Source organism: Canis lupus, chromosome 8 (assembly GCF_011100685.1).
Source record: "Canis lupus familiaris isolate Mischka breed German Shepherd chromosome 8, alternate assembly UU_Cfam_GSD_1.0, whole genome shotgun sequence".
NCBI classification, from domain to species: domain Eukaryota; kingdom Metazoa; phylum Chordata; class Mammalia; order Carnivora; family Canidae; genus Canis; species Canis lupus.
In genome coordinates, this window is record NC_049229.1 from 56,778,041 (window position 1) to 56,850,129 (window position 72,089).

The following is a 72,089-nucleotide window of genomic DNA, read 5'->3' on the forward strand; positions in this document are numbered from 1 at the left end:
CAACAATTAGCAAATTTTTCTAAAAACTGTTAAATTACTTAAGCAAGGAAGCCAATGGACTCAGATTGTTCTAATACTCTAGCACTATGTAAGTAAACCAAAACCTAAGCCTGTAAATGCTTCAAGATTAGGAAATCAAAACCTACAGTTAACCAATCAAAATATGCATGCTCAGGGGCACCTGGGTGACTCAGTCAGTTAAGTGACTGCCTTGGGCTCAGGTCCTGATCACAGAGCCCCACCTAGGGCTCCCTGCTCAGTGGGGAGTCTGCTTCTTTCTCTCCCACTGCCCCTCCCCATGCCTGTGCTTGTTCTCTCTCTTTATCTCTCTCTCAAATAAAATCTTTACCAAAAAAATATGCCAGCTCAGCTTTAGGTTTTCATGACCTAGCTCTAAAACTTCTCTCTGCCCATATAAGGAAATTAACTCCATTATAACCAGTGCTTGCCCAGTATAGCTTCCTTGTTCCTACTCATTTTGGTCTATAAAACCCTCTCTCTTCATACAACATTTTGAAGCTTCCAGTTCTTTAGTCATTAAATAAAGCCAACTAGATCTGAAATGCATGTGTCTGTGAAATTTTCTTTCAACAATATTTAGTAAGTCTGTTCAGATCTTCTAATACACCTTAATCTATGCTAAGAATATGCTACTTGTTGACAAACAGCATGTGATTTTGAAATGATTGCCTTCAGCATTGCCTTCTTCCAATCCATCCTTCATACTGTTGAAGATAAACTTTCTGAAAATGCAAATCTGATCATGTCCAATGTTCCAATGTCTTCCCATTGTCCTTGAGATACATTCTAAAAATGTCAGCTTAATTTATGTGGCCCCACTTAATCTATGTCTTTCAATCTCAATATAATGCAATTCTGTTTTTAATTTTCTATGTTCTAGTCATACTGGAACCTCTTTTTGATCATCGCAAAGGATTTAAATAGAATTATAACTGTATTTGAGAAATAAAATTAATTTCCTCTTGTTAAACATTAATCCAAGGCTAATATAATTTCATTTGCCATTATTTCTTTTTTATTCTATTTAATGTCACTTGTAAGTTGCCCTTGTTCTTGACTTTATAACTTTCGTTATATAAAAAGATATTCTAGGGGATCCCTGGGTGGCGCATCGGTTTGGCGCCTGCCTTTGGCCCAGGGCGCGATCCTGGAGACCCGGGATCGAATCCCACGTCGGGCTCCCGGTGCATGGAGCCTGCTTCTCCCTCTCCCTCTGCCTGTGTCTCTGCCTCTCTCTCTCTCTCTGTGTGACTGTCATAAATAAATAAAAAATTAAAAAAAAAGAAAGAATATAAAAAGATATTCTAAATTTTGGTCAAATTTTCAAATACTATTGGGACACTCAAATGAATAGAAAACAATTTTTAAAAAGTTTTAAAATGGAATTTATTGATTTGACAAAAAGTCACGAGGAAATGACAAGAAAGTTTAGAATATCACTTTCAGTTATTGTACAAATCTGCCACAATATTTAGGAATACCATTAGCTTAGTTCTTTTTTTTTTTAAGATTTTATTTGTTTATTCATGGGAGACAGAGAGAGAGAGAGAGAGAGAGAGAGAAAGAGAGGAAGAGGGAGAAGCAGGCTCCTCCATGCAGGGAGCCCGACGTGGGACTTGATCCTAGGACTCCAGGAACACACCCTGGGCCGAAGGCTGGCACCAAACAGCTGAGGCATCCAGGGATCCCAGCTTAGTTCTTTACAATAGTATTCAATAAAATAATATTATTCAAGAAATATGCCAATGTTCTATTTAAATGATTCAAATTGAACATTTATTGAGGGTGTATTAGCTACTAGGAAATGATGGATTTCTTTTTTTTTTAAGATTTTATTTATTTATTCATGAGAGACAGAGAGAGAGAGAGAGAGAGGCAGAGACACAGGCAGAGGGAGAAGCAGGCTCCATGCAGGGAGCCCAACGTGGGACTCCATCCCGGGTCTCCAGGGTCACGCCCTGGGCTGAAGGTGGTGCTAAACCGCTGAGCCACTCGGGCTACGCTGGATTTATTTTCTTATTGAATTTTTAATATTGTCAGCTGGTTTGGCCCTCTTAAATACTTACTGTATAGTACACTAACATGTTTAGATGACTATGTTCAAATGCCCTTCAGGGATTGTGCATCACTCTTGTTTATAACCTATCTCCCTTTTCCTCTCTCTTGGTGAGAAACCTGGCTTACACTTTCTGCCATAGGTCCTCTGGAAATCTGCTTCTGGCTTTGGTACAATTAATAAAGAATTTTATGAAATACTCTCCTTCTAAGAAAAACCTAGATATAGATTGCAGCCATCTACCAAGTGAGAAATTTTATTTTTTTAGCAACCGAGGGAAACAATCTATTCTTTTTATTTGTTAATAGTGTTGTTGCTAACGAGGTAGTAGTGGGAAATTTTCTCTAAACATTTGGAACTATTCTAACTGGACAAAAGATGTTTCCTGCCACAAAACCCTGATTTTCTGATTCGTCATGTGGGCACTATATAACTCCATACCTGGCTACAAACTCCAAGTCTTTGAATCACTTTTTATCCTGGTACTGGTCCTTCTGGTTTGCAATGATCCTGCTGCCCAGCTTGTTTTCCAGACAGGTGGTTAGGCATTAGATCCCATTTGGCAATCTGAATAACAATCAGGAAGAGTATATGACAAAATCTCTATTCCACACATTAACTTCTTGGGTCCTGAGGGTAGTGAAGATAGTGAAAGTGTTACAAAGAAATAAAAGCAAGGAGTTAAAACCTGTTCAGCAAAAGATCAAATAAAAAGGAAAAACTAAGGAGAGATGAGGTATAGAAGAGGACAAGTGGGATGTAATTTTGCCTAGACCAAATATGCTCTAGTTTGAAATGGCAAAAGTTTACAACAAATTAGGAATGAGCATGGATTTGTATTGTCGCTTTGGAAAACTAAAAGTAAGGATCCCTGGGTGGCTCAGCAGTTTGGTGCCTGCCATTGGCCCGGGGCGTGATTCTGGAGTCCCAGGATCGAGTCCCCGTCGGACTCCATGCATGGAGCCTGCTTCTCCCTCTGCTGTGTCTCTGCCTCTCTCTCTCTCCTTATGTCTCTCATGAGTAAATAAATAAAAAAAATCTTAAAAAAAAAGGAAAACTAAAAATATCTAAATGTTCTAGCTACATGACATCCTAATACCTAAACAATGAGCATTTGCATTTCAGAGGGCCACACCATACTAGATAAAAAGGTTGCTATTGATGGGAGTGACATTTGACATTAAGGCCATATATCTCTGTATGATGCCCAAATATGTTAACTCCATTGAAAATAAAAAATAAAGCAAACCATTTTTTAGTAGACAAAAATTTTCCTTAACTAAATGATTTACATGCCACAACTCTACCTACATACAGTCTCATTTGAAGCTGAACTCCTCTTAGGATGATATCCATGGGACTTTTAAAATGTAAGTAGGTAGTCTGTTGGATTTGGGGAACACAACATAATCTGGAGGTCTCATATGGACTTACGGAATTAATTCCATCTAAGACTTTTGTGACCTTTCCTCCAGATATTTGATAACATCAACATTAATAAATATCAAAAGAAACACCAGAAATGATAAAATGAGCCAGAATTAAACAATAGCAAATAATGGTTTTCCTATTTTCAAGAACACTGATTGTGTTTTGCCCAGTTCTATGCCTTCCCCGAACAAGTCTTATGCCAAATCCATCCTGCAGGTTCAACATGGCTGATCCATTCTCAAATCCAATGGAGAGTCATAATTTCATTTCCTTCTTTCTTGTTCACATCCAGATCCCAGGTTCTTTGTTTTTGATCTTCCACAGATTGACACTCTCCAAGGAGTCTTTTTTTCCTTTATTTTTCCCCTAAGAAACCAGTTTTTATCTCCTAGGCAGTTGATAATCTATTGACACAGATTAATATCTGTCTTTCAAGAGTAAATATTGCTATAAGGAACCTTTTCTCCCTTCTCAACTGAATTGCTATCTTTCTGTCCTCTTCACTCTTTTAGGTAAATGTGTTTAATGTGTTGTTTATTTTCTAATTTCTGGACCAAATATGTCAATAATATATGAAAACTCAGTTCACATAGATGTCACAATAACGAGAGCCTGATGGAAGAGTCACTGACTCCATATTCAAATGGAGCCAGAACTCCATACAGGAGCAGAATGTGGCATTTTGGCACATGGATCTGCTGCTTTCCAATATGCGGAAGTCTCGCACCTTTCCATCTAAACATACGGCACCAGCTAAAGTCTGATAAATGTACTATGGACTTTGCAAACCTGAGAGGAGAAGAGGAATAATTCTGAAAACAGGAGCAAGGAGTATGATCTATGAAGGACCAAGTAGTACCTCCGGGGGCCAATAATACTGCAAAAATACCACGGTGCAATATGTGAATTTGCTAAATGAGCACCAAGATTTGCTCAGCCTCATTAAAGGCACAAACTGGGCTGCAATAAGGGAATCCCTCTGGTGTAGTTTTTATCAGGCCCCATTTAGTAAGTCCTCAGTGAAGAAGGTTTGATACTAGGCAAGTGGATGAATTGTTCTCAAATTGAATTTCACGGAGTGGGAGGTAACTTAATGAAAGCAACTCTCTGAACGTCAGCAGCTCTGTCTTTAGCTGTTGGGAAAAACGCTAACATTATCTTGTTTTCTACTTGGTGGTTTGGCCGCAAGAGTGCAAGCCATTTAAGCATTCCAAATAGTCAAAACAACCCTAGAATCCTGTAAAATCCAGGTAAAATACGAGGAGCCCACAGAAGTTCTTAGTTTGCTGTGGACATGAAAATCAGTTCTTTTTCTGTAACAGCACACAACAGTGGGTAATTGTGTGACAATGGAGGTCTGGAGCCTTTTCCTGAGCATGATGGCAGTGACCTCAGTGCTCTATGTGCCACTAAAGCTCATCTCTAATAGGGATGGCTACTAAAATGTTATATTTTATAGCAGGAATTTTATATTTTAATATAAAGAAAAGCACAGTCTTTTTCTTGTTGTTTATGTTGTTTATGTTTTTATTTGGATGTGTTTTTTTTTTGTTTTTGTTTTTTTTTTGCTTGCTTTGATTTTGGGGAAAAAGTAATAGTAAATTATAAAATTTCACAGACCAACTACATTTCTCTATTGTAATGGATGTTGTCCTTATCTATCTTCCAGCTTTCATCTTCTATACCTTTTATAATTATATTGTATCCATGGCCCAACGGACTTGGGACCACTTAATCTATTGCTTATAATGTAAAAAGAAACAACCTGGTGGGGACTTATTATATGTGTATAATAAGTATATAAGTATAAGTATTATATAAGTATAATAAGTATATAATATATATACATATATATGTAGAAATGTGTTTTTTATATGCATATGTACATGTGTGGGGACTTATATGTATATATACATATATATTTATATGTATATATATGTAGAAATGTGTTTTTATATGTATATGTATATGTGTGTCTGTATTAAGATCCTTTAAATCAAATTAGTTTTCACCAACTGTAGGGAAGGGCATTTCAACAGAAGTTTAAATGCGGTGAAAAGGATTTATTTTTTTTTAAGATTTTATTTATTTATTCATGAGAGACACAGAGAGAGAGAGAGAGAGGCAGAGACACAGGCAGAAGGAGAAGCAGGTTCCATGCAGGGAGCCCGATGTGGGACTCAATCCCAGGATTCTAGGATCATGTCCTGGGCCAAAGGCAGGCACTAAACCACTGAGCCACCCAGGGATCCCCAGGATTTAAATAAAGATTTAAATATAGTAACATTAAGAAAAAATGTAAACCACCTTTAACAACCACCACTCAATAAATAAAACAGCATTATGCTTAATCACATACAAATAATTGTTAAGAAACTCCCATGTATAAGATTCTGTGCTGGATATAATGGGGTACAAAAAATGGTGAGGACCACCGACCATAGCTTTAGTCACTCTAAAGTACTCTACTATTTTAATTAATATCTAATATTATCATATTTTTAGCATAACTTTCTATTGTTGAAAGGAAGCTTAAAGACCAGTTCATTTTTTTAAAAACTGAACTTAGAGATTAAAAACATAGAATTAAACACTGTTAGTTTACTTGCTTAGGATCACTCAAACATCTTATGGAAGAAATCCACCATGCATACATTTAATTTAACTTAGTTATCAATCACTAATAAGAATACTTCAAGAAGACTTGCATCTTTTTTTTTTTTTTTGTAAAGTGGTACTTAAACCCTATTCAATTATTTCATCTATATTTGCCAAAGAAATGGTGATCTGTTCCAATGATGGAAAAAGGTGACAAAATTGGATTTTTCATGTATACTAAACATTTTAGATAATGGAGAAAGATTTTTAAGATTAATATTGATATTACTTAATTCAGCTTCATTCACTGAATTTAGGGCCTCACCCTTGGAAAAGCTACATCTCCGCTGCTTGGTTAAGTCGTAAACAAAGTTTATACCTGCTGACTCTCAGGTCTTCTCTTCTCCAGGATGCTTTCCAATATTAAAGTATAGTTTTTGACAAAGCGCTCCAGCTGGACTTTGGCAACACTTCTAGGAACTTGATTTCTAGCTACAAGTCAATCATTAACCCATTTTAGATGTCAGTTTCTTCAAAAAAGGAAAGGAACAGGTTAGGCTAGATTGCACATAAAGTTTATCATACTTGGAATTCTACAATGTGAAATTTGGATATCGAATTATAGATGTCATTCCTGAATTAAAGTGTATCTTTTCAGTTTCAGAGACATTCTGGACTGGTTATCAAAGTCAGTTTCATCATTCTTAGATTCTCTGAGGTGGCCATATGCAAAAGATATTCCATCAGCCCTAACCTTCTAAATCTCAAACATCATAAAGGAAGCAGAGAACTGTGAAAATTAGTCTTGTTTCCTGTTTCATAGACCACATCACTAAATGGGATGAATCAACTTCTGAAATCCATTAATGCAACAGGGTACTCTTCAATATCTGTTATTCAATCCTTTAATGAAACCCTAAAAAGGAAAGTTTCAGTCAAGATTGTACCCTCTCCCTTTTATATGATAATAGGTATTTTAAAAATTAAGTGCTTGACACTATTGGTGAAATGCAGATAATACAGATCTTTTTCCATATGATATGTACTTTGTGTGTGTGTTTCACCTTCGTACGTGACTATGGCAAAGTCAACACTAGTTTAAGACTTTCAAGCTTAACCATATTCAAACACGTATTTCAAAAAGTCATTTGGAAATTTGTCCTTAAAAAATTTTAGTGCATAATAATATCTTGCCATTAATCCCTACACTTTTTGGTGTGAAAATAGTCTATTAAAAAGAAAATGGTTGGGTAAATTGAATTACTCAGTTCAGTGAAAGATGCATTCTAAATATTAGATAGTTATGAGGTTCCTGTTTGCCCACATATGCATGCAAGACATTTAAAACCATCAAATAGGGCAGCCTGGGTGGCTCAGCGGTTTAGCACCACCTTCAGCCCAGGGTGTGATCCTGGAGACCCAGAATCAAATCCCACATCACGCTCCCTGCATGGAGCCTGCTTCTCCTTCTGCCTCTGTCTGTGCCTCTCTCTTTTTCTCTCTCTCTCATGAATAAATAAATAAAAATCTTTAAAAAATAAAATAAAACCATCAAATATTATATGATGCTCTTCCAATTCTCAATAAATCATATTTGAACCCCTCTCCCAACTAAAAAACATAGATGCTAGATAAACATCAACAAATAATGCCTTAATATATTGCTAAGTTTATGAGTAAGTAAAAAAAAAAATCCCCAAAGGGGAGTAAAAAGCTGTCCATGTGTGTTGTTGTTTATTTGAGAAGAAATCATGAATAGCTAAGTAGCTCATTCATGGATTCAAGAAGCATTCATACACATATAAGTATGTCTATTATTACCTAGGCTCACAATTCTAAACAACCTTGGAATTTTCAATTTGACCTCATCACTGAGTCTAAAGTATAACTAGTACTGCACAAATGTGCCCAGTTTGAGGTGGAAGGCCAGTTGCAGCTGATTCTATTATATCTCCTAGTTCTAAACAACTAGTTTATGAAAGAGAAAATTCTGTTCTCTGTATCAGTAAGAAACTTTGACAAAACCCTTTACCTGCTAATTGGTTACTTCTATTGGACAATGCTACAATTAGCTCAGAACACTCACTAAAGTCATATTGTTTTGAAGAGAAAGATAAAATTTCATGCAAAATAAATAAATACATAAAATAGGTGTTGCTGGGCTTGCTGCCCCTTCTGGGATTCAGCTCTATACTAAATCTTTACTCCACTATCTGTACATTTAAAAGGAACTTCAGGCATGGATACAGAGAGGTCACAAGTACATTAATGGATATCAAAATACTGTGGTCACTCAACCAGTACCTTTTGCATAAAATAATATTTTTAGAGGTGATGGGCTTGTTTTAATACATCTAAATAATGAAATTTTATGTTTACAGGAAAACTAAATTATGGTTTCATGTTAATGCTTTCTATAGCCCTCTGACATCTGATGCTACACTCTCCACTATTTAAGACCATTCATCAAATCTGTTTATCAGGAATACCGACTCTATGAACCTGTCATTCTATTCAGAGAAATTCTTCCCAATAGTGACACATCTCCATTCCCAGTTTCTATAAGAGAATGATATATTGTCTTTCCAGCCAGAATAAAGCCAAAGGTCCACAGTCTTACTTCCGCATAGCTTCTTCTCTAAAGCCATTCATACCTTCATTTTGATTATCAGTGTCAAGAGGCAATGAATTTCAAAACATTTATAATAAAACCATACAACATTTTATAGTTAAAGGAAAAATATTTCAATAGCCTACTAAAATATAGTTTATGATGTTTGTTGTGTAGCATTTCAAAAATCACTTGCTCTACTTTCACATATGGTAAGATACACATTTTTAGAGAATCTATATGAAAATGGCTTTTACGTATGCTTGTAAATACTGTTATATAGATGAATCAGGGAAAGTGTTTTATTATTCATTTCACTTGACTATTTGACCATTTGTATTTCATGTCGTTCATTTATTGACTGTATTCATTATATATTTGTATATATATGTATACCTATATGCATATATATATATATATATATTCATCTATTCATTTCAAAAACATGAATCAATAAGTCCTCTATTCTAGGTACTTTTTTGAGTCAAGTACTAATATATTCATTATTATTTGGCTTTGCTTTTTAAAATTGTTTGCCGTTTCTTGTTGTTATTCAAGTGCCCTGTTGAAGTAAAGAAAAATTTGTTTACAGAACCATGAATTACCATTTTATTCTCAGATTTTTTAAAGGAACATTGGTTAGCATAATTGAAAATCATCCTCAATGTTTTTGTTTTTGTTTTCTAATAAAAAGCACAAACACCTGCGCATTTCTTAGCATTGACCATCAATCAAGATCCAGTGAAAAATTCTCTGCTTTAAAATCTCTAGAGAGTTTCTTTGCTATGTTGGATTGATCTGCTTCTTTTTATCTTTCTTTCTATAATAGAATTTGCTCTGACTTGGGCTTCCCTTTGACAGAACCTAGAAGCAAAGTGAGAGAAGGCTATTAAGAGAAAATCTGGATCTGGAATACCTCTGATGGTGAGAGTTTCACAGTGGGGATCAGGAAGCAGCAAGGAAGATGCTTAGCTTAAGTAAGACATTCAAAATAGACAGGTCTTTTCAGAATACATACTTCCAGTTTTTAAAAAAAAGATTGTAAAGGAACTAATTCTTTCCTGTATTACAAATCTTCATAGCATTCTGTCTGGCAAAACTAATGATCTTTATTTAGCTCTTTCAATTTTAATTGCTAACTATGGTATGTTTAACTTTCCATTTTACCTGGCATTATTGTAAAAAAGAATTGGTGCAGAGTTGACAATGAGACTTCTACACATTTGTTCTTTACTCATTCATACATTTATCCTTTAAAAGTTCTCTACAGAGAGACATTTGAGAATCAGGATTTATTTTAAATGCTGGGAATACGACGCAAAACACAAAGGAAGTAGAAAGAAGAAAAAAATAAATATTAGAAATAAATTAAATCTGTAATAGAAAAGCTCTAGAGAAAATCAACAAAATCAAAACATTTTTCTTTGAAAGGATCGATAAAATTGATGAAACTTTAGATTGATTAACCAAGAACAAAAGAGGGACAGGGCACAAATTAATAAAATCCAGAATAAACGAGTGTACATTACTACGACTTCAGGGAAATAAAAATGATTATAAAGAAATAATATGAATAATCATATGTCAAAAATGAGATAACCTAGGTGAAGTGGACTAGAAAGACACAAACTACCACAACTCACTCAAAAATAATTTAAAACTCTGGATATATATATAACAACTAAAAAGACTGGATTAGTAATTAATAGATTCCTCACAAATAAGAGTCAAGGCCCAAATAAATTATATGGCAAATTATTATACCAGTCATTACAGGAAAAATAATGAACCTCAATCCTTCACTAGCTATTTCAAATAGTAGAAGAGGAAGGCGTACATGCTACCACATTCCATGGGGCCAATATTATCTTGATATCAAAGTGAAAGACAACACACAAAGAAATTATAAACTAGTATCTCATGAATACAGACATAAATTCTTCAACAGAATAGTATCAAACTAAACCTAGCAATGTGTGTGTGTAAATTATACCATGACTAATTTGAATTGTGCTAGGAATGCAAGTTTGTTTCAGCATACAAAAACCAATGTAAAACACCATGTTAATGTAACAAATTGCAAAACCGCATGGTCATCTCAATAGATGCAGAAAAATCATTTTGCAAATTCCAATACCCTTTTATGATTAAAAACACTAAAAAACCCCCTAGAATGGAAAGGAATATTCTCAATCTGATAAAAGAAATTTATGAAAAACTTATAGCTTACATCATAATGGTGAAAGATTGATAGATTTGCTTTAACTCACAGAAATAAGACAAAAATGCCTATTCTTGCTACTTCTCTTCAAATTATACTGGAGTTTTTAGCCAGGAGAATTAGGCAAGAAACAGAAATAAAAGCCATCCATAATGGAAAAGAAATAACAAGTAAAGTTTGTAGGAAACTTAAAAAAAACCCACAAATAAAACTATTAGAGTTATGAAGAATTCAGCAAGTTTGCATGATATAAGGTTAATACGGGAAATATATTTATCTACACTAACAATGATAATGTGAAAATAAAATTAAGAAAACAAATCATTTACAATAACATCAAAAATAATAAAATTCCTTGGAATAAATTTAACAAAAGAAGTACAAGAGTCAGACACTGAAAACTATAAAACATCATTAAAAAAAATAACCTAGTTAAATGAAAGGCATTCTGTGTTCATGAATTAGAATATTTAATATTGTTAAGATAGAAATACTCTAAAAGAAGACCTATAAATGCAACAATAATCCCTCCAAATTCTATACTGTCTTATTTGCAGAAATTGAGAATTTGATGCTAAAACTCATTTAGAAGTCCAAGGGACCCAGAATAGCCAACACAATCTTGAAAAAAGAAAAACAAAAAATCAAGTTGAAGGACTCATAGCTCGCAATTTCGAAACTTACTACAAAGCTACAACAGTTGACAGGGTGATACTGGTATAAAAAATAGAGATATAGATAAATACAATAGAATTGGGAGTACAGAAATAAACCTTCACATTTTTGGTCAATTGATTTTAGACAAGAATATCTAAAGCACAGTCTTATCAACAAATGGTGCTGTTCAACTGGATACCTACATGAAAGAATGAAGTTGCACATTTATCTAACATTGTAGAGAAAAATTGACTCAAAATGGTTCAGAGATATAAATATAAGAAAGAATATATATATGTTTTGAAAAAAAATATATATCTTATAAGTAAACATAAGGTAAATCTTCATGACCTTGAATTAGGTAATTGTTCTTTGATACGACCAAAATCATAGCAACAAAAGAAAGAAAAAAAAAAAAAAAGGCGATTTGGACTATATCGAAATTAAGAGTTTTTGTACTCCAAAGGACCCTACAAAAAAAGTGAAAAGAAATCACAGGATGGAAGAAAATGTTTGCAAATTATCTGTTTTATAAGAGACTATTATCCAGAAAATACAGAGAAATAAATGAACAAGGCTTTGAATACTCTTCTTCAAAGAGCATGTACAAATGTCAATAAGCACATGAAGAGATGCTCAACACCATTAGTCATCAGGAAAATGCAAATCAAAACCACAATAAGGTACCACTTTATATCCACTTGTGGCTACAATTAAAAAGTGGTACACTAACAACTGCTGCATGGATGTTAGAAATACTGAAATTGCCTTATTGCTGATGGAAATATAAAGGGATACAATCTGTTTGGAAAATAGTTTGCTAGCTCCTCTAAATGAGAAACGTAGTGCTACCATGTTACCTAGAAATTCTACTCCTCAATATTTAGTCGAGAGAATATAAGACAAATGTCCATACAAAACTTTTATACAAATGCCATAGTAGCATTATTTACGACAGACAAAATGTGGTAGCAACCCAAATGTCCATCAACTAATGAATAGACAAGCAGATGTGGTATTTTCATACAAGAGAATCCTGTTCAGTAATGAAAAGGGATGATAGACTAGTACAAGCTACAGCATAGATGAATCTTGAAAGTATTATGCTGAGAAAAGGAAGCCAATCACAAAAGGCTACATTTTGTATGATTCCATTTATGTAAAAAGTTCAAAAGTAGGAAATGCATAGAGACATTACGGGATGAAAATGCTCTTAAATTGCATAGTGGTTATTGTTGCACAACTCTAATACACCAGAACTGACTAAAATGTAACTTTTAGGGGGCAAATTTTATGGTATGTGAATTACATATCAATAAAGCTGATGTGATTAGAAAAAAAAAAAAAGATCCCCTTGATTACATTGCAAAGTGTGGTTTTATGAGAGAGCTGGGGCTCTCTTTTTCATTTTAAGTGGCCAGCAAAATAGGTCAGGCAAGTGAAGATGGTGTTTTGGACAAAACTAATCCCAGGTCTTATGGTTCTGCAAATATCACTATAGCTTTCGGGGACAAAAATATGAGCAAGAAATCCATTGCATTTGCCTTAGGTGGTTTCAACACTGCATATTTCTAAAACATTCTAGTCTACCTGGGCCAGTTATCTTTAATGGGACAGAAATTCCTACTGAGTCGAGGGTAATTTGAGATTAAAAAGCAAATTCTAAAAGTAGAGATGATCCTTAAACCACTGTCTATGAAAGTCAGAGGTAGCATAATAATAGCACTGGTCTATTTGTCATTGGTATCTTTATCATGATACTGTGACTTAAAAAAAAAGAATTTATTCTCCTATTCCTAATTTGAATCTCATTCAAAGTAATTAGTTTCTTCAGTTTTTTAAAAAGTTTGTTTATTTTTGTAATCTCTACACCCAATCAATGTGGGGCTCAAGCCCACGACTCTTGAGTTCAAGAGTCGAATGCTCCCCTGACTAAGCCAGCCAGGTACCCCAGATTTTTCAGTTTTATTGAGATTAGGTGCTCTTGCATTAGGAAACAATAGGGATATACTGAGATCATCCATTCCCTGAAGTATGAGAACCACTGTCCAAGAACCCCAATCTGAACACATCCTGAAAAGAAAAAAGAAAAAAAAAAAGGGAAAAGTTTGCAAAGCCTCTCCTTTCACCCTCTCAGAGCATCTCCTTCATCACGCAGCTAATCTAAACCTCTCTGCTGTTTCCCACTATCATGTGTATTTCTTGTCAGCAAGATCTGCAAATTATCCTCTAACCATTCAATTCACATCTTGTAGTGTTTAATGTCTGTCTTTTTTGTCTTTTCTGTACATTAGTTCCTGCCAAATGCTTTCTTTGAAGGGAGAACAAAATAAATTCTGGCCACTAAGAAAGGCCAGACCTAATTCCATCTTTAAAATGTTAAAGTGATGAAATAGCATTTTACTCCTTTTGGGCCATCATTACAGAAGGGAGTGGAAAGTTTTCTAGTTCATATAAACAATCCCATCAACCACACAGGGATAGAAGCCTAAGTAAATGCATCAGGTCTGGCATTTTTAGAGGAAGAGTTACATCGTCTAAAGTTCTAGCTGGGAGCAAACTTAGAATTTGTGTAGTATAGGTTGTTTCCATCTTGGCAACCCTGAAGTTTCTAGTAAAAAAAAAAAAAAATTAAAACACCTTTGAAGTTGTCTTCAATCCACTATCACCCTCAGCAAACACCATTGATGAGCACAGTCAATGAATCAAAAACAGATAGATTACCTTTCTAAAAAAATATGTACGAGTCTTGAAACTTAGAAAGTCATATGATACTTCTGTTATTCTGAATCTTATAATGGAAAAAAAAAGTGGTTGTAAGGAAATATGATATTTCTCCCAGCTCTTACTCCCTTAGTAAGTATCTTACAGAAAAGACCAGAAGTCACTCTTCTGATCCTTGGATGGTGAGGTTTCACATTGCACTATTTTGCTGTTGTTGTTGTTATTGTTGCTGGTTTTATTTTGTTTTTTACTCTTAAAAAAGCTGCCAGCAGTCTCTACGAGACTGGTACAGTCGTGATATTAAAGTTGAGTGTAGAAATTCAAAGTGAACACATCTTAGAAGACATCATCAGTCATACCAACTACAGTGACAGTTACACCAGCTAGCTTTGTGTTGAGGAAGGAAAAGAAAGAGGGAAAATCCTATAATGAAAATGCCAGGATTATAACTCAATAGTCAACAGGTTCCATGCTGTGCTCCGGCTATTAATTCTTTGGACTGACATTTCAAACTCAAGAAACATGACCACAACCTCGTATCCTCTTCTTCTGTCACACATGTGGCAGTCTTTTCTGAGGTACTGATAATGAAATGCAAGGGCCTTGCTTTATCTCTGGACGAGAGAGAGAGGGAAAGAGAAAGAGAGGCAGAGGGAGAAGGCAAGGGAGATGGAATCACAGGAATGAAAATGAAAGACAAAAGAAGGGGAAGCAAGGGACCAAGTGACAGTCATAGTGAGAGGGACACACCAGTCACTAGAGGAGTCCGTGGGAGAAACGATAGCTGTGTAACACAGAAGTGCACAAGGCACTGCTTTCTCATTAGGCTTTATTAACTGTAGGGAAATGGGGCATGAGAGAAAGGCATGGCTCTGTGAAAGGGAGGAAGTCTTTCATTTATTATTTTGAGGGCTACAGTTTCACTATTCTCAACATTCTCTTCCTCTCCCCCCCTCCTCCTTCCACCCAAGCAACATGACTTATACCTGATTTGCATACTTCTCAAGACTCAGTGAGGATTTCTAATGTTTTCTGTGGATAAAGCCAACAATGCCATATGGAAGAAGGAAGGAAGAAAACATTCTTTTCTGAGGCCTCATCACTATTCTCAAGATTGAAATACCCTTGACTCAGAAAGAGCTGATCAAGCATTAACTGGTATTCCCAGTATGGAAGACTGCCATGGAAGATTAGCATTTTGAATGAGACTACCTTTATGAGCACAAGAGGAAAGCAGCTATCACTCTAGTGATTTAAGGAGCAATAAAATTCTCCTTTGCTCCAACATAGCTCCTCACACTCGTATGCCACCTACTAGAAGGTTCTACATTACTTTCTCCTCAAATTCTTTCTTCCTTTTAAATAACAGATTTTTAACTCGAATTCCCTTGCTGGTTTCAGAACACTTAGTGCATTTTTACTTTGGAGAAACCTAAAGTGCATTGCATAAAAGAAAGGTTATGAGGTGAGGGGAATGGGGTTGGCTAGCTGAGGGCAAATATGTCTATTCACTCCTTTAAAGAGGTTTTGTGGTAGAGGAAGGAATCAGCTAATTATTTGTCACTCCATTTTATAGAAGGAGGATTACAGGTTCTGAAGTTTAAGGAGATCCAAAAGGGCTTAGCAGGAAGTTGTCCAATAATGAAGCAGGCAGTTTCTGATTGTGGTGAATGAAAAGAGGCTGGATGCCACCCAATATCAGCAATATTGTTTAAGGGACTCTTGTATTGGGTAGAAATCCTCTCTGTGTCCAGAGATCCCTTCCAATATCCCATTTACACTCACAGATTACAACTTTATCTGAAGAAGCAACTTTCCAATAAGGCTTTGCCTTAATACAAACTTTCCAAAGTTCTCCAGGTCTGGAAGAAAAATTCCAATTAGATTTCAAACCTTACCCTTTAAACCATCTGATCAGGTGCTAAGTGGTTCCATTGAAATATATACAATGGCTTCGATCACTGAGTAAACCATCAACATCACCGGAAGTCATTCTGGGTGGAAAAGAGTCAATAGTTTCCTCCACAGTTTCAAATATGATGATTCCATTCAAGCAACTGGACCATACATCCTCTTTCTAAACAGGGAAATCTCAAAATCTGAGTCCAGTCAAACAAAATTCTCTCTCCTATTGTCATCCTATATTCAATAAAGCTTAGAATTCCAAAAGATAAAGTATAAAAAGATATTATTTGCAAAGCAATGCAAAAATAAATTTTCATTCATTTGTTTTCTCAAGGTCTGGAATGTTTTGATAGTTTTATTGATTTTAATGTTTTGATAGTGTTATTCAGTAAATATAAAAATATTTACTGAAAATATTTTTAGTGGGAAGAGTTGCTTTGTAAGAGCTGATACTTAACAAAAAAAAAAAGCCAATAGCCAATACTTTTCCATATGAAGTTGCTGGTAGTGTAACACATTAACAAATCCATTCACACCATAAATCAGAAAACCATGGTAAATATAAATTGAGATGGATATGGAAATGGGATGGATATGGAAAGTGCAGCTGTAGAGGTGCTGTTTAAAGAAACTCTGTACCACGCTGAGAATAAATGGGCAGAAGGATGAGTACAAGAGGATTTGAGGAAGTGAAACACAGGATAGTTAAGTCTGTTTGAGTGTGATCTGAGTCAGGAAGTGTCAGCTGACGGAACCCAGGATGAATTCAATGGATGGCGGTTTTTGGTACACTGGTGCAATGGTAGCAATCATTCTGGAACCCTGGAGAACAAAGGTAGGCTTGTGATAAGCATTATAAGGGAAGTGGTTATAACGGAAAGGAAGATAAACAAAATCAAAGGCAAACTGCTAATCCCAAACGCTGTCTAAGACCCAAAGAAAAAGATCTGGCCAATTTTTTTAAAGCAAAATTTCGTCTGTGGCAAAAATGCACGGTCAGTTGCATTTAACCAGCAAGTTTTTGTCACTAACAGGATTAGAATGCATGTTGTTGGAACAATATAAGCCACCTATATAGTATTTGGTTGTTTTTCTGTCAGGCAAATGGAGGAAAATTGAAGATAAAAAGCCACCATGGGTACTATAAAATTTTCATTGATCTTGAAACAGCACGTGAAACCCTCTTGAGGCTCGGTGAGATGCAGGCAGCTTTTGAACATAATGTTGACCAAACTACAATTTAAAGTATTTTATGTGGCTATGTAAAACTTGTAAATTGTAGCAATAGGTAAGCTTTAGATAAACAAGGCTATGTGAACACTTTGGGCAAAGAGACAAATTTCTACATTGTGACAATAGCAGAAAATCTGCTCTACTTGGTGAAGTCTGCTCGTAGAGTCAAAGAACAGAGGCTTGGAGACAAAGGCCTGAACCAAAACAACCCCCAGGTCTACCACTGACTCACTGTGGGACTGTGCTCAAGAAAAATTAATAATCTGACTTTCATGAGCTACCATTAGCATGTAAAGAAAGGACCACATTTGAAGAAAATAACAGCATGATAATGTGTCTCGCAGAGTTGTTATAAGGATCCAGCGGTACAGCACATGTGAAAACATTTTCTGAAGTATGAGATGCTATGGACCGTAAGCCATCATTCATCACTAATCAAATACATCCATAAGTGGTTCCAACGGTCACCTCAAGGATAAAGGGCAAATTCAAACCTGTGGCTGCAGACCAATCTCTGCTATTCAAAACTTAGTTGTGTAGGCCATTCTGGAAAGATTTTCATTTCTATCAAGAAAGGGTCTGGTCAGCCTAGTTAGATGATAATTAGGTGTTCTTTTCAAGATTGATCATTGAGTTTAACATTACATCACTACTAGAATAAAGATCCTTAAAAAGGACAGCATTTCAAAGAAATCAACAAACTAATGGGGAAACATAATGCCAACAAAAACAAATGAACTGCTTTGTTCTTTTTTGTTTTAATGGAATTGAGCCTTTTTCAATAAATCTTCTAGCTTCGTTTCAAAAGTTACTGAATTTTTTGGTTTGTGATTTAAGCAAATATGGTGTTAAAGCAGAGAAACTGGGAAAAACCAATTGTGTGTATAGGAAATGTCCCTACAGTGTATATATGTATGTTGGTATATAAATATATATTTATAAATATTTATTATATTTATAATATTATATATAATATATAAATTTATATATTATATATAAATATATATATAAATTTATATATTATACATAAAAATATAATATATATATTTATCAAGTAATATTGATAGTGGCTTTGATAGCGATTAATAACAACCTGGGTAGTATTTTAGAAATAACCATTAAAAATAAAATATGCTATTGCTAGTAAGGTTCAATACCATTTGTTCTGCATTTCTTTCTTAGCAATTGTAAGAAATCACATCATTTTTTTATTTCCTAGAGTTCTTAAAAAAAAAAAAACAGTTGTTTTTGAGTCTAGTACTTTTCTAGTTCACTGACAACTAAGGCTATGAAATGGAGACAATTATAATATAACTCTTAATTCTTGGGGCTTGGATGACTGGCAGTTCCCAGGTGTTCTCATCTAGAGATGATATTCTCCGGGTGGCAGAGCATGGGTCCAGGGTAGATTTCACAGGCAGTTAGGTTGATGACTCTACAATTACTTCCTGGTCTGTCACTCGCTTGTCTGTTGATGGGCTTCAAATGGACTCTCCAGGTCCCCTTACGTGTAATTTTTTCTTGACTTCTCTTTGATCCTGAGGTAATGGAGCATTTTATCAATTTCAGTGAATAGGTCTTGATCAGATTTTTTTTTTTTTTTTTTTTTAAAGAGGATCAACAGTCTCAGCTGTTTGGTCAGGGAAAGCAGGAAAAGAGGTGAGGCAGAGGGGCTTTTCCCCTGTCTCTGTATGCTTTTTATGTTAAGCTTTATAATGCATTCCAGGTGACAGTGTCCCTATGGTCATCCACATGAGAAAGTTTTAAAGAACATGGCAATGCCCGGTTAACCCTCTTTAGAATGAAAAGCCCATTATTGGAGGCCCATTGGCAGGGGGTATGGATATTGAAATGTTGTCACCTTATCTCTGCTGTAGTACTGTGATTTTGGCCGTTTCTGGATCTTTTGTATGCATCTCAGTATCAATTATTAAGCTAGCAAGGATGCATTTACCCAGGGATTTCCAGGATAAAGAGAAAGTAGGATGGTAAGCTCTAGAAAATTCAGTTTCCCTGATACTGAGGGTTTGAGGATTTGCTTCTGTGGTGTGATTTTGTTCATCAGAGGGAAAAAGGGAGATTTTTTTTTTTTCAAATTAAAAGCAATTATTAGAATGCTACATTGGCACAAAATTTAATTAGATTTATCCCTGGCTCTTCATTAGCATTCATGGAACTTTAAAGTGATAGTGATATGTCTTAGAAGAAATGGAGGAGCGGAGTTCATCTATCAAAAAAAAAAAGTTATTTACTTTAAAATACTGGTTATTAGACAAGTTAAGACCCTATGCCTGGCCTTTGAAATGTGATATTTCTTTACCATAAATAATAAAGCTAAGGCTCTATAATTAAATGAATATTTTTTTTTAATCTTGGCTCACTTAAGTGCATCTAAGCTTTTTGAAGGAAGCAACAATGCTGACAAGGTGAAATGGATTTCTGAAGACAGTTCTAATTTCAGACTATGCTATCTTCCTATATAGATTATTTATTTAATGGTGTAATATGTGAGATTTAGCGTTAAGTACTCCAAATTTAAAAATAACCCCCCAGCTAATTTCAATATATGTTTATTAAATGCCTACTTACACTCAATAAATGCAGTGTCTGGTATGGAGACTATAGAAGTGAATAAAACACTTGTTTTCATGGGGTTCTTTAAATTTTGTCTTCAAAATTGTGGCTACCATGACAATTCTAAGTCTTCTTTCCTGGCTGTTTGCTCCTTGTTCTGGCTGCTAGAAAATCAAATTAATCGTCCATTACTTACATCTGTCCAGAACTACAGAGCCTGTAATTATATTATTCTTACCTAATATTTTAGCTTTATGTTATTTTTATTTTCATTTCCTCATTTATTTAAAACAGTTTCATAAGCTGCCTCACATTACATTTCAAAATGAAATGTGGTATCGATAATGCTTCTCACCCATTGAGCATCTGTAAGGCTGAACATGCAGTGAGTTTTCAACAAATACATGGTGACTAATTGATGACATTCACAAAAAAAATGTTTTTCACTGAGTATTAGGGTTTATGACTGTTGGTATCTTGCTATGCAGGGTTAGGAAAGAAATTCTTTCCAAACACCATCCTTTCTTTTGTGAAAGAATTATTTTGCCCTCAGACTTCCACAGTGGGGCTGTTTGACCAAGAACTAAGGAATGGCACTAAGGAATGGGAAGCTGCCTCTGCATCTTCCCTGTTGAGCTCTGTCACAAAGATGGAAGGTGCCTAACCAGACCCCTGTACTTGATGCCCAATGGTTTTCCCATACAATTTCTTGTGCTTTCTTTACCAGGACTGAATGTGTACTAACCAAGTGAATCACAGTAAGAGAACAGACTAAGACATGTTGAAGTTTCAAATACAGACTAACAATACTATAGAATAACACATTTAAAATATTTCTATGAATGGATATGGCAAAGAGAGTCTAGGAATAGTTACTCTGAGTGTGGTAAGATGAATTGCACCTGACTTCTGTTTCAGCGTCATCACTCTCTGCATTAATCATGGTCTGGGTAATTATGTCACCTGTACAGTGTTCTGACTGGTGTAGACACGTACACGGTGAGTCTTCACACTGCACTGAATCTACTATTTTCGAGATCCTGTGTTAAATACATAGTCGCATATAAAAAAATCCTTATCTAGAACCTGCCTTCAAATTGTAAACAGCAACCTAATAGAGATAATAGGAACACCACTAATGCTTCTCATAATTGTCTGTAAGTGCTACAAAGAGAAACAAAGAGTAAGGACAGTCAATGCTTATGTAACATGATGTGGTAGGATCATTTTAAGTACGTACCTTAGATGTAGAACATTATTTAAATTGTACGAGAACTTTCTAAGGTAGATAATATTATTCCGAAAAAGTAAGAGTTGAAATTTACTGCCTAAGAGGGCACATAGAGGAAAAAAAAAACAAAAACAAACAAACAAACAAAAAAAACAAAAAAAACAAAATAAAACAAAACAAAAAACCATAAAGAAATTATTTTGGGATCTAGGGCATTTGGCAGAATAAATAAAATTGAGGTTGGGGTCAGATCATGAAGGATCTTATGTAACAGATCATTTAATATTTCATTTCACAAAAATTTATTAAGTACTGGTAAGTACTAAAAACTGTCTTAGGAACCAAGTGGATATAGCAGTCAACCAGTGATATTATGGACCTAATTTCCTCCAATTCTGTATTTTACTGAGGAGTTGAGTTGCAGAGGACTGAGGCCACATGAAAATTTGCAGTTAATAAGAAAAATATGTTTTACCTTTGTGTGTATTACTGTCAATTTAGTTATCTGACCCTAGTGCCAGGAAGCCGTCTCCACATTAATTTCTGATCTGGAGCTAAATGTTTTATCCTCTATTTGTAGAGTCTCCTCCCTTTTCTTGAGACCAGTTTTACAGAATTACAATCTCTTTGGCGGACAAAGAATGCCTATGTAGTAAATTGATGGAAGTTAATGAAAGTTAAAGGCAGATGTAGCTTTTGGGATTTTACACTTAATGCCTCCTTATCCTAAGACCTGCTTCTACCACTTATTTGCTTAGCAAATTTCCTCATTCCATTATGTTTTGGTCTCGGCTCTGACCATCTTATCTAATAGTGTAACCTGTCCCACTTTCACCTGCCTTGCACTCACAATGTCCTTTACTCCATTGCACTTTCTCTTTTTCCCACAGTCTGACACCAAAATATTTAACTTACTTACATGTGACATCTGATGTCTTTTGTCTGTCCCAGTCTCTTAGAAAGGAAGTTCTGTGAAGGAAAGAAACTATTTTCTACACCGTTGCATCCAAAATGCTTAGAACATAATGGATACTCAACATTCACATATTAAATAAATGACTAAGAAAGACAGAATATAAACGTCCATGGAGAAGATGGATCGATGTCTTCTCCCACTATTGTTTACTTCATGTCTCTTTACAATTCTGTTTCAGGTCAAAAACATCAAGAGAAAGAGAATAAAGTTTAAAAAAAAAAAAAAAACAGACATGATTCTGCTTGTGAAAGCCTCTTCAAATCCAAATCTGGGATTTGGATCTGAATCTAGACAACCTAGAATGAAAACGTCATTGTAAATCAATATTAACAGGGGTCGGAGTATAAGAATTGGTAAGGGGAGACACTATAGGTTGTTTAGCTTACTCCTTCATTTTTGATGACTGTTGGTAAATACTGGCAATGAAAACTGCCAGGATTTTCAGAGGAGTCCTCTTTTTAAGAGACTTCTGATCCATTAATAGAACATTTACAGAAATCTCAGAAGTGCCCACTCCCAATCGGAAAGACTTGAGGTGAAATTTAAAATGAAGTCTCAACCAGTCATTAAGTAGGTTACAATCCTGTTCATGTTCCAAAAACATTTTGTTCCATGCTCTCAAATGATAAGGAACCACAGAGCATAAATGTAGTCCGGACTCTGAGAACAAATCCAACGTGAGGATTCAATCTGAACACAAGGGGCTAAGCCTTTATTTAATAAAAAAAAAATTCAAGATTATGATATTATCTCCAAATATTCCCACTTAAAATGTAGAAAACTCTTTAAAAAGTGGAGGGGGAAATAAGTGAATTAAATCATAAAATCATATAGGGATGTCAGAATATATTTCCGTGATGGAATGGGTACAATTAGCAGCACCTCAAGGGTAGATGTCTATATACTTCAACAAATATTTATAATAATAAATTATATTAATATATTAATTCAGGTATTGTCTACTTAGATTATAGTTTAACCGAGTAAGTTGAACATGTCTGGTTTGGGTTTTTATCATTTGTTTATCAGGTATGATTCTTTCTTTTTTTTTTTTTAAGTCATATGGAACTGAAATGAAACAGAGCATCTGAGAAGTATGCTTTGAGTTTATAGTTAGAAATATCAAATTTATGTTTTGACTAACTTAAGCAGTTCAGTTTTTTTTCTTCAGTTTTTTAAAGTATCCATAGAAGCAACATGTCATTGAGTTTTAAGCTATTAGTTTAATTGTAAAGGAAGGAAAAAGAAGTGGCGAAAGCAAAACATACCAAAAATACCTGAAAGATCGTAACAGATAAAAAAAAATGTAGTTGTTAAACATTTTTGTATCCTATTTTAAAGCGTTTCACTTGACAATTTGCTGCAGGAAGCAATAGCAGGGCAAGTATAATCTTTTGCCTGAGGTATTAAACCATTTCAAAGGAAAATGAGAGGATGTTCTAGTTGCTTAAAAAGAATATCAAAGTAAGGCAGCATTTTGGAGCCTCACACTGCAAAATAAGCACAGCTGCACATCAAGGCAGTTTAATGGCAACTATAATTAATATTTTACCATCAAGTCGGCCTGCTGCACAATGCTATAAAGTTCCTACTATGCAAACATACTCATAAAGTTTTAAACGTTGACAATTTTCAATAAGGATGCTCTCTGTCAATATAGGATTAGCAATGTGTGGAGTTCAACACACTACCCAATTATTGACCTTTTTTCCTTTATATTTAAAAAATATTCCTTCAGCTTCATCATTATTTGTTTATTGTGAGTACACAGATAACAGTAAGTTGTGCACTAATAAATATGAGTCATCACTGCTTTTGATCAATATTTTTGCAATAACTAGATGCTAAGATAGTATGCATTGCAGTTATCTTCCACTGTTATTCCTAATACATGTTTTTGTACCTAGCTGTGTGTGTATACATATTTACATATAATGTATAAACACATACACCTTTTAGATTTCACAACACTACAATGAGGCTGATGGAACTTATCTGAGATCCCCTAACTTCACAATGGCAGAGCTTGGAAGCCAGAATTATCTGACCCTATGCCCATGCTTTTTACTGCATTATGCTACCCCTCATAAACATGCCTGGCCATTAGGACACTGACATTATTCCATGCGGTCAGATCTTCCCTTTTCAGCTCAGCTCCAGTAACTACATCCTAGTCTTGTGTTTTTGTATGAAAACCCTGCTTTAGGTTTCATCGCCTTTCCTTCTTTTCATAATGACAACCAATTAGCTCCTAAGGTAGAGAAATTAAGTTATAAATGCCTATGATGTAGACCACTTCCTAGTCAGGAGGTAGTGTCCTCTGTTATCTATACACAAAGGGAAGGCAGATACTCAACATCTCCTAGCATGTTATGTTAGATGGGGGAATTATTTTGGCACCAAGACTGAAATCAGGTTTTTGCCACGTAACACAATGCTTACTCATGTAAAAGAAAAAATTATGAATTTAAAGGAATGCCATAGGACAGGCCATACTCACACCATATATTACATGAACATGTATCTCTTTTCCAGTTGATGGCCCAAAGTTATTTCAGAAGATTTTAGCATCTCTTTTTGAAGCCCAAATTTTAAGTCCCTGCAGAACCCATGAGCTTCAGGGCCTGGACAAAGGGACTTTTCAAGTTTCATATCATCCTTAGACTTTGCTGCACCAGCTGTGAAAATCAATTAGCCCTGGTGAAAACCGAGCTGCTCTATGTTCTCGATAATGAAAAAGACCAACTGCACACTAGCAATTTTCTCTGTCCTTACAAAGACGAATGGGAACTTTGAATCTTTTTTCTCTGCTCCATGGAATTGCCTTTAACTTCTATTTTGAAAGTTGCCAGACATGCCGGGAGATTAACACAGAAGACTCTTTGGAGCGGCAGGAAAATTATACCATCGCACACCAGTGACATTTGTGACTCCCTCAGGCTGGTATGCAGCCATCAGACAGTCAAAACAAACACCTCCCAAACACATGCCAGAGCTCAACTCCCCTTTGCCTCTGTTCCCTTGATAAAAATGGAAATGGCTGATGGTACCCCATCAATTTTAAAGACCTAGTCAGTACCTCAGATAATGCTTCAAGAAAACAACAATAGGAAAATGTTAGTATAAGCTGGATAAGGAGAAGGCCACTGAGATGCTGAGTGAGCACTAGGATACCCCAGATGGGCAGGGGTTCACTCAGTAAGTTTAGAGATCTGGGACTAATCCATGCCATCCCATCCTTTGTGGGAAGCTGGATGCTTTGGGAGAATAAGAATAGAAAAGAAGTCCCTCTCCACCTTGCCCTCTTCACCACTGCATCATCACGCTCATTATCAACTACCCTCTCTATAAAATAACATTATAATAAACTTCACTCGGTTAAGCAAGGTTTCTCAACTTCAGCACAGCTGACATTGGGCTGGATAATTCTTTGCTATGGAGTTGGAGGGACTGCCCTGTGCATTGTAAGATGTTTGGCAACATCTCTGGCCTCTACTCGCTAGATGCCAGCACTCAATCTCTCCAAATTGGAGCTATCAAAAATCTAGACATTCAATCATAGTGATATTTCCTTTTAAGTCCCCAAAGAACAAAATTAGAAGACTCAGGGAAAACTCATGCTATTAAGACTGTTGAGTATATACCTCAACTGTCTCTGGTAGATCCTGGCTCCATGTTTATAATGCAATTAATCAAAAGGTAATTGGTTTTTGTTACAAGACTTTTAAATGGATATAGAGATAGATAACCAGGTAGACCAGCTTTCATTTTTAAAATAATTAAATCCAAAGACATTAATTATTTGGTTATTTATTAGTAAGATATTTTGTTTCACACTGTAATTGATGCTACATCCCCACATATGTTGTCTTATTTGTCTTCCAGGTAAGAAAATCAAATTAGTTTCCCATTTTCATCGTAGAACCAAATGCAGCAAGTTTAAATGACTTGCTGGTGTGCAAATGTCGAACCTTTTAAAATAAAATTTTTGTTTTTTGTTTTTTTTTTTCTTTCTATCTGACAGTCTCTCTATATATCTGAAGAATAGGAGTTGTATTTTGGACCTTAAATAAAGGTAATTAAAATAAGCATTTTAACCAGAATTGTAAATTACAAAGGAAAATGACCCAATGAGGATTAAATTCTTCCTCTTCAGTCAAAATTGCTTATTTAATCACATGTAATCAACAGCTACTATAAGCAAGTCACAATATCCATGGATAATACGGAAGGCAAAGATAGTAGATTCTGGATGGGATTTATGGTCAGCTTTAATGGTGAATAGCGACAAAATAGAATGTGGTAGATTTCCACACTACAATGGTTACGGTAGCTATAGATTCCTCCCAAACCTGTATGGATAACATATTGATCTTGCAGCTTCTCCTAGTGGGTGGCAAAGTGTACTTTTTCATTCCAAATTTGGTTTTGCCCACATGACTTGCTTCATCCAGTGAGTCACTAGGAATATACTATGAGGAGAAGCTTGAAAGTGATTCTACACTGGATTTGCCCTTTCTTTGATCTCTGCAACCACCATCATGTAAATGAGCCTAAGATAGCCTGCTGGATAATGAGAAGCATGCAGGCAAGTAATTACTGTTGCCCAAGCTGACATCAGGCCAACCATGCTGCAAAAGAGAACATCAGCCCAAGCCCAACTGCTGTCTGACCACAAAGATCTTATATACGAGTTAGCCCAGAGGACACATAGAATCATGAGAGAGAATAAATTTTGTTGTGTCAAACCACTAAGTTCTGGAGGCATTAGTGAGCAAAAAAAGCTAAGTAAAGTTAACTAATGCACTTACCTATGTAAAGTGGCAAGCCATCTACTGTACCACCTTGGAGATCAAAATGAGTGAAGTGGTCATACTGTCTTTTCTTTTTTTTTTTTTTTTCTGTCTTTTCTTTAAGTGGTTTATGAGAAAAATATAAGTAACAGTTGGGTGAATTTCTATAATTGAAAGTAGTAATTGAAGGAGAAGACACTATATAAATTCAGTTAGATTCTATTGCTCTGAAGCCATAATCTTCACCATCATCATAATTAGTTTTGACCAGTTATTTTAGGACAGGCACAATGTTTTACCTGTCTTATTTTCCTCACCTGAAACATGAAAAATATAGAAATATCCACTAGCTAGAGTTATTATAGGAGGAAATTTGGCTCAAGGAACTTACAGCTTGTCCAGAATCCCATTAAAGTTAAGGTTCAAACTCAGATCTTAATTGCCTCATAGGTCATCTCACTAGTCTCATAATATTGCTTCAATTGATATGCATTTTTTAACTGGATTCTATCATATTTTCCATCTATCCATCCATCCACCCACCCATCCACTCATACATGAAAGGATGCTTTCAATAAATGTCAAGCGCATAATATGTGCTACCTATTATTAATGCAGAATTAACAAGATAGACATGGTTCTAGCTCCTTTAAAGCTGAAACATTTTACCCACTCTTACCTCTCCACCTCCTAGCTCCTTCACACCCTACATCCTGAAACATTTTTCTTTCTTTTTTTTTTTTTAATTTTTACATCTTCAAAAGAATTTCCTTTTAGAATCATAGTAGACTTTTAGAGCTTCTGTTAGGGTTCTCTATAAAAACAGAACCTAAAGAATAGGCATAACAGAAAAAAAAAAAACGATTTATTATAAAAATTGGCTCATGCTATTACAGAGGCTGAGAAGTCCCATGATCTACCACATAGGGGTTCAGGAATGCTAGTGGTGTAATTCTAGTTCAAATGTGAAGGCCTGAGAACCAGAGAAGCCTGCTGTAAGTCCAGTTTGAGTCCAAAGGTCCAAGAATCAGGAGCACTGGTATGTGAGAGCAGAAGATGAAGGTCTCTATTCAGAGAGAACAATCTCACCCTTTCTCACCTTTTTGCTCTATGTCTGACTCCCCTTTTTTTTTTAGATTTATTTATTTATTTATTTATTTATTCATCTGGCGCTCAATGAATTGGATAATACCCACCTGCATTGGTGATGGCAATCTTCTTTTCTCAGTGTATCAATTCAAATGATAATTTTTTCTCAGAAACATCCTCACAGATACACCCACAAATAATGTTTCACAAGCTACCTGGGTATCCCTTAGTCTAGTCAAATTAACACATAAAATTTTCTATCATATAGCTGAAGAGGAACTTTAAATCCAATCCAATCCAATCAGTGATCAGATTAGAAAATAAAATCCTAGAGAGTTTATATTTTAAACAAAACATAACACATGTTCATTTGTATGCTACAAACAAATAGGGAGCATTTTATTAAGGAAAAAAAAGAAAAAGGCATGTCTTTCTCATTTTTAATAGCAGAAACAGAAAGCATACACACTAGCCATTATTTTCAAAAATGTAATAGGATCTATAGGTAGAGATCATCCTCTGTTGCAGATGTCATTATATGTATCTTATATAAATTCTTTTATTTAAATCTCACAACCACCTGTAAGGTACAGATTGTATAAAGAATGGCATCATGGGTACAGAGCTCCTACTCCAAATCCTGAGCTATCTACACAATACTCTAACTTTAAAAAAAAAAATCTAGGCAGGTTATCTTTAAAGTCATGACAAGGGCATCTGGGTGGCTCAGTTGGTTGAGCTTCTGACTCTTGATTTCAGCTCAGGTCACTATCTCAGGGTTATGAGATTGAGCCCCTTGATGGGCTCCAAGTTCAACTTGGGGTGGGGGTAGTCTTTGTCTCTCCTTCCCCCTCTCCTTCTGACCCTCCCCTGCTTGGGCACAGGCTCTCTCTCTCTCTCCCTCTAAGATAGATAGATACATACATACATACAGACAGACAGACAGATAGATTTTTAAAGTCATGACAAGGTATTCCCGCAAATACATTTCTGACCCTGACAAAAAAGGGTGCAGAGGGTACATCACAAATGAACATTCAAAATTGGCTAATATTTTCATGAAGACTAAATGACATGTTAACAGTTTAGCACCCTCCTTAGGACATAATATAAAATTTATAGATTAATTGTTATTTAAGGCATAGAATCTGATTTTATAAAATAGTGCTAATGCAGGAACATTTCACTAATACTTCAATATATTATACTCTATATTATATCAGTGGCTGAGAGCATTAATACCCTCATACATCAGCATCCATACTTGAGATTAGACGTTTATTTAAACCAACAAATTATCATCTTTTACAGCAAAATTGCAACATAAGTGATTTGTGAATTGCAAATTGAACTTCCCTGCTGGGAGCAGTAACTAGTTTTAGAGCTTATGCTATAACAGGGCTACATATAAATACGTGAATATTAAAAAAAAATGCCTTGGTCTTGATGACATAATTTATTCTATTGACACAAGCTGTTTTATTTTCTATCCTCTTGTAAGTGTTCTTTTGTAGTAAACCAAGGAAAATGATCGAACATAATGCAAGCTCCAGCTCCTATTGGTAGACTGTGGCAGACCTATAATGATATGTTTCATTTAAAGCAATTGACAAGCAAAGATTTCAAAGGTATGTAAATTACTCCAATGGTTGCTAACTTTAATTAGAACTACAAACATTTTATACCACATGTTATAAGAATTGTTTTCCCCAATTAATGATTCTCAAGAACATATGAGAAAACTCCTCAGGATATCCACCAGGTGTTCTGAAGATTCTATAAAATAACTATTAGTATGGAACCTTCCAGTAAGCTACAACTTTGACTAGCATCTTCTGAAATGCTTTTCTTAGCCTTGCTGCATAAGGGATGTGTATGTTTGTGTATGCATGTGAGAGAGAGAGAGTGCATGGAGAGGGAAGGGTCAGGAGCAAACAGACAGACATGGTAGATAGATTGTCAAGTTTGCTAGAAGCTAGAGTAATCTCATAGCGAGTGTTTCGTTTTGCATGTGGACATGCCTCACAGTTTGTAAAATATCCATTGGTTTTAATCTTATTTTTTTGTACCTTAAGCTTTGTCTGTCCACATTACAAACACTATTTTTAAAATAAGAATGCTTTTAAGCTCTGACCCCATTGCACATCCTCTCTGAAACAGTCTACATAAAACAGAAAGCAGAAAGCATTGTTGTTTTTGATTTTAAAAATATCATATTCTGTTAACTTCAGAGACATTTAATTCAGAGTGCACAGAAACACATCATTAGCCATTAATAAATGACCAGTTCTGAGTCTTGAATCTCATTGGTAAACAAATTATTCTGTGCATGCCTCTAGTGAGACATTAAGCAAAATGGGATATTTCCATTTCATCTGTGTTTCTTTCTTTTTTTTTTTCTTCTTTTTTTCATCTGTGTTTCTAACATGATTCCATTTGTCCAATTTGATGTGGCCTCATTGCGTTGTGGCAAATGTTGGCATCTGGGACAGAACTCCATCAGAAGAATGGCATTTGGAAAGATAAATACATATGTTGCTTCACCTTGGTTTGTACCTATAGTAAGTGAACGATGATAAAATCCTTCCATCACTCATATTCCACAATTTTATATTTTTTATTTATTTTTTAATTTTTATTAAGATTTTATTTATTTATTCATGAGAGACATACAGAGAGAGGCAGAGACACAGGCAGAGGGAGAAGCAGGCTCCATAAAGGGAACCCGATGTGGGACTCAATCCCAGGACACCAGGATCAAGCCCTGGGCTGAAGGCAGACACTTAACTGCTGAGCCACCCAGGTGTTCCATATTCCACAGTTTTACATCCTGCATCCAAAAATGAAAAACTTGGCCAGCCTGGGTGGCTCAGCGGTTTAGTGCCACCTCAGCCCAGGGCCTGATGCTGGAGACCTGCTTCTCCTTCTGTGTCTCTGCCATTCTCTCTCTCTCTCTCTCTCTCTCTCTCTCTGTCTCAAATAAATAAATAAATAAAATCTTTAAAAAAAAAAAGAAAAAAAGAAAAACCTGAAAGGATTAAGGAGGAAAAATACATGCATGGCAGTTCACCGTATAGTAGTTTCTGAATCATGAGTCCAGCTTAAAATATTTTGGAACATGCAAGTTTGTCCTGCACCACTAGTCATGAATTAGATTTATTTAAAGTGACATTTAAAAATAGATACGTTGGGATCCCTGGGTGGCGCAGCGGTTTGGCGCCTGCCTTTGGCCCAGGGCGCGATCCTGGAGGCCTGGGATCGAATCCCACGTCGGGCTCCCTGCATGGAGCCTGCTTCTCCCTCTGCCTGTGTCTCTGCCTCTCTGTCTCTCTCTGTGTAACTATCATGAATAAATAAATAAAATCTTAAAAAAATAAATAAATAAATAAAAATAGATACGTTTACTTAACTTTTTATTTATTCAATTTTAAATAAATATGTCTATTTTTTTCACCAATATATGTGAAAAACTGGTATTGTCATAAGCCTAACAGAAAGTACAATGAAGTATTCAGCAAATTTATTCAAAAATCAGTTGAAAAGTTAAAAGATGCACTATGAAATGCAAGTAATGTATATTAAGTTAAATTTCACTTTAATCATCATTTTACTAAAATGCAAATTCTAATTTAATTGGTATAATAATCCATCAAACAAATATTATTAACCATCTTTTAGCAAATATGGTAACTGTGACCCAGAAAAGTAAAATGATTTGTCAAAGGTTATCCAAGTTGTGTGTGGAAGAGCCAGGATCTAAATCTGGGCTAATTTGATAAGAAATCCCAGATTCTAATTTTATTAAACTACTGCAATGCTTTCTGATTGTTTTTCCTGTGTTAAGCTGTACAATGTGCCAGGATGTTTGCCATGCCTCCTTATACCCATATCTTATCCCTGTCCCTAAGACTTTTCCCAGGATACTCAATAATGAGAATCAGTTTTTAATCTGAAATATGGTTAGATTTTTCCATCCTTTTGACTTTAACTCCCTATGAGAAGTATTGCTCTAGAGTGTTTCCAACCCTGGAGATTAAATTTTCTCTGATAAAACCTGAAAATGATTTGGGATTTCAACCTGAACCCTATTCTAGAAATTTCCTTCATAGGTACTGAATCCCTGGAGAGAGCAAATATCAACTCAATTTCTGAAAATATTCCAGACTGATAACAAATTCTAAAATAAGGAGAGCAAAAATCATAAAGGACTTAGGTGCCCTATATTTTAATAATATTTTTATATCAGACTTCTATGAGTTTTGTAGGTATTTTAGAAGCAGTAAATTTATTCAAACATTCAGTAGGAATAATAGAAAGCAATCAGAAGAGTAGTGCTTCCATACTGCCTGGGATGAAATCATATTGTAAATGTACATTCCTCTTAGAAACTTTGTTACAAATGCATTTAAAGACTGAATTTTTGATGAACCCATGCTGTATTATATCAAGTTAGTATTTAAGCCCTTCTGCATAGTATTTGCCAGGTCCCCAGGGATGAAGCGAAAGTTGTTTTATACCCCTAAAATCATCTGTTGGCATGTACCTAATTACAAATCTAAGTAAATGCCCAGAATATTTTTTAAAGATTTATTTATTTATTTATTCATGATACACATATAGAGAGAGAGGCAGAGACACAGGCAGAGGGAGAAGCAGACTCCATGCCGGGAGCCCCACGCAGGACTCAATCCCACGACTCCAGGATCGCACCCTGGGCCAAAGGCAGGTGCTAAACCGCTGAGTCACCCAGAATAATTTATTTAAAAAGTGAAATTCCACTGTTTCTTTATATAAATACAAACACAATGAGCTCCTATAGTCAGATTAGAAAAAATACTCACATTCCCCCAAATCACAAATACTCACATTCCCCCAAACCGCTGAGCCCCCAGAATAATTTATTTAAAAAGTGAAATTCCACTGTTTCTTTATATAAATACAAACACAATGAGCTCCTATAGTCAGATTAGAAAAAATACTCACATTCCCCCAAATCAATGCTTTCCAAAGTGTGGTCCAAGAATATCCATATTGAAATTACTTGGCATATTGGTGAAACTATAGCTCTTTGAGCTTCATCCTAGATCTATTGAATCAGACTTAGCTGAGCAGGAATTTGTTTTTCACAGTCTATAGGTGTTATTTATTTATTTATACTAAAGCTTAAGAATCTTTCTAGAAATACAGGTTCTGGGACACCTGGGTGGCTCAGTCAGTTAAGTGTCTGACTCTTGCTTTCAGCTCAGGTCTTGATCTCACAGTTGTGAGATCAAATGAACCCCTGTGTTAGACTCTGCAGTCAGAGCGGAGTCTGCTTGAGTGTCTCTTCCTCTTCTCTGACTCCTCCTCTTTTCCGCTCCTCACTCATGGTGTCTCTCTCTCTCAAATAAGTAACGTAATAAAATCTTAAAAAAATAAACCAAAAACTATAGGTTCAGAATGAATTGTCATATATTTTATCTTCTAGTCATCCTTTTCTAAGGTGAGATTAAAGGAGTAAACATTAGTAGATAAATACTGTCATAGAGCTGTAATACTGCTCTTTATCAACCCCTTCTTGTCCCTTTGACCTGAATAGAAGTGATGATTTAAGTAGATAATAACCTCCTTATATACCCCAACATGAGTGGTCTTGGTCTTTTAGCATCTGCCCATTTCTGCAATGGTCACCTCTGAATCACTTCATTGCTGCTATCCAATGTAAGATCCCCAACAATAAGGTTTATATATAATAGCTTTGGCTCATCAAACTCTCAAGTAGAACCATGAATAAGACAAACTAAAAGAAAAAAAAAATAAAGATGAACTAAAAGATCCAAGGACTGGCAAATTTGCAAAAACTTGGAATTATAAAGAGGGAAAAGAAATTTACATAGGATTTCAAAAAGCTATATCATTTTTGAACTTGCATCCCTATACTACATCTGATTTTCACATATTTGGGCTTTGTAAAGAGGGCATGATGGTAAGTTATCCACATATGGTATACACATTTAAAAAATGTATTTCACCAGCTTTAACTCTTTTTGACAGAAGAGAGGAACAATCGAATGATTTTCATTATTCAGCAGTGGTATGATCCCTAAGAGGACAGTTATCTTTTTTTTTTTTTTTTTTTTTTTTTTTAATTTTTTTTTAATTTTTATTTATTTATGATAGTCACACAGAGAGAGAGAGAGAGAGGCAGAGACACAGGCAGAGGGAGAAGCAGGCTCCATGCACCGAGAGCCCGATGTGGGATTCGATCCCGGGTCTCCAGGATCGCGCCCTGGGCCAAAGGCAGGCGCCAAACCGCTGCGCCACCCAGGGATCCCAGAGGACAGTTATCTAAAAGCTAAATGCAGTTTTGTTGTAATTTTCTGTGACAGAATCAGCTTACAATACACATGAAGAAACATAGCAACTCATTAGCTCATAAAGACTAATGATGATGAAATTTGAACCTTTATCTTAGAGTGACTCTCCTAAGTAATTCTTTAATTTATTCATAGATTTATTCAACTAACATTTATAATCTCTTATATTTCATGCATTATAATGGGCACTGACAATAAATTCACTGCCTTCTTTGAGAACCCACAACAACAAATTGCCAAATAGACAAAAGATCTTTAATCCAGGTCACAAACTCTGTGTCTAGTTCACTAAATTTTTATACCCTCTAGGAAAATGTTTAAATATCACAACTTAGCATTTTATGTAGAAAGCAAAGAGGGGGACATTAAGTTAATTCTTCATCCAGTGACATTTCATTTAATATATTTTATCCAACTCAGTTTTTATGGCATTTTTTGTTCTACATGACATGCCATTAGACACACATGATGAAATATGGCTCTGAGAAATTATAAATGATTCAAATGTGATACGTACATATAAATATTACAAGAGCAACAAGCCCTTTCTCCTTTGGTTGAGCTAAAGAATGAGTGAAAAGTATTAGGGAAATAGTAAGTGAGAAGAGTCACAGTTTAGCTCAGTTCCATTTATGCTGAAGTCCCTAAGTACTCAGAGATGTCTGAGCTCCTAAAAATGTCTCTTCAGTTCAGTGGGTGGGCCTTATTCTATTTTTTTAAAGATTATTTATTTGTTTATTCATGAGAGACACAGAGAGAGAGGCAGAGACATAGGCAGAGGGAGAAGCAGGCTCCATGCAGGGAGCCTGATGCAGGACTCAATCCCAGGACCCTAGGATCATGCCCTGAGCCAAAGGCAGATGCTCAACCACTGAGCCACCCAGGGGACCTGGGCCTTATTCTATTTTGTTGCTGGTATTCCTGATTTCTAGTGCTTGGCTTTTCCTTAAATCTTCTTCACCTAAAAAGTTGAATAATGACAATAATTTCCATTAATCTTTCTTCTCAACCCATTCAATCATTGACATTCATTGCTTCAACAGGTTAGTGAACTGGAAAAAAAAAAAAAGGAGGAGTATTAGAACAACAACAACAAAAAAAAATTGAAGGATTTTTGATCTCTAATGAAGATAGAGTAATTGCACCAATTTGGCAACACCCAGCTCCAGACTTCATTTATGGTAGGACTCACTTCTTATCGTAGCCGCTTTTATTTAGATCTTCATTTATGCTGGATCTAATTTTAATTTATATATTCACCAAAGCCTTCTGCAGTTCATTTCTCACTTCATTTCCTTCCATATATAAGTTGTATGTAAAAAAAAAAAAAAAAAAAAAAAAAAAAAAAAAAAAAGTCCTATTTATCTTATGGAACATACATTAGGTGAAATACTTAATTTGAAACTATCCCATGTATATCCACTTTTGAATGATACATATGTTCTTACCTCAAAGGAAATGGGCTCTAATGGGATTGTATTAGACATCTTTTTAAAAATAGTAATCCATGGGGCACCTGAGCGACTCAGTTGGTTAAATGCCTAGCTTCAGCTGAGATCATGATCTCAGGGTCGTGGGATCCAGCCCCGCACTGGGCTCCACCCTCAGAAGGGAGTCTGCTTGTCCCTCTCCCTGTCCCTCTGCCCCTTTCCTGATCATGCTCTCTCTCTCTCAAATAAATAAACAAAATCTTAAAAGAAAATAGTAATCCAGCCAAGCATATGGAAGTAAAATCTCTTAAATTTTTATTACTTAACTATATCCAGTTGCTTTACATGAAAACTGTAGCTTTACACAGTCAACTGTGTCAGGGCAGATGCCTTCAATGAAGTACATACAAGCCTTTTTACTACTGTGGTGTTCGTACAGATTCTGGAAACCCTGACACCTACAAGTAATGTACACTTGATTTTGTCCCTGAAAGTGGTTCTATTTGTCAAGTTTCCAAAAGCTAAGTTAAATAAGATAAGGGATCAAAAGAAAAGAAAGCATGAAGAACCAAGGTGGGAAATTCTGTCATGAACTTTATAGTTTGAATGACTTCCTTTCTATTTTCATCACCAATGATTTAATTTCTGAGCTCCAGGGGGATGCAAGTTAGCAAACTAAAGCAAATTTATCACTTCTGAAAACTGCTGCAAGACCCCCCAAGACAGAACGATTACCCCCAAAATTGAATTTAAATAAAAGTAATTAGTTTTATCTTGTTTTTTAATTCATTTACCTCTGCACAGAAATCCTCCTGGAGTTTTGAAACTCATCAGTGATTATCCCTGGAGCTGATCCAATAATGTGAGAATAAATACACCATTAACCAATTACACATAATGACTCCAAGACATGCCAATAGTGGAACAGTTCAGGTGATTTATAAGGCTTGCTTCCAACAGCCTATTCACAATTCACATCTTTTCTAAAAAACACATTAAAAGTTAAGCAAGACTTTAGATATGCTTACATTCATCTCCTAAGGATATGAATAAATGAAACTAAGCAATTTATTTAAAAATTTTGTTTGTCACATATAAAAATGCTTGAGTATAGAGAATGAAATATTTATTTGAAGGCAGAAGAGCATAATTCAGGTTTTTGTTTTTTTGGCTTTAAGTAGGCCTGTTGATCTGGTCCTATCTGCTCACATGGCATAAAAGCCACTGAATTAAAGGCCACATCTTGGATTTCAAACTTATTAAAAATCTGAGGAACTATGCTTTCTTTTCTTTTTTGAAGTGAGGGTTTTCTATTTGTTTATTATTTTCCAGCTATACTGAAGCATGATTACAAATAAAAACTGTATATATTTTATGTTGACCAATATGATGTATTGATATATATATGAAATGATTACCACAATCAAGCTAATTAATACATCCATCATCTCATATATTTTTATTTGCATGTTGAGAACACTTGAGATATACTCTTAGCAAATTTTAAGTATATAATACATTATTATTAACTACAGCGTATATTAAAGTTCCAGAACTTATTAATTCTGTAACTGAAATTGTATCCTCTGACCAACATCTCCCCTTTCCCCTCACCCTCCAATGCCTGGTAACCACCATTTTACTCAGCAGCTATGTTTTCAATAGTGTAACATACTCTTTAATAAAGAGATTGAGCCACGTGTCATATGGATTATAATCAGGTCATTATTTGAGATAATTACATCTCTCTAAGGATTAAGAGGGTAAAGAGAGTATGAAAATGAATAGTTTCAGTTAAAATGTGTAAAGGTTTCTGAAGACTAGGGGAAAGTTTCTCCATTTTATAGTGTTTGATCAATTATATACATTATCAACTGCTTCTCTTGAGGCAGTGTATAAAGGAGACTTGAAGACTAGGTTCTAAAATAATGGAGATCTCATTCAAATCTGAAGTTCACCGAATTCTACTACTAATGAGCTATTGGACTTTGAGTGCACTTTTCAAACTCTCTGAATCTTTTGGTCTTTCATTTTTTAAGACAGACATGATCAAAATGGTAGCTAACTGAGAGTGTTTTTGAGAGCTTTAAAAAACATAATTCACTTATAGTCCTAACAGATGTCAAACATATGGTCAGTTTTCAACATGTTAATCATTATATAATCAGAAAATACAATTTCTATTTTAACTTTCATGCTCTAAAGATTATTACATGAGATATGGGGGATTTTGCTTCTATCATTACAAACTGACCTATACCTTTTACTTCAATAAGCATCCAGTGGAAGTAAATATGAATCATCCCATTGCAACAACAACAAAAACAAATGAGTATATCAGGAAAGGATTGAAAGCCGCTGATGTATGTTGAGTGTCTAATAGTTTTCCAATGTATTGTTTTTATGATTTTTATTTAATTGTGAAACAATATGCAAAATTATCTCCAAGTTATGGAGAATGGAGCTTAAGCAGAGAGTGATGAAATTATCTGAAGTCACATAGTTAGCAGGTAGGGCATACCAACTACTCAGGTGTAACACTCTTATGCTATTTTTATTGCATTGAGCTGTGCTTCATTGAGTTGGCATAAGAGCAGTGGAAAAAAGTTGGGTTGGCTATGGCTGCTGACACTGTATAATTATAGAAGTCTATCAAATGCTGAGCCATGAAACTATAATTATTAAAATGATTTATTGCATGACAAAAAGAAGTCACTTTTTAAAAAATTCTACATGCCTTTTCTAGTGGCACAATTCATGAATCATACAGTGTCCTTTTATTATCACTACAGGGAATTCTGGGGAGACAAATAGACTCATACCACGAGGCTAAAAAGTTGATAAATCAAGTGCTATGTGAGATAATAGAGATGAAATATAAAACTCCACCAAGATTTCTCAGATCGTGCCATGTGGTCAAAATATTTTGTTTACACAAGATGAGGTTTATATAGATATATTTGGATATTCTAGACTTTCTGAAAGTGATAGTTTGACAATTTAGTAAGAGATTGTGGAGACATATGTTAATAAAACCAAATATGCCTATAATTTATGAAATACCAAAAGCATTTCCTTGAAGAAGATTTTGAATCACTTGGACATATATTGAGCTGCAACATTCAGAAAGCCTGATTACAGTGACTTAACCAATAATAGTTATTTTGTATACAGACATACTCCAGGAGTAGGTTTTATTGGCATTGCTTGGATGCTCAAGCATGCCATCAAGAGAGGTAGGCTCTTCCTACTTTGCTATCCTAAGACTGTTGGTCTTCCTCATGGTGATATGGGCAAGTGGCAGATATGGATATGCCACCTATTCTGAAGGCAGGAAGAATAGAGCAAGAGCAGAAAATCCACCATGTACTTTGTTATTAAGAAAGCTGTTTTTTTTTTTCTTTTTTCCCCCAGAGCAAAACTACTTATCACCAGAGTTTTTATTTATCAGCTATAATAACAGAAAAGATCCCTGGGAAAGTAATGAATTGGCTTTCCAGCCTCTTCTGTGGAGGTAGTAAAAGAGAAGGAGGTTGGAAATGTCTTCTGAGCTGCCAATTAAGAGAGACTTCATAAAAGTAGAAGAAAATTCAAGTTTACTTTGATTGGGCAAATGGTTGACAATCTGTAACTAGAATGCAAACATTGGCATGTGGTTAGACTTCAGGCATGGTGGAAACTATGTCTGTGACTATGAATTGATCTTATGCTATATCAGGAAGTGCACACAGTCTCTTTTGGGACATACTTCTTTCTTCTTTGTGTTTTCGATATCTGACTATTCATTGCCTATCTTTCTGAGAACCCCTTAGCTTATGTGTTTACACATACTTTCTTTCCCTTTTTATGCCCCTAAGTAACTGAGCCAGATAAAGACATATCACAAAAAAGAAAGAAGAGAGCATTAGCAATCCATTTCCTCTTTACAACCTATTTCTGATTTTTGAAAGCTGATCCTTGAATCTTATGGCTCTAAGAAGTCACTTTGAAAATTAATTTTGATGCTCAGTATAGCTTTAGAGAGCTAGTAGGTTAGCTAAACAATGTAAAAATTTAGTAGGTTCTCTGTATTTGGAGAACACTGCAATGAAAACACACTGATTCAAGGTTGTAATCAATTCAGAAGGATTTTTATATTTATACTCGACCACAAAGAGAATATAGCTCTTTGTTTCACTTAATTTTCTTAACTTTGTGTACTTTACAGTGATTATATCATTTCATTTCCCAGTGACTTCAAAAGTAGACATAAATATGGGAAAAGATTTGAAGGGAATCTTTGCCAACATTTATAAAACCACTGTAAAGATTTGTTATGAATGCCCTGAATACTTTTTCCAATTTTTCTGATGGTCATTATTACATACATCCTCTCAAAGAAAATGTATTAATTTGCTGACTGCAATGGCTATAGATGTAATCTCTATCCAGGAAAGAGGACAGAATGTTTAAGAAAACAGACAGATTCATCTTGGCTGTCAAAACAAGAGATCATGGAATTAATGATGCTAACCTTTTTATTAACATGAACACTCTCATGTGGAACAAGTTTGCTCTTGAGGTCAGTGCATTATGCTGAAATCTCTTCATTCCTTAGAGTCATGTTTTGGCCTCTTCCCTGTATCTACCCAGGGAATAAAAGAATGAGAGCAAATACTATCTGGAATTCCTCCTTTGTTATGCAGCCCATCAAACTTGATTAAATGTAGTACAAGGTTAGACAATACAGGCCATGGGAAAGGCACAACTTAAAGGTAATACGGGCTCCCCTTGTTGTACCATAAACACTATAGCAGCATTTATTAAGAGACTCTTCATTAAATCCATTTAGATTCAATAAGTTTTCTTTTCCCTCTCTTCCTTTCATCTCCTATGTTCCGTATAAGATGATTAAGAAAGTTTGAAACTACAGTATGTTAAATTCTCTCTCTTTTTATATATTGTCTCATTTTCCCCTTATCTTTCTTCTCTCCATTTCTTCCTCCTTTCCTTCCTTCCTCCCTTCTTTTAGCCCTCCTTCTCCTCCCTCTTTCTTCATAATTTTCAAAATTCTTTCTTTTTTTTTTTAAGATTTTATTTATTAATTCATAGAGATGCAGAGAGAGAGAGAGAGGCAGAGACACAGGCAGAGGGAGAAGCAGGCTCCATGCAGAGAGCCCGATGTGGGACTCGATCCAGGGTCTCCAGATCACGCCCTGGGCTGCAGGCGGCGCTAAACCGCTGCGCCACCGGGGCTGCCCTCAAAATTCTTTCATGAATGAAATCATTTTAACAGCCCAAGTCCAAATTTAGAGTACTTATTACAACAAAAGGCAGCAACATAGACTCCCACTCAACATTCAAAGCTCTTTTTCTTTTGTCAAGAATTAGAATATTTATTTAAAATAAGATATTTTACATTAAGCAATGAGGGTTTTTTTGCTTTCCTCTTAGCTATTTTAGCATAAAAGTCGGTATTTAAAAAGCTGCTTTAGTCTGACCCATTTATGTTGGAAACATTTATAATTTGTTTAGATAAACTACTCAACAAAATTATCAATTAGGTGAAAGATAACCCTCATGTCCTCACTACTTAGTTCTACAATCTGCTGTCTCCACTTTTCTCACAGACACCACCCAGAAATCCATATTGCGCAGGACCGTTATTCTTACTGAAAGATAAAAAGGTTTGTTTCATTCTTATAGAATAATTTGCTTGATAGACTAGCACTCATGTTAGAATTTCAGGTATCAGGGAGACAGAAAAAATGGAAAAAATGTCTACTTTTCAGAATGTAAAAATCCTCCACTTCTAATTAACAACAAAAGTAAACAAGAAAGTGGGAATAAATGAAACCTCCAGTTACAAGAATGAGAAACACCAACATTTAAAGTATTGATGGAAGAAAAGAATCCCATGAGTAGTATCTAGAAGCAGATTAGTAAGAACAAGCAAAGAGAGGAATCCTGAATCTAAAGGAGAAAATTCCAGAAGGAAGCAGTTAATGGTAACAACCAAATCAGACAACCCTATCACTTAAAGACTATAGTAATAACTTTAGCAACAAAAATTTATTTCCTTTTAAGTTGGAGGCAGAAGAATTAGGAAATGAGACAGAAGAAATTTTCAAGGAACTTGGTGAGCTATAAAGAAACTAAGTGGAGAGTTGGTGTAGAATAGACTGTTTCTTTTAGTCTTTCTGAAGATAGGATTTGAATATTGTTTACAAACTTAAGGAGCCAGTAAAGAAAGAAGTTGGTTATCTAAGGAAGGTGGGGGCGGGGGAGGAAGAATCAATGAACCCAGGTTACCTGGCAGGCAAGAGGGGATGAGAAGCATAGCAATGATAGAAGAATTCACATATTACAAAACAGATGAGAAGAGACAGTGCTGATTAGACTGGCTTCATTCATATGATGGTAAGGGAGTGTTCAGGAATTGAGAATGAAGGCAAACAATAGGGAAGAGAGTTGTCGTATTAGCCCATTGTTTAAATATGCTACAATATGGTGACGTAGTTTATCATAGTCAAGTTTGTCATGATTCTGAGGTTGTACACCATAAGCATACTGAATTCCTTGTGTTAACAAAAACATTACATAATAGAAGAATCCTGCAAAGGAAGAGTTCACTCCAAAGGAACTGGGCAAAAAAGAAGGCTCAGACACATACAGGTAAAATAATATATATATAAAATAGATTAGGTAAAAAAAAATATAAGATGAAGATAACCCAAGATGATTTAGTATCTGGTATTTGGTATAATTAAGGCTATAAATGCAAAAAAAATAAAAGAAGAGTTTATATGGTGCTAATATGAACTTTAGCATATAATAGGAAAATATCATGTAATGGCTGAGCACAGAACTTCTGGAGCAATATTGTCCTGAGTTTAAGCTTTACTCTGCCTCCTATTTGTAGGACATTGTGCAAATTTCTCTGTGATCTTACAGATCTTAGAATATAATAGAATACTTTCATCAGGATGTTAAGAGGGTTAATTAATACACTTATGCAAAGTATTTATGCAAAGAACAGTACCTGGTATCTTATAAGAATTCCATAAATGTTACCAATTATCAATAGAGAGGAATCTAGGTAATCGAAACTTTGATGAAGGTGCAAAGAGTTATACACATTAGAATGACTGGCTGCAAATAACAGACAACCAAACTCAAAGTCTTTTAAATGAAAAGGGACTGGGCTTATTTAATGTATTCCGGAGGTGGGGCAGACCTCAGGGTTGCACTATTTCTGCAATAACTCTGGACTCCTACTTAATTATGCCTGTGTTGGTTTCCTGTTCAGGCAAATGGCTGCAGTAATTCTGGGACTCCATCTCTGCAAGAAAGAAACCAGAGGAAAAGACACCATCCCCTAGTGTAGCTCTGTCACATAAAGGATAAAACAAAATCTTCAGAAATCTCTTAGGTCTCTTTCACCTGCATTAGATCCTGAACATTTGTTGTAACCTGGACAATGCTATATGCTAATTGGTTTCAGCCTGACTCCTAAAGTGCAGTCTATCCCTGAGTTTATTCTCAATATGTTGGTGTTCATCTCTCAGAATTGACTATTTTACCATGAATACTGGTGAAATCATCATATAATCCTTAGGCAGGAAGAGTACTTGGAACCTAATTAAAACATGCAGAATTGAGTTGCTGATGGTTCTAGTCTAGGGTTACAGTTGTGTGGTTAACTGATGCCCAGAGATTTAGGGGGAGAATATAACAAATTACATTTGAGTAGTTCGGTCAGATTCTTTTTCAGCTCAGGGAGAACAGTGAAAGCAGCCCAAGATGTCAAGCCTAGATTCCGTATGGAGATGATAAATGTAAACACTATCTTCAGTATGATAAACTCTAGTTTATTTCATATTTTCTTTGGACTTGAACCAAGAGAATATTGTGTTTCCTAAGCAACAAGCACTAACTTCAGTTTTGGATCTAAGTGAATACAAGGAATCTGCACTAGTAGGTTCCTGATACAAGTTTGCTCTTATTTTCCTTAAATATTAACCTGGAGGGATGGAAAGTTTTCTCTCAGGGTTTTAATATTCTGTGATAAAGATCCTACTGTCACAAAAAGGTAAAACAAATTCTTATGGATAAAGTATAAGCGGTCACATTATGAATATTGAAATGATCTTTTAAGGTAAGGAGTCATCTTGTAGAGGACTTCTGTAGCTGTAGCCCCTCAATCCAGCTCATTCTTTCACTGGATGTAATTTATAAGGCTCTCCTTAAAGTCCTCACTTTTTTTTTTTTTTTTTTGAAAACATAAACTAAACTCAGTCCCAACCTCTCGGTGGGACTGACATTCTGCATATATACTGAAGGCAGTATCATTGAGGATAGTGTAAGATGCCAAGAAGGTTTTTTTTTCCATTCATAAATCTTCATTATTTAAAAATATTTATCACCCTTTGTAGCAAGAAATCTATCATAAAGTCCTATCTCACAATGTTGATGAAAGATTTTCATAGCAAATATTTTTGCCAGAAGATGAATTCAACATGCCGAGTATCATGATATGTTTTGGCATTTGTACAGTGCCTTTCTAGTTTATTTGTTGAGTCATGTATCATCTGTTTTGTCTGCCGAGTACACATGTGGTAACTTGTGCCAATTAACAAAATCCAAAATCAATCACCAATCTTGCATTCTCTTGACAAATCTATATGCAAGGCAGAAAGGATGAAACAGTCATGATGTCAAGGAAAACATGATCCTTTTATTCTTTGAGACAAAGCATCTTCCAGGGAGTGAGCCTTCTCGAAATCTGCAGAAAAGAAATTGTAAGTGGAAACATAACAGCCTTCCTCTGACTTTTGTCATGCTTCAGTGTCCATGCCTTTTGTGACCTTTGAGCACCATGCAATAGTAGACCAAGCAAAGCCAATCTGAAGACAAAATGATGACTGACATTCAAATTATGTCTAACATTAGCCAGAAAATAGAAGGAATGAGTTAGTTTTGGTAGGTTAAGAAAAAAAATGAACTATAAGTTTCACTAAATCTGAATAAATAGTGACTTATAGGATGCTCCAGATGACTTCTTAACCATTCTCACTAGTGTTGTGGCAAGCTATTTTCCTTAAATTTCAGTTTTGTATGTTTTGGAAAAATTCAGAATCAATTTTTGATCAATCTATATTTATTTATTTATTTATTTATTTTTTGATCACTCTATATTTAGATCTTATTATCTTCAGCAACTTTTGTTGGATTATAAGAAAATTCTATTCTTATTTAAGCATCCTTTTTTTGGAAAAAATGAAAGTATGAAGTGTATAAAAAAGAAGGAAAATATTTCTGGATATTTTACTCTATTTTCACTAGCTTCTTTTTTTCTTTTTTATTTTTTTAGTTTCACTGACTGAGTTATTAGTGAAGAAAACTAGACATCTTCAATACATGAGTTATCTATTTTGATTTTCTTTTTTATTCCAGTGTTATTGAGATATAATTGACACGCAACGTTTTATAAGTTTAAAGTGTACACCATGTTGAATTATCACATTTACATACTGCAAAATGATTACTACCATATCTTTATTTTTTTTAAGATTTTATTTATTCATGAGAGACACACAGAGAGAGGCAGAGACCCAGGCAGAGGGAGAAGCAGGCTCCCAGCCGGGGACCTGATGTGGGACTCAATCCTGGGACTCCGAGATCATGCCCTGAACCGAAGGCAGATAGATGCTCAACCCCTGAGTCACCCAGGTGTCCCACTACCATATCTTTAGTTAACAATTCTATTCACATCACATAATTACCATTTTTTAATGTGTGGTAAGAACACTTAAGACATAGTCACTCAGCAACTTTCAAATATATAATAAAATATCATTAGCTGTAATAAAAATGCACATTAGATCCCCAGAACTTATTCATTTTGTAACTGAACGTTTCTAGTCTTTAGCCAATGTCTTCCCATTTTGCTCATCCCTTAGCCCTGGTGACCACCACTCTATTCTGTTTCTAGATTGTTTTTAGATTCCACAAATAGGTAATATCATACAGTATTTGTCTTTCTCTGTTTCACTTATTTTACTTAGGATAATGCGTTCAAGGTTCATCCAAGTTGTCAGAGAAGGCAGAATTTCCAACTTTCTCACAGTTGAATAATATTCCATTGTGCGTGCATGCACGTGTGTGACTATGTGCATCTTTATCCATTGTCCCACTGACATGTAGGTTGTTTTCATGTCTTGGGTTCTGTGAATAATGCTACATGAACATTAGGAGTGCAGATATTTCTTTGGGATTCTGTTTTCATTTACTTTGGATATATACTCAGAAGTAAAATTTCTGAATCTGTTATTACTATTTTTAATTTTTTGAGAAACCTCTATGCTGTTTTCCATAGTACCTGTACCACCTTACATTCCCATTACACCGCACAAGGGTTCCCTCTTCTGCACAACCTTGCCAACACTTGTTACCTCTGAATTTTTTGAAGATAGGGATTCTAACAAGTGTAAGATAATACCTCACTGCGGTTTGTTGTTGTTGTTTTAAAATTTTATTTTTAGGCAATCTCTACACCCAACGTGGGGCTCAAATTTAACAATCATGAGATCAATAGTCACATGCTCCACAGACTGAGCCAGTCAGGTACCCCTCTCATTGTGGTTTGGATTTGCATTTCTCTGGTAATCCGTGATGTCCACCGAGAGTCTTTTCATGCATCTGTTGGTTGTGTCTTTTTTGTGCCTATTTAGGGGTGCTGGCTGGCTCAGTTGGTTAAGTGTCAGACTCTTGATTTCAGGTCAAGTCATGTTATCAGGATCGGGGGATCAAGGTCCATGTCCAGCTCTGTGCTCAGCAGGGAGTCTTCTTGAGATTCTTTCCTTCCACCCCTTCCCCTACTCATGCTTGTGCTCTCTCTTTCTCTCAAATAAATCTTAAAAGAAAGAAAAGAAAATGGTCTATTCAGTTCCTTTGCCAATTTTTAAATCAGGTTGATTTTTTCTTCTGCTTTTCTTCCTATTGAGTTTGAGTTCTTTATGTATTTTAGATATATCAGATATATGATATATATGATTATCCTTTACAGATATATAATTTGCAAATATTTTTTCCTATTCCATAGGTTGCCTTTTCATTTTGTTGATTTTTTTGTTGGGATGTATGTTGAGAAGAAAGAGACAGAGAGAGAGAGAATGGCTTTAACTGACATGTGCATAGTCTCATTTATTTTTGCCTTTGTTGCCTGTGCTTCTGGTGTCACATCCAAAAAATCACTGCCAAAGCCAATGTCAAGGAGATTTTTCCTTGTTTTCTTCTAGGAGATTTATAGTTCTTAAGGTTTTTTGTTTTTTTTTTTTTGAAGGTGTTTTTAAAATTTATTTGACAGAGAGAGAGAGCATAGGCAGGAGGGTCAGCAGGCAGAGGGTGAGGGAGAAGCAGGTTCCCTGCTGAGCAGAGAGCCGAGATCATGACCTTAGCTAAAGGCAGACACGTAACTGATTGAGTCACCCAGGCACCCCTACAGTTCTTAAGTTTTATGTATAATCTTCAATTTTTATTAACTTTTGTGCATAGTATTCAGATAAGGATCCGATTTCATTCTTTACATGTGATTATCAAGTTTTCATAACATTTATTGAAGAGACTATCATTTCTTCACTGAGTATTCTTGCCTCCCTTGTCAAATTTTAGTTGAACCATATATGTGACATTTTATTTCTGGGCTCTTGCTTCATTCTATTGGTCTTTGTGTTTATTTGTACACCAGTACCATATGTTTGTATACATTATAGCTTTGCACTATAGTTTTAAATCAGTAAGTGTGATCGCTCCAGCTTTGTTCTTCTTTTTAAGGACTGCCATGTCTATTTGGAGTCTTTTGTGGCTTCATATTAATTTTAGGAGTGTTTCTATTTTTGTGAAAAATGTCAGTGGAGTTGGCATTGCAATGTTTTCTAAAGATGCCTTTAAGTAGCATGGACATTTTAACATTATTAACTCTTCTGACCCATGAACATGGGAGATTTCTTTCATGTAAATCTTATAGTTTTCAATGTACAGATCTTTCATCTCTTTGATTAAATTCTAAAAAATACTGCTCTTGTGATTGTGATTGCTTTATTTCTTTTTTCAGATGCTTTGTTGTTAGTGTATAGAAATGCACTGTGTTAATTTTATGTCTTGCAATTTTACTGAGTTTTTGGATTAGTTCTAAGGTTTTTTGGTGGAATATTATTTACCTCTTCATATGGTAGATGTCAGGAGGGAAGAATCAATATATATATTTTTCATCACTATCTCTACTCATAGCACAAGACATAGTGAAGCACTAGTGTTTGATAATTATTGCACAAATGACGAATTAATGAAACAATGTTTGATTATTAGCTGTCACTGGCTCCTTTCTAAATAAAAATCTCTTGAGAAAGAAAACTTTTTAGTCACCTGTAGGACTAAGCCATAAGTTCAGGGAGACCAGACAAATCATGCTCTGAGTTTTCTATACCTGTTTTTTCTTCCTAGTCATATTTTTATTCCTCTGAAGTCATCTCAAAAATATACTGAATATAATTTAGAAAATAGAAGGGAATAATAAAGAATTCTCTTTCTTATATAAAGGCAAAATAGCATTCAGTCAAATTTTCTCTGAATTGGATGAGAGGGAAAAAGTATTGTGTTTTTATTTATATAATTCAAATTGTCATTTTTGCATTTTTATCATCTTATTCCCTGATCAAATTGCCTCTTGGGTTCATATAGAATCCATCTGAATTGCTGTTTTGTTCACAACTACTGCATATCATTCAGCAAAAATCTGGCCACAAGCCCATTATCCAGATTTGCCTTCTCATAATATGGGGCAAGGGGAGTATCAGCTAACATGTCTTTAGTGTTTATTGTATACTCTCTGTTAGATGCTTTATTGCCTTTATAGTAATGAATTCTCACAATTCTAAGTATTGGTTAGTATGGAGAAAACAGATTTAGAATAGATTAGCAAATGTTTCTAAGGCCACACATCTGGTAAGGAGTGAAACAGGGATTCATGCATGTATATAACTCTATTCTCCATGCGTTCTTTAATATATTATGCTACATTGCAGTTCCTTGTGAGTTCTTTTTAAAAAAGTCACAGAGGCTTGATACATTTTTATTAAGTTAAAGTCTTTAAAACTTATATAAAAACTTTAAAATAAAAAAAAAACAATAATGAGGGAATAGTTTACCTTGGTAGGTTAGAAAAAAAAAAGAAAAGGCAAAAAAAAAGCAAAAAAACCCACCACACTTTCTTAAAAAAAAAAAAAAAAAGAAAAGAAGCAGTACTGAAAAAGGCAAGAAGATGATGGGTATAGGATCAATTCACATGATACAATCTTCTGCCTCCTGGTAATGTCAAGGTCAGATGATTTGTATGCTGGGCGTTTCCTTCATTTGTGTCATTGCAAGACACTAAGCGATGTTTCTTTCTCCCCCCCCCCCCCAGCAATAAGCTTCTGATCAGATTAGGTGGCACTATGTGGACACAACAACTTTTATTTATTTATTTATTTTTATTTATTTTTTTGGGGGGTCACAACAACTTTTAGATCTTAGAACCTCAATGTGTCATTAGTGAACAAGAATGTGGGGTATTAGAAATCCCAGAAGGAAAAAAGATTATAAAATGTTTTCATAATAATGTGATTTCAAAGGTATCTGAATAAACTTTAATATACTTCCATCTTCCCTTTGAGAAGTGCTGACAGGTATCCTTAAAAGGAGTCTCATGATTGCAGAAACTGTGATGTTTTCAAAGATTTTTATTGAAATTGTATTTTTATAATGTATGTGTATTGCAAATTATCCTTTTAGAACTCAAACTTATTACCATCATCGTGACAACACAAAAGTTAGATCATTTTTATGAAAACTCTCTGATGTATAAGAAATCAAAGTCCACATGTTCTTTTATTCTTTGCATTATCTATAATCAGAAACAGTCTTTGTCAGTCTTTGTTTAGCTTGCTGAATAATCAATAAAAGAAAGTAATTTACAATTTCAAGCGTGAATAATAGCATGGGATTTCATATAGAATAATAGAGAAACTGAAAATTAATCTTCCAAACATTTCTATTAAAAAACTTTTATTAATTTCCAAGGGAAATACAATTTAACTTTCAATTAGCTATGTTTTTTTGGAAGGTGAAAGTAATATAAGAAAATTCTTTGAGAATAATTTCCAGAAATATAATACTAAAAACACTAACACTTCCTCAGTGAAATTTGCCAAGCAATTAGCTACAGCAAATAAATTTTTAAATTACCATGATTTACTATGTAAAAAAATTACTATTTTATTTTGATACACAGAACTAAAGAATAAGTTAAATGAAATTTTCATATTATTGATTCTGCTATGACCAGAAAGATGTCTATAAATTTCATGAATTCTTACCACAGTTGAATAGACCACAGTCTTTGGAAGTCATTTAAAAACCAGAACGTGAGTTAAGTTTTCTGTATCTTTTATGTGTCCCATCTTTGTTCTTCAAGCACGCCGCACGCAGTAGGTGCTTCATGAAATACTTAATATTTCAAAGAAGAAATTGGGCTAACACAACAATTGACTCCTGTAGATCTTTTCCAGATAAAGTTAAAGGGCCAATGAAGGTCATGACATGTTGAAAGTATTTCAAGATGAGGGAATTTTTCCTAAGAAAAGAAATTCTGTAGTATAATTGCTTCCAAAATGACCCATCTCCTTCACAAGGGTTTTTTTTTTTAATCCTTCTTTGAAACTCCCATTCTAAATTCAAAGTTGTATTTAAATATTTCTATGAAATTTCTCCTGGTTTTCATCAAAATAAATTTTTTCCCATGAAATTGATTTGTGGCATTCCAGTAAATGAACAAGGAGAAAATGCCATTCTTATTCTCCACCAAACTCCCTTTTCAATTCCTAATTTGGACCATTGGATCTGAATATATTGGCGACAACTCAGAAAACATGAAATTTGTTGGCTGAGAAGTAATGCTATCTATTCCAGCTTAACTACAAACACAAGAACATTTCTTTGTGTGGCTGCTATGGAGGAGATATTTTGAGCGGCTCTAACGATTGCAATAAAAACTTGGAGGTCAATTTGTCTTTATTCCAGATTACAGAGCTCAGCATTTGTAATGTTCAGTACTGAGAAACAACACACAATAATGAGCTTTAGGTTTCCTGTTTGCAATTTCCCACACTACCAATTACCATCACTGCAGTGGTGTTCTCAGTGGATTATTTTGGGGCTATTTTAAAACCAGCCTTTGGGAAACTTCTGTTGAATTTGAACTTTACTACCTACACCATATTACTTTTAATAGTAATAAATAATATTAATATTTATAATATTAGACACACATTTTTGAGACCTGTTGTATGTCAGGCACTGTGATAAGCACAGTGCATGTTATGTAACTTAATCCCATGAGCTAGGTACATTAATATCCTTATATAAGAATGCAGGACCTGAGGTTTAAAAGGTAAACTGACTTGGCACTTAACACATAGTCATGATTATAGTTTATGGCATCACTGAAAATACAGTCTAAGTGTTTCTGGCATTTATGCTCTACATACAAGATATCCCCTTCTCATCTGTTCTGATGCCCCCCCCCTTCTCTGAACTCTTTGGTATTTATGGGCATGTAAGTTACAGGATAATTGATCACAAAATGCAGTGTTAGGTTTTCCTCATCCTCTGGATGAGAAAACATACATTTTCTCATATATGTAATAGATATAATAGATAATATAATTAATATAAGTAAAATAAATAACATTAACAACATGCAAGATAAATACTACTAAAAACAACTGCTACTGTTCTTAGAGGATAAACCCATAGCAATGGGAGGGCAAGGAAAAGCAGGAAACCAAATTTTATGGATTAAGACTAGACATGATATACTATGTAGTTCATTAGATTCAGAAGTACTAATGTCCTAAGATGTCAAGGGCACCTTGGTTTCTTTCTGGTAAGCCCTCTGTCGTGGTTGGCATGCTCTCCCAGTGGGAGGTAAAAGAAGAAACTGGATCTTCTTCCTCAACACCTTCTATGCAGTCACATGATCTGAGACTTGGGATCCCAAATGCAGTGTGACTCCATTCCTCAGAGCTTGTTCTTTGCAGCAGCCAAGAAGCCAGCATCCACATAGCCTGTTCTGTGCTCCTGAGTCCTTCAGAGCTCACTCAGTTCCTTCTTCTTCCAAGCCTGATTCTCCAGCTAACCAGTACCATCCAGAGCACTAATGTTTCAGGCATTTCCCAAAGCTTAATTCAGCCACAGTGAAGCCAGAACTCCGAGGCATGGCCATGCTGGTTGTGCGCAGACTTTCCTTCTAATTTGGTCAGGTCTTCAGGTCTTACTACTACTTGAGTGCACTTCATAATCTGTGTTGATTTAAGAATCAAAACAATTAAAAAGTCACACAAATTCCTCAAAATTTTGTTTTGATAGTTCACGATCTTGATACTATAAATTACTTAATAAGGGAATGTGATGGAAGTTTATCAGCCTTTAACAGAAAGTCCAAGTACACCACAAACACTGAGAAACTGCCATGACGTCAACAAGGTTGGTTGAATTCTAAATGCCTCATGTAAGGTCTTAGTGTTCAATGCAACAACACACACTTCCATGGGCTGAATCATTTGTCTCCACTGAGGTTCATTTTTCAACGAGTGATATTTGAAGCCTACATGGCATATCTTTATTCATGAAAGAAAAACTTTCTGCAAGCTATTTAGTGAATCTTCTATTTAACAAATATGTCTTTGGAAGGTGTACTATCATCTATAGGAAACTGGGAGAAATCAATTCAGTTCAATCATCAAATTCAGTAGTTATTAAAACTTATTTTGTGCTGGTTACAATGGACTCAAAGATGCCAAACTATTCTGTACTCAGTGAGCCTATTCTTGCTGGGGAGACATACAGGATCACAGATAACTTTAATGAACCAATGAAGGGGATGGTCTAATGCTAGCTAGTACAAAAAAGAAAAAGCTTCACGGATAAGGGACTTTTTGAGGTAGGTTTTGAATGGGTACAAATGTCATGGGAAGAGACTAATTAAAGATGAAAAAGCATTAAAAGCACAAATAGATAAAACTGTGTGCTTTACCAGGGACACAGTGTAGTTCTAAGATTATGAATGATAGAATTTGATGAGCTAGTTTTAGTAAAGTAACATTTTGGTCATGAAAAAAAAAAACTGCGCATCTTTAATAAGGTAACAGCCCTTTTTATATGTAGAATTTTCCTTTAAATTATAAAGGAAAATTCAATTTGCAGAAAATCTCCACTGTAGTGCTTTTAAGTCTAGAAAGTGCACAGTATTAGGGGAATTTGTTAACCCTCAACAACTGAGTGCAAAATTTTTTGTTTGAAATTTTTAACTTGGTCTGTGATTCCTCAAAACTGAAAATATTGCCCTAAGATTATCCAAAACCCATAAACGGGAATACAAAGTTTCCCAAACTCAGTAAAATAAAATGTCCATCAAGTTGCTAAAATTAGATTTCTGAGAGTAAATCCTGATGCTAAATCCTAAATCACTATTCTGTTTAAAAAATATAGCATCTTTATATGTCTCTCCATATCTGCCAATACCCTATTCACCTAAATCACCATGTTCTTCTCACCTGGATTAATTCAATGATCTCCTACTGGTTTGAACTTCTCCATTTTCAGTGTAGTTGTTAATGTAAACCAGCTCCATTCTCTATACTTCTTAAAGCCTTTCAGTGTTGTTCTTTGAATTATGATACAATTCAAACTCTGCCAAAGAGACCACCTACCAATCTACCTCTCACTGTTCTCTCCCTCTGTGTTCAGCTATAGCAGTAATCTGAGTTTTCTTTCGTTTCCCCCCAAACAGACAGCTCATTATCAATGCAGAGCCTTTGATACAATCTACCACTAGCACTTTTCTTTGCTTAAATATTACTTCTTTAGAGACCCTATCCTACAACCAAAGTGTACAATACTTAAATTGCCTCTTGTTTTGAATCAGGTCACCTTGCTATTTATATTTAACACTAGAGAATCTACTATTATTGCATGTGTTTCCTCCTAATATGCCACTAGGTAAGATCAGGGCATAAGCTATACAGTGTCATATTTCATGCATCACTGTATAATGGACACTTGACATAATGTTCACCACCTACTCAACGCTCAGGAAATATTTGTGCTTGAAATAACTGGTAACCTTACCTTCCCAAACTTTCTCCACTTACACTTTATAGGCCACGAGCATTAATAGACAACATCATCCACTTGTATTTCCATAAAAAAAATTATTTCTATATTTTTAAGATTTTTTAATAATAGAAGACATATTATTTTTTAAATCACCTCTCAACATTCCGACTCTTGGTAGAATACATTTGTAAGATTTGAGCAGCCAACTTCAGGCAAATGATAGAGGAGAATAAGGCAAATTAAGAATTTGGGGAATTTTATCCATGTCTGTGGTGGGTAAGTAAGGGTCCCCCAAAAGACCCAAAGTCTAATTCCTCGTATCTGTTATTATGCTACCTTGGATGGCAAAGGGGACTTCTGCAGTTGTGACTAAGAGGAGGGACCTTGTGAGGGGGAGATTATTCTGTATGATCCAAATGCGTCCAATGTAATCACAAACATCCTTAAAACTGAAGGCAGAAGAGAGCATGTAGTGGGAAATATGACTTCAACAGAATAGCAAGAAAGAGATGCAACATTGCTGGCTTTAAAGATGAAGAAGAGGACCATGAACCAAGGAATGTAACTGCCCCTAGAAGCTGGAAAAAGCAAGGAAACAGTCTCCCCTAAATCCTCCAGAAAGAAATGCCAGCCTGCTGACATCTTGAGTTGAGCCCAGTGAAACAGGCATCAGACTTCTGCCCTCCATGACTGTACAATAATAAATTTGTGGGGTTTTTTTTAAGCTTCTAAGTTTGTGGCAATTTGTTACAGCAGCAATAGAAAATAAATGCAATGCCTTTAATTAAATGCATTCTGGGCAGCCCTTTATTATTATATATAACAATCTCTGAACCTTTTCTTGGTCTTTAAGTGTGAAAGTATTCAATATGGCTTTTATCCTTCTAAAGTTCTAATAAGTCTTGCTTTTTTTAGATGTTTGACAGGTCACATGTTGGCTCTAATTGTTCACACTCAGTTCACTCCAAAGCAAATAAAACAAGTTAGTAGCTCATTAGCTGATTGCGACCCATATGCGTACTTATCAGCAGTTAGCTTTCAGGTTAAATTATAACTATTTTAAAAGGGAGAGAGCCACCAGCTGAAATTGTGAGCACCTGTTGCTTTTCAGAGAGACTGTGCCTTATCACCAAGCTACTCTCATCAAGAGTGACAACTAAAGCATTTGGCCACAGCACTGCCTATATTTTAGAAAAAGTGAACCATCTGGACCTAAGGCAGAGGGGATCTTGGCAATACTTTCTTTTCTTTTTTTTCCCCCCTTCGTTTTGTTCTGTGTTTCAAAACTAACTTTTAATTTCTCTGCTTTGATTTGCTACATGTTATAGAAAAAAATTATTGGAAAAAAGATCTAGGAGTTTATTTCTCTACTTTTCTTCTTGGGAGTCTTCTGAGATTTCTCAAAAGTATTTCCCCCATGGTAATGAAGCACAAAATACAGATCTTACTATACTTCACTGAAAGAGATATTTCACTGAAGTTTTGCTCTCAGCTCCCCTTTTCTAACTATTGAATTTTTATAGTGTCTTTCCTCTTAAGCCTCTACTAGCCAGTCAACGCAGTGCCTCTGTAAAATGAGATTCAATGGTCTGAATTTAAAGGAGGCCTTGGAGAACATCTACTCTAACCCCACAAGGCTTCTCAAACTTTTTCATACAATTATACCTAGCTAGGGAGAAAGTTCTAAAGCCACAGAACCCTCCTGATATTTCTATAAAGACTTCTATTTACCTTAAAAGTTCATAAAAAAATTGCCTTATCTTCCAGGATATATTTGTGTCTACTTTATTATAACTGTACTACCCCTTCTATCCCCTCCAAAATTTTAAGTTTAATAGTTTTTTAAAACATACACAACATTTATCCTATATTCCTTGACATGTTACTGAATTATTCAATTTGAGAAATTCTCTTATATTAATACATGTCATGAACTCACATAGGTAGTATGTACAAATGAATAGGTTGCATATGTTTGGCTCAAAATATAATTAGAGAATAATCTGAAACATGTCATGATGCTAAAAAGTGCACCATTCAAGAGAAGCGCCCTTAGGGCTGAATAGCTATATATAATTACTATATATCTTCATGGGGCTCAGATTTACATATCAATTATTTTCACAAGGGTAACATACAAAATATAAATAGGCATAAATATGGTAACATGGCTTCATTTTTTAGAATTAGCCTTGAAGCAATAAGACTGAGAAAAGATCAAATTTGAACAGAATATTGAGGACGGACAACCGTACCTAGTCATTTAGAACATTCATGAAGACGTTTGGCAGTTCAAGCCCTTGAAACTGAAGGAACCATTAGAGTTTTGATAGTTAGGGACCTGGGAATGTGCTGACCTGCAACAGAGGTTCTCACACCTCAGCATGTGTCAGAATTGCCTGGAAGGCTTGTTCTTGGACTCTGCCCCCAGGGATTCTGATTCACCAGGTCTCAGGTAGAGCTGAAAATGTGCATTTCTAATGAGCTCCTAGGTGATGCTCATGTTGCTTTTCCAGTGACAAAACTTTGAGAACCACTAAGCTAGAGGAACTAACCAGACAAATTTGGTCTGGTTCATTTTTTAACTATGAAACTGAGAGCTCCTAGGAGGGAAAAACCAGATGTAGCACTGACAGATAAAATACTGTTTTTATAATTAAGGTATAGATTAGTGTCACATTAAATGGGATGAAATGACCCTTTAAGATACATATAAGTATCAGTAACATATACACTGGGTTAACATAATAGTAGAGATGCTATTTTATCATTTTTAAATAGTTATTTTTAACACTGTTGAAATATTTTACTTAATGTTTGATGCCTGTAACATTTCAAACGACTAAAAGCATAAGTAAGACACTCTTCTGGTTTTTGCATAAATTGTTCATTCTTTTAACATTAGTCTTATTTACAAAAATAAAAACAAAAAAATAGTCTTATTTAATTAATTTATATTTTTAAATGATGCCTTAGTTTAAATCCGTTGAAATAAATATTTTATCACCTGCCTGCATTCACAAAGGCTGAATAGTGATGTAAGAAGATTCTACTGGTTTTGTACTTTTCAAAGTTTACTTTCCACAAGGAGCACCTTTGCCCACGAAATGCCATGTCTTAATTTTTTTCTTGTTCATTGCTTTAAAAGTTAGAGGAGGGATATATTTCAAAGCCTTGGTTCCCGTGATATACATCTCTTAATTGTACCCACAAAATGCCAAACTCTGACTTGTCTTTAATATTCCAATTAACCTGATAGATGATTGAGTTTTTCCAGTATTTACCCAGGATGAGACATTATTTAGAGACAAGCTCCATCTTGAAGACTGGTTAGTAATATGTTGTGCTTATTTTCTAAAGCTTCCTTCAGAACTGCATAGCCCTTCCTCCCATTACTCACATCTGTAACAGAAGAAATTATCATACGGGTAAAGACCCTCTGCTCCTGTGTGTCTTTCAAGTAGGTAGAATAATGAAGTCCATGGGGAAGAACCTATCCCAATTGCCCTAACCTGCTCATAGGGATCTATCATATAAAAGAGCTAACAACAACAACAACAACAACAACAGAAATAGAAACACAAAGAAATGATTTATTGTGTAAATAAAAGAAAAAAAATACCTCTATCCTGCTGTTCCCAGCTTTCAATATCCAAAAACTATCCTAAAATAGTTATTAATTTGCTTTTATCTTACACTGAGAAATAAACAAAAACAAATTCTACCTGCAAAAAGCTATGTTAGAATATTAAATTTTATTTGATTTCAGAGTCCCACTATGTACATAGCCTATTCTGTATAAAGCAGTTGCATACCTACAACTTTATGAAATTAAAGTACAAGAAACAATTTACCATATTGATATAGTCTTCCTTATGTAACTTTTGCTATTTTTCCTTTGATCAGTTTTCTTTATCTGTATTTTATCGCTTGAATAAATTATCTTTTTGTGATATTACCCTCTTGTTCTCAAAACTAAACCTATTAACTCTATACACGTATTTCTGAAAGTTGATCTATTCCTATACACGCCAATCCAGTTTTTCTGTTGATTTCATAATGTTGGCAAGATGTTCTTCTAGACACAGTAGTCCTTCATGTTTCTATTACAGATAATATTCTTTTATAACCAGAAAGAGAGGGAAATTTTAAGTATTTTCTGTTTGGAGGCAAAGAGTATTATTTTGAGTAGCTGTTACATGACCATAAAGCAGAACCAAGAAACACATATGAGAGGACGGGTAGAAAGTAAGAAACTGTGTATCCAAAATACACATTTTCTTCCAAAGATGCTCCACAAATTCATTTCAGATAAAATCCAAATATATTTCCAAAACTTTCAATCTCTAGCTATTTTTGTTCTCCATCTGAACTGAACTTCATGTAATTCTAAACTACTGGAGATTTAAAAAAAGGTCATCCTCTAGAATATGTGGCTGTGAGATTAAAACTAACTGTGTACACTCAAGAAATTTATTAGGTTCAAATATTAGTACGTATACACAATGTTGAAAAGATAGAGTTGAACAGAACAATCAGTTCGAAACCAATTGTCATGAATGTGACCCCTACCACCTCGGATTAACTATCTGAGAGAAATACAAATGGAAGGAAGACCAAAATACTTATTCTCTTACAGTAGTTTAAATAATCCAAATTAAAATAAGATGGTCTTAATATAAGATTGCTTATGTCATCTTGCCCTAAAGGTGTTAGAACCATAGGCCAGTTATACCCTGATTGTCATTATATCAATAAATACTACTTAGCTCTAATACTTTTCAAAAATTTTCTTTTTGATATGCAAGGCAACTAGAAATCATTTTCTCTATTAATTTCATTTCTTTTATATTTTTATTGAATCTTGGTAGACAGTTAAGACACATGAATATACTAAATACAGCACTGTGTGATGTGAAACTTATGGTTTGAAATCATCAGTGCAAACTTCAGTTCTGGTTAACATAAAATATAAAACATGAGTACCAAGTCAGACTAAATGTTATTATAGTTTTCATGGTCTACATTTTAATAGTAAATAATATCACGAGAATAAACAGGAAAATAATGATGCTCCTATCTTTCCATGAACTCCTGGCAAAATAAACTGTTTTCTTTGAAGAAACCAAAATTGATGCTTCTATTTTTGTTTCAGCTTAATTTTTGAATGTTAATTAAATATTGTGGATACAAAATATTTCCTGCCTATCAAGTTGGGTTATAGTTCATTGTTTACATAAGAAGTGATTTTACATGAAATATTTGTAATTAATGATCTAATTTAACCAGGCTACAAACAATCTGAGAGACCAAAGAAAAATTCAATTTTTTACCACAAATAATATAAGATGGCCTTCTGACTTGTTTATGAAAGCTAACTATCCATAAAATACTTAAGGGTTCCCAGATTAACTATTTTGATGGAAATGAATGACCTATTTTAGTAAACTAGGTCAATTCATCCAAATAACCAATTTTATTTTTTCACGTTGGTCATTAATTAGAGAATTATTTATATAGTATGGCAAAGATAGTCATTGAAGCAAATTCATTCACAAATAATTTTTAAAAACATATATAAGATAAAAAGGGACAAACTGTTTTCCACCTTTTCCCCATTTTCTTTCTTTTTGTTTCACTAACTAATATTCTGGCTTCAATGTGCATTTCTAATGATAAGGTGAAATTAATAATACAGCACCTATTTTTCTTTTAACTTTGGTCTTCAGGTTTTGTTTCCTACTTTATAGATTACATACAATCAAAAATCTTATAAAAACTTCACACTCACCTGTATACTAATAAACATGTGTGTATGAGCATTTTATAAGAAATAAATTGAGATAAAACTGACTTTGGGTGAAACTAACAACATTCATGATGTAGGCCACGCTTGTTGGCTGAAACAATCTCAGTGAGAAGTTCTCTGTATTGAATTATCAAAAATATGTACGAGTCATTTCAGTGTTAATGTTATCACAAATCTTTCTTTCAGATAGATAAGGCTAAAAAATATGGTATCAGAATTTTAGTTTTTTTAGTTGATGCCTGTTTGCTCATGATTACTAATGTATTTCCCCAGGAAGCTTTGTCTTTTCAGACAAATAGAGTAAACAAGGGTAATATTTGTCAGTATGCACACATAGAGAGCTGGCGAAATAACTGAACACACACAAACCCTAATTCCCTGAAAAATGGTTCAGTAACTCTGCACTACCAATATAGATTCAGGCATGGGATTTCTTAAGAATGTCCCTTTCCTGCACAGGCATTCTTGGCTGAATCTGGTACTTGAACTTTATCATCATTTTAGAACATGGGTAAGTAAGTTCAGCATCAGCTTCTGATAAACTCTAGAATTGGTGATATTAATGCAAAACCTTGGTGTTCAGGATCCCTCCATTTGTAGATTTTCTCATTCCCCACCACGACTTCCCCACCCCAACCACTTTAGTGAAATCTTTTCATGTTATCCCAGTTCTTCTATCTTCTAGATTTCTTCCACAGATAATAATGCACCCCCAATTCCAGGAATCACACCCTAATTCCCACCCCAGAAGACTGGGCTTTTAAAATTGAAGACTAGCAAGTGGATGGGACTGAGCCCTCCTTCTCTTCTACATCTGCCACCCCAAACAGTACCCAACTTACAACTACCGAAGACTCCAGACGGTTACCTGAATTCATATAATACATTATGTACTTTATACCATTCTCCTTTTAGTTGCCTCCTCTTGATCCTCTGGTCTTCAGATGTTTATTATACCTTCGGAGGAAGGGGAATGATATTTAAATTTGAAAGCAAAAGTCTAGAGCTAGGAATATGTAAGAATACCAGTGAAAATTCAGTGGTATTCTTACTGAAGGTTAAGCAAAAATAGTCTTTGTATGCTTTTCATTAGAGTATTTTTTGGTCAAAAAATGCATATGCTATTTTTTACTTTCAAAAATTTGAAAAATTCTGGCCTGATTCCAAAACTAAAAGATGAAAGGGAAGGGAAAGAAATAGAGCATGGCTGCTTGATAGAACTGATGAAGAAAAAAAAAAAAAATTTAAGAGCTTCCTGCAACTGGAAGGCAAAACTTCCAGAAAGGAAATTGGAGAACGTTTGCACAGCTACACCTCCCCAGCATAGGGTGACTTCCCTTCAAAGCTTTCCTCTGCCTTTCCCTCAGGTAAGATTTGATTTGAGGTATTGGTGTTTGCCTTTTTGAGAGTGTGAGACTCCTAAATGTCTAGCAAGACATGGCATTATCTAACTGTAAAGAGGCTATTTATTTTGTTTTATTGTTTTGAGCTCTCTGATTTGAAACATACTCATTTTTTTTGTCTGCCCATCTATTGGTTTCATTTTGTTGACAGCTAAATCAAAGAAAAATATGAAATCACATTATATTCTGGTTTAAATTGTAACTTCAAATAAAATTCATTCTTGTGGTGATTGATACCCAGTGACATCTGGAGAAGAAACATGGTGTTTCCAACTCACACTGATTAGGAAAAAATAATGGATATTAAGTCAGTACACTAGCCCTAAATAAAATGAACTTCCCACTTAGTCTCATTGAGAAAATGATAATTAATGGATTTTCAAGTTTTATGATACATAAAACATTACAAATGATGCACAGATTTCCAATGAAATGGGAAAAGAAGAAAGGGGAAAAAAAAAAAAAGAGATACTGGTGCTTTTGTTGAGTATCATACCAGATGAGTCTGCTAACAGAAGACTGACATTTATGAACCTATAAATCTCAGGAGATGGATATGTATTATTAAAGATTTCCCTTTGTATAATATGTTAAAGTTTATAAATTGCTCTTCAATGTTATCCTTTCCCTTTTTTTTAAAAACAATTCCTGTGAAAAGCTATAGTAACTATAGTATGTAAAGCAGACAATATCATCTCCATTTTCAGAGGAGGAAACTGATAACTTGAGATATTAAATTTTTGTCTGGGTGTTGTGGATATGGCATGTAGTTTCAGGAATTGAATAGAAGCTTCTGGTTTGGAGTTCTTTCCTTTGCATTCCCTCTGGGTGGAAGGCATACAGGCATGATAGCGCAGAGTATCAAAATATTCTCTGTTCCCACTGTTTCTGAATTTCTATAGCAACTACCATCTGCTTGAAAATACTTTCTAGGAATATAAACATTGTGTGCGTCATATTTATGTAGTTACATTCAATAAAACTGATACTTATTGAGCATCTATGCTGTGCAAGACAGCAAAGATAGCTAACAATGAATAATGACTTGCTTCTACCCTCAACGGGCTCTCCATCTTAGGGAGATAAAAGATCATTTAAAATATAGGAATAAAAGCAATCTGGTGAGTAAAAAAGTGGAGTAAAATCCATTTGCTGTATGAACCAGATGAGGAAGATAGAACTTCCAAGTAAGAAAGGCAGAAAAGCTTTATTAAAAAATACAGCATCACAACTGAGTTTGGTTTTTAATGGAAAAACACAAACAAGAAATACAATGATCATGATACTTTCAGGCTGAGGAAATAACATGACAAAATTACAGGAACAGGAATATCAGAGGACAGTGTAACATGGAGTATAGGATATTTGAAGGCAATTAATGATAAATAAAATTGGAAGTATTGATGGAGACAGGGATGTCCTTGTACATCAGGGGGAATTTACACTTAAAAAGTTTAGGAGGCGATGAAGAGTCTTCAGAGTTTTTGTTTTTTGAATGAGAAGTGATCAGATAACTTTGTCAAAATAAAGAAATAAAGCTGCTCAAACACTGTTTTGAAATAGAGTGCAAATATCTGAAATTGCAGAGCCATGTTGGCATGGCAGGTGGATTATCTGGGCTAAAGATAATGACTGGCTGGGATCCCCAATGTGCAGAACAAGGATGGATTTGCTGACTGCCATCAGGACAAGTCAAGCTCATTTAAGGACTGATTAGACATCAGGACAAGAGAGAGTCTCAAATGATTGATTTTTCTTCTCTATTTGACTGAAATAATGCTACTGCTTTTAATAGGACCACAGAATCCCATGGAAATCTGGAGTAGAATTGATGGATTCCATTTTTAAGAAACCCGAGAGAAGTACCTTATACTCAAAAAATAGGGATAATACTCCTAAATATGACAGTCTTCATTCAAAATTATTGTCTAGGAAAAAATGCTGTGTTTCCCCTTACTCACACCAAATACTGCACTCACAGCACTCCTGACATCACATGTGTGGGTTTATTCCCACTTGGGCTAATTCTCTGACACCAGCTGGGTGTCCTACAGTTTAATAGAGTTCTGACACTACCTATCTGGAGCTAAAATCAGTTCCCACTAGTTAAAGGTTCCTTCAGAAGCCAGCCCCAAATGCCAGGTTGTTCCCAGTACTTCTGAACAACTTCCCTTCTTGGGTTCAATAATGTGCCATAACATTTCACAGATTCCAGGAAATATGTATTTGCAACCTAAAAGTTTGTTAGATGATAAAGGATATGATAAAGGACAGAGATAAACAGTCAGATGAAAAGATACATAGGACAAAGTCCAGATGAGTACCATGCACAGGAACTTCTGTACCTGAGAAGTTGAGAGCACCACCCTTTACAACACATGGATGTGGTCATCAGTCTGGAAGCTCATCAAACTCCATACTTTTGACATTTTTTTTATGGACGTCTCATCATGTAGACATGCTTGATTATTAATTCAACTTCCAGCCCCTTTCCCCTTGTTGAATGATGGGAGATGGGACTGGAAGTTCCAAGCTGCTTCTTTTTTTTTTTTTTTTTAAGCTTTATTTATTTATTCATGATAGACACAGAGATTGAGAGAGAGGCAGAGACATAGGAGAAGGGAGAAGCAGGCCCCATGCCGGGAGCCCGACGTGGGACCCGATCCCGGGACTCCAGGATCGTGCCCCGGGCCAAAGGCAGGCGCCAAACCACTGAGCCACCCAGGGATCCCCAAGATCCAAGCTTCTCATCACGGCTTGATCTTTCCAGTGACCAGGCCCCATGTGAAGCTCTCCAGGAGCCCACCAAAAGTTGCCTCATTAGAACAAAAGACACTTGTATCATCCAGGAAATTCCAAGGGACTTAAGAGCTCTGTCAGGAACTGGAGTAAAACTGGAGTAAAAAATATATATGTATTTTAAAATTATCTGTTAGTATTGTTCTTTAAATGAAGATATTGAGTTGAACAACTAGAGAAAAAATCTAATTTCTTAATAGGGTCAAGGAAAAGTAGTATCCAGTTGTGTTCTTACAAGAGAGAACCTGGTAATGCTAATTGATCTTTTCATTGACAGGCGTAAAGTAAATGCATCATTTACCTAATGGGTGATTGATGAGTTTGCCTTCAAATTGAAAAGAAATATTTCTCACATTGCACTGCATCCCTATTTCAAATTTAAAGCATAAAGTGCATTTAATTTTTTACCAATGTGACAAATGGGGCTTATCAGAACATGACATTTGGGATCCATGCCATGGGGCCATCTTATAAGTGAAAAAGCTTTATAATGAGATACTTCTGCTGCTGCTGCTGCCAGGAATAAGTTCTTCACTGAGGACTAAGCAGACAGGCATTATGCCAGATTTCACACCAATTCAAATCGTATTTGGACTAACCTTTAGGGATGGAATTGATTTTCTGTAACAAAGTTTTACCACCACTGAGAATATTCAAAAGAAAACACTGTAAGCAATTCTAAAAAGAAATTCCTGAACTGTTTTGTGCAATGACAACCTGATTGGAATAAGTTCAGAGCCTCCCATGGTGACTACTTTGAAGGATCAAATATTCCTTGGACATATAATTTCCAGTATTTTTGGTAAAAAGTCTTTCTTATGATTTTATTATAATACATATGCATGTAAATGCATATACACACACCCCTGAAGACACACTGCTCCATTTGATACTTGACAGATGTCATATTATTTTTTCAAATGTTTTAAGAATAGTGCACTAAAACAGTCTTTCCTAGTATGCAACCTCATGTGAATTTTAAGGATTACAAAGTCTACCTTGATTCATTTACTCTTTAATTCATCAAAATGTCATGCTGTAAGAGACATCTGAAATACAAAAGACAAATAGGTATCTTTCCAATGGTTCGTTTCTTAGACACAGAATAACAATATTGGCTAATTATAAACAAAACTATCTCCTCATAAGATGCAGATCAATTCAAAGCTCAGGGGAAAAAATGTTCTTTAAGTATGCTCTGTGGTGAGAGGGTGGAACAGATAGAAAAAGTAGGGAATATCAGAACTGAAGAGTCACTTGGTTCCATGCCATTATCAGATGAGGAAAGCAAGAAAAGTAGGAAGCAGGAAGTGCTTTATATAGGGTGCCCTCTTGGCTTTGAATCAGAACTAAGAGAAGAGGGGAGTCTTCTGTTTCAAAATCCAATTCCTCTTCAGCTGGATAACAATGACCTTTCAAAGAAATCAATATAAATCTGTCTATTTACATGTACACAAATATACACACACCTCAATGTACAGAGAGAGGATGTGTGCATGTACGTGTATATGTATATATGTGTGAGTGTAATGTTTGTGTGTGGGCCTCTGTGTGTGTGTGTGTGTGTGTACAGATGGCTAACTGAATAGATATATTGACAGATAGAGGCTAAACTTTAAGAGTGGAATTGATTTTCTGGAACCAATCTTACTACCACTGAGAATATTCAAAAGAAAACACTTCAGGCCTTATAAGCAATTTCATATATAACTATAATTCATATAATGTTTTTATAATTCATATGATACTCATATAATTCATATAATGTTAATATAATTTCATATGTATATATGAATATAAAATAAACTTAGAAAGTAACATTCTTTGAAGTCTTGCACAAATCATATTATGTTTGAATCTTAATGAGCTTTTTCTTAAGCCAACTTTTTTTGGCAGGTGGTGAGTGCATTTTTGAAAATATTAATGGTATTGCTATAAATTTGTTTTTTTAAATGTGGTATTTCTGTCAATCTTAGAAAATAGCAGAATGTTTTTGTCTTGAACGACTACCTCTGTCTGTCCTGTTACCTACCCAGCATCATTACCTATTTATACTAGATTTTTTAAAAGGTTTTATGTATTTTTTTTTTTTTTTTATTTTTATTTTTATTTTTATTTTTTTTTAGAGAGCTAGAGAGAGAGAGGGTGTGTGAGAGAATACATGCTGCAGGCATGAGGCGGGAAGCGCCAGACAGGTAGAGAGAACGAGAGAGGTAGGGTCAATAGATCCCAGGACCCCGAGATCTAGACTTGAGCAAAAACCAAGAGTCAGTGGCTTAAGGGACTGAGCCATCTGGGCACCCCTCATCACCTGTTTATAGATCACATCTAAAGTTAGTGCATAGAGGACCTAAATATTAGCAGATTCATAATGGAATTTGCTTCAATGCTAAGCACAGTGATTTTTAATTTTTAACTCAATCCCCACCTTTCTTTAAAAATTAAAGTCATTGTTGCTTATCAGTAGAAATGAATATGCTTGAACTCCTGATATAGGTGAGAACACACAGTCTCTCACTGAGACAAAGTGTTATCATGGACAGAAAAATTTATCAGAACTATTGGCTTTGGGAAATCACAAAATCTTATAAACCGGTATAAGATTATGTAACTTACCAATGAAGAATTTCCAATGGTGGTTATTTGATCATCAGTGGATAAGAAGATACTCATGCTCCCTGCCCTTCCTCCTCCTGCAGAGTATAATAGCAAAGTCTCACTGAGGTGTCTCCAACAAAGACAGAGAGAGTGCTTGCTTAAGTTTCCTGGGTTTGGTACGTTCGTTTTAGTAAAAATCTGATTCTGAAACTTGAACTTGGTAGTTTATTACTTGTTGAGAGCACAAGTTGTAGAATGAGGTCAAGCGAGCTTTAAATTCTGGTTTGCTACTTATTGGCTAAATACTCTGAGCAAGCTGCTTCACTGTTCAGAGACTAGGTTTCCCAACATATAAGGTGGAGAATGAGAATTCGTTAATTTATAAATTTCATATAAATAATAATTTCTGACTCTATGAAATGCCAGACATTGTTATGTGCTCCGAAGATATGAGGAGATACACTGACCACATCCAGCAGCCTCCCAGAGCCTCCACTCAGTGGGGAAGATCAATGTACCCCCTTCAAAGTCACAGGGATGATGGTAAAATTGCAGGGTAAGTGCAACTAAGGAAAGGCACTCATAGTACAGGGATTTCTTATAAGGGGAGTATAGTTTCATTAGGAATGTCAAGCAAGACACTGACTTTGGCAATTAACTAAGATCTGGAAGATAAGCAGTAGTTAACCAATTAAGGAAAGGAAAGAGGGGACGACTGGATGGCTCAGTGGTTAAGCTCCGCCTTTGGTTCAGGGCGTGATCCTGGAGTTCAGGGATCCAGTCCCACATCACGCACCCTGAGGGGAGCCTGCTTCTCCCTTTCCCTTTGCCTATGTCTCTGCCTCTTTCTCTCTCTCATGAATAAATAAATAAAATCTTTTTTTAAAAAAAGGAAAGGAAAGCATATTACACTTTAGGTAACAACTACAATGGTCCTCAAGGTATAAAGAGCATTGAAAGATACGAGGACAGAAAGTAAACTAGTGTGCTGGGAGAAAACATGTATGTGTGTACCTGTGCGAGCACATGCACACACACATTTATGAAAAGCACAACACATAATAGACATTAAATAGAATCACACTTTGCAAATTTTTCTGCACCTTGCTTTTTTTATAAATATAAGTGCATATATCTTTCATAACCATTCATATAGATCAACTTCCTTCATTGTAGTGACTGGCTTGGGTTCCTTTAGATTTAGCTCTGTAAGTTATTCCTTTAGTGATAGAAATCTGAGTTATTTTATATATATTTTAATTACACTAATGTGTCAGTGAATGTTCTTGTACCTGTACCTTAGCCCTATCATATTGATATCTCAGTAAATGACACTCAAATTCTGCAAACACAGAAAACATTGCCTGTGTCCTTGTGGGAATTTTGGTTTAATGAGAAATAAATAGCTACGTGAATAAATTCATAATTAAAATACTGGTAGACATTCTAAAGGAAAGTAAAGCATTCTAAAAGGCTGGGGAACCTGATTTCAACAAGTGCAAAGGATCAGAGATGGCCTGTGAGTCTGAGACAGGGCAGTAGAAATTAGCTGTGTGAGGCTGGGACCTGTGGGGATTCAGGGAAGAGAGAGAGGGTCATCTTATCTAGCCTGGGAGAGCTGAAAACCCTAGCAAGAGGGTCCTAGGTTTGAGGCACATGGATACCTGAAGCACAGGACACTTGGAGAGAGTGCCAAAAAATGAAGAGGGAAGTAGGACTCAGGTAAAGCCTTGTGATTATACTTTGTGCTTTCTGCACTGAAATTGTCAGTTCTGTAGGGATTCTTTCCTGTTCCCTTTGAATTACTGAAGTTGACTAACAAGGACAACTGTTTTGTAAGTGCTCTGCATCCTTTCCACATTTATGCTTTCTCTTAAATCACCCACTTGCAAAGACCACAGGCTACATAATCAGAATCACTGGGGAGCTGGAGAGCTTAAAAACAAGCAAACAAACAAACAAACAAACAAACAAACACCTAATCCTTTGGCCCATCCCAATAATTCTGATATATTCAGCCCAAAGCAGATCCTGGATATCAGACTTTTTTTAAAGTTCCTTGGGTAGAGTCTGATTTAAGCACCAGTGTTCTACGGCAATACTTCTTAAACTATAACGTACATATGGATTAAATATAGATCTAGTTAAAATGCAGACTCTGATTCAGTAGGTCTGGGGTGGGCCTGGGATTATTTTCTTGACCTGTTCTCAGTGATGCTGAAGCTGCTGGAATGAGAAGACACTCTAAATAGCATTGATCTAAGGGACTCAAATTTGGGCTCATGACCATATAGGCCTCTAGGTCACCTCTCTGACCAAGCTGGGAAGGGGAAAGGGTAAGAAGAAAAGTAGAAATGAAAAAAAAAAAAAAAGTAGAAATGGGATATAGGGTCTGGAGATGTATATTTTATTATCTGTAATTAGTAAATGAACATAATTTATAAGTATAATTTATGGATTTATGATTTTAATCCAAGTAACTTTTAATATTTTAAATACCAAATGAAAAATATGTATTTCAAAGGTTTCTCTGAAGAATAAATGAGACAAAAACCTGAATATAATTTATAGTGTACCATTACTACTATGTATAATAATTATTGTCTTGTAGTGCTCAGTTACTGAGGATCCACTGCATACCAGACACTGGATTAGGTGCTTTTTTTTCTTTTAAGATTTATTTATTTATTTATGATAGACAGACAGAGAGAGAGAGAGAGAGAGAGAGGCAGAGACACAGGAGGAGGGAGAAGCAGGCTCCATGCTGGGAGCCCCATGGGACTGGATCCTGGGACTCCAGGATCGCGCCCAGAGCCAAAGCAGGCGCTAAACCGCTGAGCCACCCAGGGATCCCCCTAGGTGCTTTTCTTATACATTGACTATAGTTTTCATTATTTCCATTTTACAGAGGAATAATGTGACCTCCATGGATAAAGTTACTTGTAAACAGTGTAGAATTTAACAAATGCATTTTATCATTATTACTGTCTTCTGAGGTCCTGTGGATCACTTTGACTTAATTGGCTGCTGGTTCTTTGTGATTTATAGCCAGGATCCCTCACCTTCTTCTGTTCCTAGTTTGTTCAATTATCCAACTTGAAGCTATCTTTCACCAAGGCTTTGGGAGGGAAAGTGAGGACAAATGTATCCAGGGAGATAGTTCTTAAAAGGAAAAAAGAAAAAAATCCTTTCTTCTCTCCCATTTTCTGTGTGCATGTGTGTGCATGATCACATGAACACATGTGCACACATTAAGATTTAGCTCCTATTCTTTCCCCTGGTATTAGCTTCGCAGGTGTGACCTTTAAACTATATTCTGCCTTTCTAGAATTATCCTGAAAAGTCGCTGAACTCTTTTCTTTCACAATGAATGAATTAAACCCTTTTTTAATCTCAACAATTTAAAGAGATCCCAATATACATATATAATGCTTTGTTTTATTCTATATTTACTGACATTAATATTAGCTTAATTCTGGTCCTTTTGTAATTAGAATGTGTAGCTGTACATGTTTTTAATGCCTATATATTTTTAAATGTTGCTATTTAAGGAAATAACAAAACTACTCAAACACACTTCACAGCAAAAAAAGCCAAATAAAGAAAATTCTGACCTTTACAAGTCTTCATTTCTTTTTGCCTGCTTTGCAGGTGTTCTGTGGCATTCAAATTCTTGTGGTCTTGGCATATCTTCAGAGTGGAAGGAATTACTGTTTTGTAGAACTGAAAGTACAAATGTAATTAACATTCCTGTTTTATGGTGTTAGTGATAGTAGGAGATTTATTATTTTTATTTTATGTGTGAAATTACACATAAAATGCTTTTAAAACTGAAATGTAAAAGGAAGCCTCTAGTTCCTCATTGTTATTAAGAGATGTTATTAATATTTTACATATTAACCTATTCTCCTAAGAATATAGTCTTTTTCTTTAAAATCCAAAACATAAAAATCCTGTCACTTAGCATGATTCTCTATCATTCTTTGTCTCTTCTACCCACTATCCATACCTCCTTCTTGGTTTCACACCACTATAAAAGCATAAGAAAAACACTAAAAATATAAGAGAGTTGAGTAAACATATATGGAGGGTAGTTTTTAAGAGAGAAAATTCTACTCTACCTGCTGACAAAACCTTCAAAAATGAAATGAAAAATTTGGTTAACTCTCTGAGTTTCTGTGTGCCTTATAACAGCTAGATATTCAGAATTATTTCAAGAAGTGACTTAATTTTCCACTTTTCATTAGGGCATTTAACAGTTGGTTAGGCAGAAATATGCATTTCTTTTTAAATATAAGAAATATGTCTGCAAGTAGGGTGTCGTTCCACAAAAATCTCAACGGAATTATGCATATAATCCATAAAGACAGAGAGAGGAAAAAAAAAGACAGAGAGAGAGAGAGAAGAAAAAGGAGAAGTGGAGGAGGGAGAAAGGTGGAGGGGAGAAAGAAGAACAGGTCATATACTCTACATTATTTACAAATTAAGCAAATTCCATAGCATAAACTGAAGTGCTAAAATATTAGAATTCTGTTTAACCTGCAATTCTGAAGAAGTGATGGGCATCCCGACTTGTACTTATTTTTAGCATGCTTGAGCATGGTGAGAGAGTATCAGGAAAGGAACTATAAGTAGGGAAATCAATTGAGATTATGCCAATTTTCTTTAAGTTAGGGTGTATATATTGATGCCAATCTGAACAAGTATTCCTGTTGTTGAGAGTAAAAATACAAAAACTGTTATGGATTCTCTTTTGGGGACTTTTGAAGATCATGTAACAAATTGCATATAGGAACAAAACAAAACAGAATTTCTGTTTTCAGCAAGCTGTCCACAAAGTCTCAATACTAGAGAGAGAAAAAAAAGGAAACCACTGCTGAGTGTTTCACTCAATACATTTTGAACAGCTAGTCAAATAATCTGACCTTCCCAGACAAGAAATATGTCATAACTAGAAGGTGAAAGTTCGTAAGTCAAGAGCCTCAGGTTGTTGAAGAAGTGGGAGAAGGGAAAAGAAACAGAGATTAGGGTGAACATGAGCAAGGGAAAATGAAGGACACGGCATTTCCACCAAGAAATTGGGAATATTTTATGGCCAACCAGGAGACAGGTTAGAACTGTTTTGAAAAGCATCTTTGATAATGAATCATAGGCTTCCACATAAAAAAATGTAGAATATGAAGACACAAAGAGCTGAGATAAAGGGAGTAAGACAATGCAAATACCAAAAAAAGGATAAAATACTTTGGGGAGAGTATACCTTTTTCTGCAGTTAACCCCAAAACATGAGCTAGAATAGGTACTATTCTGTTTCCTCAATCCTTCTTGTCCCTGAGAATCTGAGAATACCTGCAGATTGTAATTTATAAGTTGTTGTTC